The sequence below is a fragment of the Mixophyes fleayi genome, chromosome 1, assembly GCF_038048845.1.
Source record: "Mixophyes fleayi isolate aMixFle1 chromosome 1, aMixFle1.hap1, whole genome shotgun sequence".
In the NCBI taxonomy this organism is placed as follows: domain Eukaryota; kingdom Metazoa; phylum Chordata; class Amphibia; order Anura; family Limnodynastidae; genus Mixophyes; species Mixophyes fleayi.
This window is the reverse complement of record NC_134402.1, coordinates 198,628,570-198,700,658: the sequence shown is the minus strand read 5'-3', so window position 1 is coordinate 198,700,658 and position 72,089 is coordinate 198,628,570. Positions and strand designations below refer to the sequence as shown.

Below are 72,089 nucleotides of genomic sequence, written 5' to 3'. Positions count from 1 at the left end.
GGTGGCAGGGAAAGTTAAATTGTTCTTGGAGCTGCTGCAATCTCCTACATGCTGTGGCAGAATGCCTTAAATGTCCCGAAATTTTACGGGCCACCGAAAGCATCTCCTGCACCTCACGGTTATTTCTTAGGAAGCTCTGCACCACCAAATTTATTGTGTGAGCAAAACAGGGAAAGTGATGGAATTCACCCAGCTGTAATGCTCGCACAATATTGTTGGCGTTATCAGAAATGACATATCCTGGGGAGAGTCCAAGTGGTATAAGCCATGTATCAATGACATCCCTTAATTTTCGTAACAAATTATCAGCTGTATGCATGTTATTGAAGCCGGTGATACAAAGAGTAGCCTGCCTGTGACAAATGTTACGTAGTGGTGTACATGCTGCTGCTGTTCCTGCTGGTGAAGGCGAATGACCAACCCAGTGGGCTGTCACAGTCATATAGTCTTTGGTTTGCCCACTTGCACTTGTCCACATATCTGTGGTTAAGTGGACAGTGGGCAGAATGGCATTTCTGAGCACAATTACTACATTTTTACAGACTTTTTGGTATAGTTGCGGAATAGCTTTACGGGAAAAATGGTGTCGCAATGGAATTTTGTAACGGGGACACAAAACATCAATTAACTGTAAAAAAAACAGCTGCATTTATTGTTGATATTGGACGCAGATCTAACACTAGCATAGTAGCAATGGCGTCTGTGATACGCTTGGCGACTGGGTGACTGCTGTCATATTTACTTCCTCTAGCAAAAGATTGTTTCACAGTTAATTGTTGTAAAGTAGTACTGGTCTTTTTCTTGGCCTTCTTATGGGAGGAAGATTCACCCCCAGCAGCAGCAACAGCAGCAGCAGTGGGACTAACACTTAAACATTCTTCAGAGGAATCAATTATAGTGCAGGAGTCATCAAGCCTTACCAAGTGGGATGCAGGGCTAACTCCCATCGCTACTGAGGATATTAATGAGGACGGTGTTGTGGGTGTAGATTGCAGCTGTCGGGATGTAGGTGACAGAAGGGTCCTAGCTGATGATGGAGTGCTTGTTATTCTTTTGCCATAACTTTCACCTTTTCCCAACACCTTGCCATGAACTCTCGTCAATTGGCGTAACATGGATGAGGTTCAAAGATGGTTAAGGTCCCTCCCTCGACTGACTGTGGCTTGACATACACTACAAATGGCTATACAACTGTTGTTAGGATTTGGGTAGAAATAATTCCACACATAAGAAGTGGCTTTTTTTGTTTTATGCCCAGGCATGACAATGGACTTTTTTTTGGCACGTGCCAGAACTGCTGCCACTGGTGCAGGACTTACACAAACAACCTCATCCTCGTCAACATGCTGATTAGTGCCCTCGTCGCCTACACAAATCTCCACCTCATCCTCTTCTAATTCACAAGTGGGATCCTCAATTGGTGTATCACCAGCTACACTCGGGCTGTGCAGGCACACATCAGCAGAAATGCTGAAAGGGCCCTTCATGGGTACACTATCAGAATGGTCACGATTACACATACCACTCGTGGATGGAATCTCCTCAGGGATTGGTGTAATTTCCTCTAATGCCTTACTGTTTTCTTGCAGCTCGGCTTTCACATGTAACAGCAGTTGTGCACCACTTTTGGACTCCAAATTACTTGGTCTTGCTTGGTCACGAGTCATCTTCTTACAAGAAGATGGCTCAGTAACATTTTTAGATTTCGCACAAATAAAGGCCTCATTCTTTCTTTGCCACTGCCACTTTTCATTGCCACTTTTCATCAGTTACATCTCTTTTTCTTTTCAACAAGGTAAAAGGTTTTTTTGTGTGTGTTTTTTGTTCCCTGACTTAAAAAGACTATGTACTTTTACATAGGCTTTACAAGATGACGTACAGGGAAGACTACCACCAGGACTGGTGCCAGCAGCTGCTTGCTGATCTTGCTCATATGTGGACTGCTGTGAATCCATTTTAATGAGACCCAAATCACTTGTAGTGCATATTTAGAAATATATACTGCTGGTATATTGTAATTTCAACACCAGAAAATAGCTTTTTTAGAACTGGGGAGTATCTGACACCCCAAGCACTTATAGTGCAAATTTAGCAAGAAATTGTGCTGGTATATTACTATTTCTGCAGGCAGAAAATAGTTTGTTTAGGAGGGAATATGACCCCTAAAAAGTTTGTAATGTTTGCAAAAATGCCTCTATCCTCCTCTCTTCCTGCTCTAATAACTGCTCTCTTCCTGCTGTAACAAGTGCTGTAATAACTGTTCTCTCCCTGCTCTAATGCTGTGACCTAACCCTTCTCTCTCCCTCTGTCAAATGGCACTGGATTGCTGTGGAGGCGGGTATTTATGCATTTGAAACATCGCGAGAACCGAGATCCGATGACGTCACAATGACGTTTTGCCTCGTTTTTAATTCCGAATAGGCAGGCGAGTCTCGGTACTCGGATACCTAAAGTTTGGGCAGGTTCGGTTCTCGGGGAACCGAGCCCGCCCATCTCTACCTGCAGTGCACATAAAGATTGTTGAGAAAATACACACTGTGAAAAATATATATTAAAATAAATTCTAACAATTATTTATTACCCCATCACCCACCAGGCATGAAAGTTGGAAAGAGTCCAAGTGCTTCTGCACAGGGCTGCTTTATTATTATTATTATTATTATTATTAATCATTTTTATTTATAGGGCGCCACAAAGTATCCGTAGCGCCGTACATGGACAAACAATGGCACAGTACAAGGTGAAACAGCACAGTACAAGTAACAGTAAGCACTATAACTCTGGGGGCTCAGGCATAGCATGAAAGAGAGGGAGGGAGGGAAAAAGTGAGTATAGGCAGGTAACTATGGCCCAAGAGGGTGGGCACGGATGACAGGTTGAGAGTCACTGAGGGGAGTGGAGAGAAGCGAGAGGAGACAGAGGGCAGAGGGACTGAGAGGAGGTGAGCTGAGTAGCTGGAGAGCGCAGTTAAAAGTGATGGAAACAAAAGGTAGGAGAGCCCTGCTCAAAGGAGCGAACAATCTAAAGGGAGGGAAAGACAGACAGACACATGGATGAGACGGAGAGACGGGAGAAACGGAGACGGAGTCGAGGAAGGGGGAGAAGTGAAGAAGGGATGAGAAAGAGAGGTAGCCGACCGGTGGGAGTTTAGGCATGAGACTGGAAGGCTTTAAGGAAAAGGTGGGTTTTTAATGTTCGTTTGAAAGAGGACAGATTAGGGGAAGTTCTGATGGAGCGGGGGAGCTTGTTCCAATGGAGGGGAGCGGCGCGGGAAAAGTCTTGGATACGTGCGTGAGAGGAGGTAATCAGAGGGGAAGAGAGGCGACGATCGTTGGACGATCGCAGTGAGCGGGAGGGAGTGTAAATAGAGATAAGGTTAGAGATGTAGGGAGCAGTGGAGTTGGCGAGGGCCTTGTAAGTCAGAGTGAGGAGCTTGAAAAGGATTCTGTAGGGGAAGGGGAGCCAGTGAAGGGCTTGGTAGAGTGGGGATACAGAGGTGGAACGGCGAGAGAGGAAAATAAGCCTAGCAGCGGCGTTAAGTACAGATCTAAGGGGAGCGAGATGAGAGAGGGGGAGGCCGATAAGGAGAAGGTTGCAGTAGTCCAAGCGGGAGATAATCAGAGAGTGGACGAGAGATTTGGTGGCATCCTGGGAGAGGAAGGGCCGAATGCGGGCAATGTTGCGAAGCTGGAAACGGCAGGATTTGGCGAGAGAGTGAATGTGAGGGGCAAAGGAGAGAGAGGAGTCGAGGATGACACCTAGGCAGCGGAGTTGGGGAACAGGGGAGATAGATGAGTTGTCAACAGTGATGGAGAGGTCAGAGGGGAAGGAGGTACGAGAGGGAGGAAAGACAATGAGTTCAGTTTTAGCAAGATTGAGTTTAAGAAATCTAGAGGACATCCAGGAGGAGATGGCAGAGAGGCATGCGGATACCCTGGAAAGAAGGGAGGGAGAGAGATCAGGAGAGGAAAGGTAGAGTTGAGTGTCATCAGCATAAAGGTGGTACTTGAGGCCGAAGGAGCTGATGAGTGCACCCAGAGAAGAGGTGTATAGTGAGAATAGTAAGGGTCCAAGGACAGAGCCCTGAGGGTTCCCGACTGGAAGGGAGGAAGAAGGGGAGAGAGAATCAGAGGTGGAAACAGAGAAGGAACGGTCGGCAAGGTAAGAGGTGAACCAGGAGAGGACGGTACCGGAGAGGCCAATGGACTGAAGGGTGTGAAGCAGGAGTGGGTGGTCAACGGTGTCAAAGGCCGCTGAGAGGTCGAGGAGAATCAGAAGGGAGTAGTGGCCCATGGCTTTAGCCGAGAGGAGATCGTTCGTAACTTGAGCCAGGGCAGTTTCAGTGGAATGGAGGGGGCAGAAGCCTGATTGGAGAGGGTCAAGGAGGGAGTGTTCAGAGAGGTAGGTGGAGAGACGGTTGCAGACAAGTCTCTCGAGTATTTTGGAGGCAAATGGGAGAAGGGAAATGGGGCGGTAATTAGAGAGTGAGGTGGGGTCAAGATTGGGTGAGACGAGAGCATGTTTAAAGGCGGAGGGGAAGATGCCGGTGGAGAGGGACAGATTAAAGAGGTGAGCGAGGTGGGAGCAGGTGGAGGCGGAAAGGGAGCGAAGAAGGTGAGAAGGGATGGGGTCCTGGGGGCAGGTAGAAGGGGGGGAAGAAGAAATGAGAGAGTGGGCTTCCTCACCCAAGGTGGGGCGGAAGGAGAGAAGGAGTTGGTGGCTGGGGGGAGAGGGGGGGAGAGTGGAGGGGGGAGGAAGGGCGAGAGGGGGGGTGGCGGAAGAGTGGGTGGAGGAGGAGATTTCAAGTCTGATGGCCGCGATTTTAGAGGAGAAAAAGGAGGTGAAGTCAGTGTCAGATAAGGAGGAAGGGAGGGGGGTAGGTGGGGGAGACAGGAGAGTGTTAAAGGTAGCGAAGAGGCGGCGGGGGTTGGAGGACTGGGAGGAGATGAGGGATTTAAAGAAGGATTGCTTAGCGAGCGAGAGGGCAGAGCTGTAGGAGGAGAGGATAAACTTGAAGTGGAGGAAATCAGCCAGGGAGCGAGATTTTCTCCAGTGGCGTTCGGCAGTACGAGAGCATTTTTGGAGGAAACGGGTAAGTTTGGAGTGCCAGGTTTGGGGATTGGAGCAGCGAAGGTGGATGGGCTGGGCAGGGTCAACCGCATCAAGGGCGGAGGAGAGGGTTTGGTTATAGAGGGAGGCCGCCTGATTAGGGCAGGACAGGGTGGAAAGGGGAGAGAGGAGAGTTTCGAGAGAAGAGGATAGAATAGCAGGATCAAGGGTGTCGAGATCGCGCCTGGATCGGGTAGATTTGGGTGGGGGGAGGGGTGCAGGAGTAGAGGAGAGAGAGAATGAGAGGAGATGGTGGTCCGAGAGTGGAAAGGAGGAGATAGAGAAGTCGGACAGACTGCAACGGTGGGAGAAGACAAGGTCAAGGGAGTGACCAAGGCAGTGGGTAGAAGAGGAGGTCCATTGGGAGAGGCCAAGGGAGGAAGAAAGGGCAAGGAGTTTGACGGAAGCAGGGTCGGTGGGGTTGTCAATAGGGATATTGAAGTCGCCAAGGATAATGGAGGGGATGATAGAGGAGAGGTGGTGTGGGAGCCAGGCAGCAAAGTTGTCAAGGAAAAGGGAGGAGGGCCCAGGGGGACGGTATATGACAGAGACGTGGAGATGGATGGGGTAGAAGAGATGGATAGAGTGGACTTCAAAAGAGGAGGAGAGGGAGGGTTCAGGAGGAATGAGTCTGAAAGTACAGGTGGAGGATAGGAGAATGCCCACTCCACCGCCTGGGCGGTCTCCAGGTCTGGCGGAGTGGGTAAAGGAGAGGCCGCCATAGGAGAGAGCGGCAGGGGAGGCAGTGTCGGAATCGGTGAGCCAGGTTTCGGTAATGGCAAGAAGGTTAAGAGAGTTAGATAAGAAGAGGTCATGGATAGAGGGGAGTTTGTTGAGGACGGATCTAGCATTTCAGAGGGCACAGGAGAAAGGGGGAGAGGGGAGATGGGGATAAGGTTGGCAAGGTTAGCGGTGCGCGGGGGAGTGCGGGGACAGGAGCGTGAAGTTGGGCGAGGTGAGAGTATGGGTATGGCAAGTGAACAGGGAGGCATGGTGAGGTGAGGGAGGGGTGGGGGAGGAGTGGATAAGTAGAGGGGACCGAAGAATCGTCTGAAGCAGAGGGGCGGGAGAGGAGGATAGGGGGAGTCAGAAGGTAGACAAGAGGAATTGAGATAAGTGAGTTAAATAAAGTAATAGCCAACAATGACAATGGACAGGGGGAGTCAGAAGGTAGACAAGAGGAAATGAGATAAGTGAGTTAAATAAAGTAATAGCCAACAGTGACAATGACGGTGGGGAGAGGTGTGGCAAAGAGGCTAGGCAAGGCAAGCCGTGTTAAATGAGACAGAGAGGCGTGAACGGGGAACAAAGAGACAAGAAAGGCCAATAGATGGAGAGCAGAGGAGTACCAAGGGAGAAATAAAATGCTGTTGGAATAGATTAAGAAATGCAAATAGAAATAATTAAATTATAATTAAATACAGTAAATAAGAGAAGCAAATAGAAATAATTAAATACAGTAAATAAGTAAATAAGAAATGCAAATAGAGATAAATAAGTACAGTAAATGCAATAAAAATAGAGAGCGAAAAATAAAAATAAAGAATGGAGAAAATAAATATAAAAATATAATAAATAAAGAAATAAATAAAGAAATACAAGTGGAATAAAAATAAAAATAAGGCCTACAAAGGAAGCCGAGAACAATAAATACAGTACAATATGGACTAGGGTGAAAACAGGAGAATGAGAATGAGAACAAACCCGGGAGATGAGACAAAGTCACTGGGAGAAAGTCTGTGAAGTCTGAGATGAGACAAAGTCGCTGGAAGAAAGTCTGCGACGTCTGTGGTTGCCAGGAGACTTAGAAGCAGGAGCTTCAGGCAGCGGGTGTCCAGAGGAGTGCAGGGCCGATTACCACAGGTCGCTGTAGTCCTCAGGAGGGCCAGAGATCAGGAACGGCAGCGGGCAGCAGGCAGCGTGGAAGGCAGGCCAAGGCTGTGGGTGTCCAGGGGAACTTGTCAGGAAGACCAAGCGGCGGTGACCAGGAGACACAGGCAGCTCAGGCGGCAGGAGACAGCGGACGGATAAGGGTGAGCAGGAAGTGGTACCAGAGGCGGCGGCGGCGGTCAGAGAGGAGCCACGTGTAGAGGATGGATGGGGAAGACGGCAGGAGACAGCAGGCGAGTCCAGGCAGTGGGAGACACGAGGCGACCCAGGCAGGTCCGAGTCAGCAGATGGCAGGCGGGTCAACTTGTGTACAACTGTGTATCTCTCCTCCCAGCCATTCTCCGGAAATAATTCTGGTTTAAATGCAATAGTTGAAAGTCGGTTGTAAAAATCATGTATCAAAATCATGTAAATGGGTATAGGGATGGAATCTTTGCTATATATCTAGGATGGGAGGGTGTCAACTATTTGCCCCAGTTGTTTACTATTTCAGCATCTGCCTGCCTCCTGGTAGCATCCATGCAGAAGAACTGAGCGAAGCAAGGAATCGTCAAGAAGAGAAGGTAATTAGAAAAGTTCAGAGAAAATGGGGGTGAAGAGTGGGTCCAGGTGAGAATGGGGGTGGAGGGGTGGCTGAAGATAACAGTGGGGGGAAGGGCAAGGGAGCTAGAGAGAACAAGGAGGGGGTATTCAGGGGGCTGGGGGTTTGAGAGAAAGGACTTTCTTTGGTACATAAATATTATAAAACATAAGTAGTATTTAAATATAATTGTTACAAATAAATCAAAAGGAGGTGATATCTTAATGGGAATGCTATTTAATTTTGGGGCTGGTTTGAAGGAACAAGCCTTATTTATTAAATGTAAACACTATTTAATTTCACGTCAGGCTGGTTAGAGGGATATAAGGAAGGAGGTCTTATTAAATGTAGGTACTATTTATTTCATGTCTGGGAATAATAACTATTTTCCAAACAGGACTACATCATTCTAGGGTCTGGCCAAGTAGTAAGTGAGCTTAAGACACCAGTAACAGCACCAGGTAGTGAAAGCTACAAGAATAGGTAGGAGACCGCAGCACAGGGTTGGAGAATGGCCTTGAGCTTTTAGAGGGATAGGCACAGCCCCACCATAGGATGGCTAGGTCTTTCAGGCATTTACCCCTGCCAAGATGCTTGGGGCAGCCAGTATTCTCTTGCACAGGACACTTAAATAGTTACGATCATAGCCTAGTGCTGGTAGTGGCTTTTGCAGGGGACCCAACACTTCCTGAAGAGTTTTTATACTTGGCCTATATGCATTATATGGTAAGGAATATATATTGTAAGTATGGATTATTGTGAATGATTCAATATTTTCTGTGAAGTGAGGTGTAATATGTATTTGCTATCTAAATGACTGGTAATAATGTGAGCAGCTGACAGAGCCTGATTAAGGCATCAGACTACCCTAGGCTATACTCTTGTAGCGCCCCTAGCTTTTCACACCAGGCTTATGTGCAATACATAAAAAAAAAAAGTCTTCCTTAATTCAACATCTGCTTCATTCAGCCCCCTCCCACCAATGTTTATGTTCTAAATTCAGCTCTACATGACTTTAAGGTCACTGCTGTTTTCGTTACCCTTTTCATTAAAATTAAAACTGTATAGCAGAACAGAGGCATGAACAAGTACTATGGAGGGTTGAGGTAGAGGGGGCTGTCATATCTGCGTCTGACGCCAATCTTGTCTGTTCTACTCGCTTATCCTCCAGCGCCCGCCCAAGGAGGACTTTGTCTTCAGCCTTGTTCCCAGTGGAATGTATAGTCTTTTGACATCTGACTTATTGAGTGAATTTAAGAAACTACTACCAAATAAAACAAACAATTATGTGATTAAATCATTATACTAGGCTTCAGTAGTACAGTCAAACAGTTCAGACAATGGTCACCGTTCAGGGAGCCCTGTTGTCATGTGACACCTGAAATATTTAGGGAGAAGTTGTCTGGGTGAGGCTGATTTATTCTTACTTCTAACATTCTTATATCAAAGTTATCTGGACAGTGACTCCCTGACTCATGACCATACGGGATAATAACTCATACTTGCTGTCGTGAACATAGAGAACTTAGTTATTTATAAGGCTTAACCCATCACATAATTGTGGGGAATAAGGCATAAATCATAACTGCAGTGTAAATATGGTATATCAAATAAATCCATTGATAATTTGAGCTACTAAAGTGTAAAATGTGAAGTCAGAAAGTCTAACTCTGCGCATCCCAGTGTTAGAAGATAGCAGTGTCACCTATAGCAGCTTCAAAAGGCTCCTGCGGTGAGATATATCCTGGCCTGAGATGGAATTTTGACACCTGAATAGACTTGTAGGAACCGCTCATCATGGTGTCTAGCTCAAAGAGACCATGTGCTGACTTGGCTATAATTTTATATAAACAAAAGAAGTCGGTTTTAAAATATTGCACTTAAAATCAATAAAAGTAGTGATCGACCACATATTCCTCAATAGCATGATGAAGGGCCGCTCATATGTCAAATTAAGAATTCTGCCACACAGAGAAGTTGAGGAAATGAGTATAAGCTTAACTGATACACTATACCTAGGTTTGTTTGATATCCTCAATAGATTGGGTAAATTCATAAGGGATCTATTAATAATAAAATTGGGTTTGTGTGACGCTCCACAGAAAAGATAGGTCACATAGTAGAATTGGGTAGTAAATCAGGCAACATGCAAATGGTGATTGGAAAAAAGTGTCACAGACCACAAACCCCTGGGGGTGGGGACAGGTGTGGAAGTGTCTTTAAAAAGCTGAGACCAGTTACAACAAATTGTCAGTCTTTTGGGAAATCAATCATTCATTGATAAGCTGTCCATCTTCAAACCAATTTCCCTTGGCTCAGAATATACCACCTCAATGTAAATTATGCTCTGAATCTAATCCTTTTTATTTTAAACTGTTTTGCTTGTGTATGTTATGTCAATTGTTTATTAATTGTTTTTATATCTGTATGCCCTGTACCCTTGTATATTAAATCTATAGATTTAGTAAAGAAACATAACTCTTATGTGCTTATTCTAAAAAGAAAAAAGTAACAAATGATAATTAAGTTGAAAATACGAAAATGTTTCTTAGGGGTGCCAATCCCTTAGAAAACAATATTATAATAACTGGTATAGACAGATGCGCCAACATGTGTTGTATAACTAACTAAATATAGCTACCACAAAATATGGCGAACTGTATGTATATGATAAAAAATATTTGTTTTCATAAACTGTATAAAATTTGAAAAGCATCAAACCAATGAACAGTATATAAAACCATGTATAGATGTTCAAATGATTAACCAATATAAGATAAAAAATCACCTGTCATAAATTAATGAATTGTCACAGCTGACTGAGGACTCTAAAATAATACAGTATAAAACTGTTAAATAGCTATTCACTAGTTTCAAACAGTTCTATATCTTTCCAAATTTTTTTATACACTATAATTTTCTTGCATCCTGTACTGGAAATCTTTTTACCTTTGGGGAGGAACTCTTCACTCACTGGACTAAGAAACACATGTTCTTTGCACTCCAATGGACACCATGCACTAGAACGTCCAGTGGTAATATAGGGATAGATAATGGTTAAATATGTTTATATGTTCAGTGTTTAATGGTAAATTACATTTAGCAATAGGAGATGTAGAATATATGGGTAAGTTAAACACTGAAATACATAATGTGTAAGGAAGTGAAATGACTCTCATTGGTTTGCAGATGTTAGAATAGGGAGTTTGCACTTTTGAATTGAATAAATATGTGAGACAAAAGGTTAGTGGACAACATGTGATGGCTGCTAGACAAAAATATTTGACTTAGATGGGAAAAATAATTTAAGTGGCATGGAAGTTAACAAATAGGCTTTTGTGTGAGATATCGGTGTTGTAAGAAGTTAGGCTAGGTACACACTGGAGAATTTTCCGTCCAATCGGTTATCTACAACAATTGTACCTACGATTTGAAGGTCATAGATACAAAAAAGTAGAGGTGTTGCCTATAGTAACCAATCAGATCTTAGCTATCACTTATTTAGCACATTCTAAAAAATGAGAGCTAGAATCTGTTTGATTGCTATGCGCACCATCTCGACTTTTTTTTTTAGGAGGTTTGATACATTTACCCCATAGTGTGCAAGGAAGTGAAATAGTTGTCTCTGGTTTGCAGATGTTAGAATATGGCTGAAACTAGGGAGTTTGTACTAAAACAGTGCTGTATTTGTATAGAAAGTGAAATGGTTGTCTTATATAGTTTTGTAAGGGAGGTTATGAGGCATGTGTAAGAAGCACAATGTGTAATGGCTGCTAGGCAAAGATGTTTGTTGTGGACTCCATAGTTTAAAACAGAAAATGCTCTTGTATGAAAAGGTGAGTGATGTTGTTGTTACTGTAAAATACAGTAGGCTTTGTTAAAGATGGCCCTGGCCTCCATTTTGTTATGCTGTCTTTGTCTGTCCACCATCTTGTTATGCCATGTGGTCTATCCTCAATCTTGCACACTCTCTTGCTATTAACACACACTGAAATCTGAGATGCATACATTCATTCAGATAATAAAGGCACATTTATACATACAGAAAAAAGCTGAAGTAGGCAATGCATTGTATTTCATGTAAAATATATTACGCTTTCTACACTATGTGTAAAGACTAGATATCAGACGCCGTCCCCGCGCCTCCTCGCTAAGCAGGGACGGACGTCTGCTTCCGTCTGAGCTCCCCGTTGCTAAGCAACGGGGATGCTTCATCCGGCGGCATGGTGCGCATGCGCGCCCATCGCCATAGCAACAGGACGCGCTGATCAGAGCGTCTGACCGCCGAACCACTGCCCACCAATGAGGGATGGCCACTTCCTATAAATATCCTGCTCTGACACCACTAGGGTGCCAGAGCAACTAGTTATCTAGCCTCCAGCGATACCTGATATATACATATATACTGTCTGATTCCTGTTACCGCCCGGCTCTCTCTGACCTCGCTCTTGGATCTCCCTTCTGTCCAGCATTGTATTCTCCGGTTTGACCTCGGCCTGTTGACTATTCTTCGCTTCCTGATTTGGTACCTTATCTGCCCGCTTGGTTCCTGACTCTGCCTGTACGACCACGAATATCTCCGCCATCTCGCAAGTAGCTACCTGGGAGGGCCGCGACCTGCACGTCGTTCGCCACGAAGTCCAAACCTCCTTGCGAGGGTCCCTGGTGAAAACCGGCGGCGTGTAGTTGTGCCAATACTTGCAGGTGCTGATACCTCCTTCGTGACAGCTTGCTCTGGCCATGTCAACCGAAACACCTAGAGAACCTTCTGCTCGAGACCTTCTTCTCCACCTGGCTCACAGAGTTGAAAAACAGGAGTCCGAGCAGGCGCAGTTGCTTCAATGTATTCAAGGAGTCGCAGCGCGCCTCGAGTCCCTTCAGGCGTCAGTGACATCTGCTCAGGCCGTTCCCGTGACGACTTCGGTTGCCGCAGCAACCTCATCTTCTCCTGTTGTGGCGTCCTCCGCTTCATTAAAACTTTCCCCGCCGGATAAGTTTGATGGGGATCCCAAGAGATGCAGAGGATTCCTAAATCGGTGTCTTATCCACTTTGAGTGTAATCCAGTATCCTTTCCCTCAGAACACATAAAGGTAGCCTTCATTATATCTCTATTGTCCGGACAAGCTCTAGCCTGGGCCTCCCCTCTGTGGGAACGGAATGACCCAATGTTGTCTAACGCCTCTACCTTTATCGAGGCCTTCCAAAAAGTGTTTGATGAGCCCGGTCGCATATCTTCTGCTGCCTCCAGTCTCTTAAACCTCCGCCAGGGATCTCTGACAGTCGGCCAGTATGCAATTCAGTTCCGCACACTGTCCTCCGAGCTCAGATGGAACAATGAAGCTTTGGTGGCGACATTTTGGCAAGGACTGGCAGACCGAGTCAAAGATGAGTTAACCTCACGAGAACTTCCTACGGATCTGGATTCCCTGATCTCCCTATGCAATCACATAGATCTACGCTTTCGAGAGCGTACCCAGGAACGTTCCGTTAGCAGACGGACTTCTACTCGCCTTGCTCCCCTGTTCCAGAACCCGGTACCTTTGGAGGAACCAATGCAAATCAGCCCGTCCCAGCTCCCCCCTGAGGAACGTCAGCGACGCTTCAAGCAAAACCTTTGTTTATACTGCGGGGATCCTGGCCATATTATATCTTCTTGCACCAAAAGACCGGGAAACGCCCCCTCCTAGTCGGTGGCAGGGAGGCCGACTTAGGAGTTGGGTTTACTACTCCCTACTCTGCTTCTGGCACTGATTGTCTCATGCCCATCTCCTTGGATACTCCTGTCGGCCCCTTTGAGATCTTAGCCTTTGTGGAATCCGGCTCTGCCAGGAATTTCATCTCTGCCACACTGGCATCGCAACTCCAATTATCTACACTAAAATTGCCTCAGCCATTATTTCTCACCGCGGTGGATGGGAATCGGATCTCTAACGGGTCGGTTTCCCATATCTGCTCTCCTATTCGGCTGACAGTAGGGGTGCTACATTCTGAAGTCATCGAGTTCCTGGTTCTCCCTCGTTCTGTTAATACAGTCATTCTAGGATTACCTTGGCTCAAGCCTTATTCAACCCAATTTGATTGGAATCGTGCGATGGTTACCTCTTGGGGCTCACGATGGTTCAAGTCCTGCCTGTCTGGCCTAAAACCTGGTCAGTCCTCTCTCCCTTGTCGTCTGACCTCTCCTCAAATTGATTTACCATTTCCATACCTCTCCTACCAGGATGTGTTCTGCAAGGCCGCTGCAGAGACCCTTCCTCCTCACCGCCCCTGGGATTGCGCTATTGAACTACTACCAGATAAACCACTCCCTAAAGGCAGAATCTATCCATTATCTCTTCCCGAGAATTCTGCTATGGCTACTTATATATCTGAGAATCTACAGCGTGGATTTATCAGGAAGTCTACTCCTCCCGCTGGCCCAGGATTTTTCTTTGTTAAAAAAAAGGATGGCTCCTTACGTCCTTGTATTGATTACCGGCGATTGAATGCCATCACCGTCAAAAACAGATACCCGTTGCCACTTATCTCTGAACTCTTTGATAGGATCGCTGGATCAAAGATCTTTACTAAACTGGACCTGCGGGGGGGCGTATAATCTCATTCGTATATGCTCAGGAGACGAGTGGAATACCGCTTTCTGTACTAAAGAAGGTCACTTCGAATATCTAGTAATGCCCTTCGGATTGTGCAACGCTCCTGCTGTTTTTCAGTCTTTTATTAACGAGATTTTTCAAGACCTCCTCTACGTTTCAGTGGTAACTTACCTAGACGACATCTTAATCTTCTCCTCTGACTTGGTCAACCATCGTGGTCATGTAAGAGAGGTCCTATCTCGCTTACGCGCTAATAAGCTATACTGCAAGCTCGAGAAGTGTATTTTTGAGGTGCCACAGATTCCCTTTCTGGGCTACATCGTGTTGGGGGCCGGTCTGCAGATGGATCCTGTAAAGTTATCTGCGATCCTCAAGTGGCCTAGACCTATGGGACTGAAAGCTATTCAGAGATTTATTGGCTTCGCCAACTATTATCGACAGTTCATACCACAATTCTCCTCCATCATCTCGCCCATCACCGCCCTGACCAGAAAATCAGCTAATCCTCAGGTTTGGTCTCCGGAGGCTGTCTCCGCCTTTGAAAAACTTAAGAAAGCCTTCTCTTCTGCTTCTGTGCTTGCTCAGCTCGATCAGAACAAACCATTCCTAGTCGAAGTTGATGCTTCCTCAGTTGGTGTCGGGGCAGTTCTGTCGCAGGAGTCTATTTCTAGGAAACTATTCCCCTGTGGTTTCTTTTCTAGGAGGTTCTCCCCCTCTGAGTCTAACTACGGCATTAGAGATAAAGAGTTACTCGCAGTGAAGTCTGCGCTTGAGGAATGGCGTCATCTTCTGGAGGGTGCTCGCTACCCAGTTACTGTCTTTACCGATCACAAGAACCTCATCTACCTTCGGGATGCCCTGTGTCTAAATCCCCGTCAAGCCAGATGGTCCTCATTTTTTGCTCGGTTCAATCTAAAACTCACCTACCGTGCTGATACTCTGAATTCGAAGGCTGATGCTCTCTCTCGCTCTTTTGACATCTCCGATACTCCACCTACTGTTGAACCTCCACCGGTCATAGAACCTTCATGTATTGTGGCTATCACTCGTACACCCCCTTTCGGTTGCTCCTTTCTGGAACCACCCCTACGTCTGAAGGCGCTCCGGTGGGCACATGCCTTTAAAATTGCTGGTCATGCCGATACAGAGAAGACCCTCTCGCTGCTATCTCGGCATTATTGGTGGCCAACTGTCCGTAGAGATGTTCGGGAGTCTGTAGCCTCGTGCACTACCTGTGCCCAGAATAAGCTACCTAGGCAACTTCCCGCAGGACTGTTACAACCTCTTCCAATTCCTGATCATCCATGGTCTAGCATCTCAATGGACTTCATCACTGATTTGCCACCCAGCAGTGACTTCAACACCATTTGGGTCCCAGTGGACAGATTTTCCAAGATGGACCATTTTGTTCCACTAAAAGGTCTTCCATCTGCATCCAAATTAGCACAAAGTCTTTATCAAAGAGATCTTTCGCCTCCACGGTTGTCCTCAGGAGATAATCTCTGACCGTGGCGTCTAGTTCATTTCTCGCTGCTGGAGAGCCTTTTGCAAAGATCTAGGTATTGGCCTTAAATTCTCCTCTGGGTATCACCCACAGACCAACGGCCAGACAGAGCGGGTAAATCAAGACTTAGAATTATTTCTCCGCTGCTTTTCCTCACACAACCAGCCCAATTGGAGTCTCCTGCTGCCTTGGGCTGAATTTGCCCATAACAATCATAGTCATTCTTCTTCTGGATATTCCTACTTCTTCACTGTGTATGGGACCCATCCTATTCTTCCCACATTTTCTTCCCCACCTCCCACGGTTCCTGCCGCCCATGCCATGACTTAAGATATGGCTAAACTATGGGTTTCCACGAAGCAGAACCTTCAAAAATCCGGACGTCATTATAAGTCTTCCGCTGATAACCATAGAAGACTTGTGCCTGGCCTCCAGGTTGGGGACAAGGTTTGGTTGTCCACTCGGAATCTGAAACTACGGGTTCACTCCATGAAACTAGCAACCCGCTTTATGGGCCTTTTTCGGTGACTCAAGTGATTAATCCAGTTACTGTTAGACTCCAACTCCCTTCTGCGCTGAAGATCTATAACACCTTCCATATCTCCCTCCTTAAGCCTCTGGTATTCAACAATTTTTTTCATGCCACTTCTGTTCCTCAAGCCATTCCAACTACTATGGGCGATGAATATGAGGTTAGTTAAGTCCTTGCTGAACGCAAATTCCGAGGACGTTTTCAGTACCTGGTGCACTGGAGGGGCTTCGGAATGGAGGAGAGGTCTTGGGTTTTTAAAGAAGACTTGCATGCCCCAAGATTGTTAGCCGCCTTCCTTAAGCGACGCTCATTATCCGATGTTTCCCCCAATTGTGAGGAGGGGGGTACTATCAGACGCCGTCCCTGCGCCTCCTCGCTAAGCAGGGACGAACGTCTGCTTCCGTCTGAGCGCCCCGTTGCTAAGCAACGGGGACGCTTCTTCCGGCGGCATGATGCGCATGCGTGCCCGTCGCCATAGCATCGGGACACGCTGCCGAGCTTCCTGTCGGCGGTCAGCGCGTCTGACCGCCAAACCACTGCCCACCAATGAGGGATGGCCACTTCCTATAAATATCCTGCTCTGACACCACTAGGGTGCCAGAGCAACTAGTTATCTAGCCTCCAGCGATACCTGATATATACATATATATACTGTCTGATTCCTGTTACCAACCCGGCATTGTATTCTCCGGTTTGACCTCGGCCTGTTGACTATTCTTTGCTTCCTGATTCGGTACCTTATCTGCCCGCTTGGTTCCTGACTCTGCCTGTACGACCACGAATATCTCCGCCATCTCACTAGCAACTACCTGGGAGGGCCACGACCTGCACGTCGTTCGCCACAAAGTCCCTGGTGAAAACCGGGGGCGTGTTAGACTCAGAGCCTCCTTGTGTAGTTGTGCCAATACTTGCAGGTGCTGATACCTCCTTCGTGACACTAGAGATGGTCACTGACCCCCGTGTTTTGGTTTTGGATTCGGTTTTGGATCTCGATTCCCGTCGTGTCTTGGTTTTGCAAAACCGCCCTTGCGTGTTTTGGTTTTGGTTTTGTTTTGCAATTTGTTAAAAAAATTACATTTATTGGTGCTAAAATAACATAATTTAGGTATTATTTTGTAGCTACATTATTATTAACCTCAGTAACACTAATTTCCAGTTATTTTTTATTCAATTTTGAACACCTCCTATGTCACAATATGATTTTCATACACTTGAAAAGAAAAATTGCTGCAGTTCTTGCCAGTGATAACAAAAAGGCCATTGTCATGCCTGGGCATAAGACCAAAAATCCACCTCTTAAGTGTGGAATTATTTTTACAAAAAATCCTGGCAATAGTTGTCTATCCATTTGTAGCATTTTTAAAGCCACACTCAGTAGAGGTAGGGACCTTAACCATCTGGGATCCTCATCCATGTTTCGTCATTTTTCAGCGAGTTCTTGGAAAACTGTTGGGAAAATCAGAAACTTCGGTTAAAAAAAAACAACAAGCATTCCAGCATAATCTACCTCCCTTCCTTCTCTCATCTACATCCCAGCACCTGCAATCTTCCCCCCCCAACACCTTCATAATCAATATCCCCTGAACCAACAATTGGCAGTTAAACAATCCTCTGCAAGAGGAAGCAAGAATGAAACCTGTCACCCAGTCGCAAAGCGGATCACAGACGCCCTGGGTACTATGCTAGTGTAAGATCTGCGTCCAATGTCCACTATTAATACAGTTGGTTTAAGACATTTAATTGAGGTGTTCTGTCCCTGTTAGCAAATGTCATCACTATACCATTTTACTAGAAAAGCTAATTCTCTTCTGTACCGGAAAGTTCCTAAAAATTTATTGGGCGACAAAATGGCATTCTACCCACTGTACACTTAACCACAGATATGTGTACAAGCGGAACTGGGCAAACTAAAGATTATATGACTGTGAAAGCCCACTGGGTTGGTCATTCACCTTCCCCAGCATGGACAGCAGCAGTATGTACCCAGGTACGTCACATTTTTGAGAAGTAGGCTACTCTGTGTATCAGCGGCTTCAGTAAGAGGCATACAGCTGACAAACTCTTCCAAAAACTAAGGGATGTCATGGAAAGAGGGCTAATCCTGCTTGGACTCTCTGTCACGGGCACTAGGAGTTGCTTACCCGAGTTTCACCAGATGGAACTCTGCTAGAGAGGCGGGGTTATGGCACGCACCTCAAAGCAGGCAGGTGAATGATTGGAGCGACACAACAGCAGGAGAGTAGAGATAGTCTGAGGAAGTCAGCGACTTGCAGCTATGGTTAGAGGAAAGTCAGCGACTTGGAGCAGTAAACTGTAGGCTGAAGATAATGTAGACACGAGGAGTGGATGTGGATAGGTGATGGTAGGTAGAGGAGGAGTCAGTGGTCTGCGTACAGCAAGTTGTACCACTGTAGTGATGGGAAGAATAGTACTGGTGCAGGTAGGTCGCAGGGTAGTCGGTGGTCTGCGTTCAGCAAGTTGTACCACCGCTATGGTGAGGAGTCTGGTCCAGGTGTAGGTAGGTAATAGGAGAGTCAGTGGTCTGCGTATAGCAAGTTGTACCACCGCTGTGATAGGAGGACTTGTCCAGGTGCGGGTAGATAGCAGGGAAGTCAGTGGTCTGCATGCAGCAAGTTGTACCACTGCTGTGAGAAGGAATGAGGACTTGTCCAGGTGCAGGAGAGTGAAGTTGAAAGGCAAACTGTGGCTGTATGGAAACAGCGCGAGTAGAGCAATGTCTTGTGAGGCAGAGATGGAAGGCACAATGAATAATCTGTATGGAGTAGATGCCTTGCAGTGAGGAGAAGCTGGTCACAGCAGATATGCACAATAACGCTAAGTAGTAGCGTGAGGAGATATTGTAGCTTGAGTGAAAGCTTGTCCTAAATGAAGCAATGCAGTAACACAGTCTATATGGGTACTTGTACCCTGTGCAGCAAACAACAATGGATACAACTGGTATGCGAGCAATAGTCAATAGTCAGTAGAGCATACCCAGTTGTATAGATCCAGAATAAGCTGAGAAGTGAAGCGTTGTAGCGGTATGGGAACCGCCGCTGAGTTGAGCAGGGAGCAGCGTGGAAGCTGAAGCACGAGTAGAGCTGGAAGCAGTTTGGAAACTGTACACACGAGTAGAGCTGGAAGCAGTTTGGAAACTGCACACAGGAGTAGAGCTGGAAGCAGTTTGGAAACTGCACACAGGAGTAGAGCTGGAAGCAGTTTGGAAACTGCACACAGGAGTTGAGCTGGAAGCAGTTTGGAAACTGCACACAGGAGTAGAGCTGGAAGCAGTTTGGAAACTGCACACAGGAGTAGAGCTGGAAGCAGTTTGGAAACTGCACACACCTATAGAAGTTCACTGGGAGTGAGACTTCAAGATCAGGCAACTACCTAAGGCTGCAGGTGCCTTAAGTAGGGAGGGGTGATTGATCCATCAATCACATTAGTGGTCAGGTGTAGTTGTTAAAGGGACCTGCGCATGCCCAGTGCGACAGGATGGCGGATGGCCGCGGTTCCACACGGGTGTGAGCGGGAAATATGGAGAACCACGTACCAGAGTGGAGGCACTCACACTCCGGTGAGTGACACTCTCCTGAGGATATGTCATTTCTGATTATGACCCCAATATTGGTCAAGCATTACAGCGGGGTTGAATTCCATCACATTTCCTGTTTTGCACACACTATCAACTTGGTGTTACAGAACTTTTTAAAAATGACATGCAGGAGATGCTGTTTGTGTCCAGAAACATTTAGGGTCAATTTCTGCTTTCTGCAACAGCATGTAGGAGAATGCAGCAGCTGTAAGAAGACTAGCATTTGAGGGGAATATTCTTTAGTCCAGCGAAGTAGTTACCTGTGAAGAAAGTGCAGACACGGTTAGCTTGAGTCAAGCAATTGCCTTAATAATACATTTTGAAAAGGTGCTACAGAAAATTATAGTGTGCAATAAAACAAAGTAAATGTGCTAACTATATTTTAATTGTAGATTAAATACTTAATTTTCTTTGCAAGGATCCCAGACTTATCAACATCTTGTTGGGAAGTCTTCTCCTTCAGTTTCTCTGGCAACTGCTTGTTGTAAAAGAAATTGCTTTCCCAAGACACCCAGTGGGGATGCAGATGAGTCTGCTCAACATTTTGATATTTGCTGTGCTGTAAAAGAATTGCCCAAAAATCGTGACAGCTCTGCCCTAAAATCAACTAGTCATTCCCTTTGGAAGGCCATTATCGGCAATTACATCATACTACACAGACTTCTATGATGGTGGGATGAATTAGTATTGTTTGAGGAAGATTATCACTAAACCCTGCCACCTCTCCTGTTTCGCAGTGAGCTATGGTACAATGAAATGTAACTGCAGATTTAGACCAAGACTGTCAGCCCTATTATTTCTATTTCAGCAATTACAATTAGCAATGGAGCTCTTCTCTTTAGGTGTTACCTATATAACGCTGCACAATTTGCCTGCAAATTCTACAGACAAGCCTGTTTGTCTTCCTCTTCATCAATGACTCTTAGCAATTGAGCACTCATCTTTGGGTGTATATTACACCCAAACATTATTAGTGAAAATTAGGAAAAATATAGTTTAATCCCTGATAGGCCCATCCTTTGCATGTTAATAGTAGGATTGGTTGGAGTTATGGTCAAGGTCACACATTTTTTTGACAAATCCTTCAAACTAGCCCAGATGTCAAACTGTTGTGGTCTGCCACCTGCGTCATCGCTGCTTGTGTTTGGAAAGTGCATATTGGTGCCAGAACCTCACGTGCCAGAACTGCTCCCACTGGTGCCACACTGCTGCAAGACTTACACAATCAATCGCATCCTCATCGTCGGATACCCAAATCTCCCCCACATCCTCTTCTAAAGACAAAGGGGCATATTCAATTCCGATCCCGATCCACGGGATCGCGCCGGAACGGCCGCGAACCTAATCCGCGGTACCGCAATAACGTGGATTTTCGTTCGCAGCCCATAGGGCTGCGTACGAAAATCCTCGTTATTGCGGTACCGTATTACCGGCAGTACTGCGCATTTTCTGCTGTAACGCGCGTTACCGCGGATCAGATCGGAATTGAATATGCCCCAAAGTGTCATCCTCACTTGGTGTATCACCGGCTACACTCGGGCTGTTCAGGCACACATCAGCAGAACTGCTGAAAGGGCCCTTCATTATGGGTATACTAACAGAATGCTCACGATTAGACATCCCACTGTTGGATGGACTCTCCACAGGGATTGGTGTCATTTCTGATTCAGAGCAAACATTATCCTCTAATGCCTTACTGTTATCTTGCAGCTCGGCTTTGACGCGTAACAGTAGTTGTAGTGGTAAAAATTATTTGGTAAGATACTGCTGACAAATATGACTTTTGACAGCCAGAATTATTTATGCACAATTATGGGGGACACCCCAAAAGCATTGGGGAGTGGCAAATATTGAAAAGAAAAATCCTCCTCTCTTCTCTAGCGATTTTTGTTACAACAATTGGTATCAGAATATTGGATTCTCTGTCCCTGCTCTAATCAGCCTGTGACTACACCCTGCTCTCTCCCTCTGTCAAATGGCGATGGATTGCTGTGGAGGCGTGTATTTATAATCTTGAAGTATCGCGAGAACCGAGCCCCGACGACGTCACAATGACGTTCGGCCTCGATTTGGATTCGGAGCAGGAGGGAGAGTACCAAGCTACTCAGCTCGGTACTCGGATAGGCAAAGTTCGGGTGGGTTCGGTTCTCGGGGAACCGGACCTGCCCATATCTAGTAAAGACTGTTACTGAAAATGCCTATTAATAAAAATACATAGGGAATAAATATATATTTTCCACAGAGTAAACTGAACAGAAATCAAAATCCAAAATCTGTTTAAACTAGAAACTACCCTTTGTGGGTAATATGACCATAGATATTAAATGGTCGTCCGTATCTGTGCCTCAGCATTGGACTCGTGCTAACAGAGAGCAATAGCAGACTCTCAGGACAAAGCAACAGAAACATGTACCCTTTTACACATACCATGGATCAGTCTACAGATCAGAAGCATCCCAGCACTGGCAGTAGTAGTACTTTTTTGACCTCTACTAGTAAAAAAAAAAAGGTCACACGAGAAGAAAGTGTAAGAAAGAGTCCTCAAAATCCAAACACTGTTTGTCAAATGCAATCTTAATCCTTACATCAAGAGCTGATGTTTTCTTTTATAGAAATTTCTGATGAATGTTGTGATTTGTCCCAAAAAAATAAGAAAATTGCTGACATGCCATACACCACCTGGAGTGCAAAGAAAAGGCTCAGACCATGCCCACTTTTTGTGTGTGAAGGTTCAACTACTGTTGCACATGTGCTAGTGCCCAACAGTCATGCATCTTTCTTAAATTCTCATGCAATAGCTTGCTCATCAGTGAATAAAAAGAACACTGAGGCTGAAGAACAAGTTGGGCACCCACAGATTCCTGAGAAGAGCCTAAGGGTGTCCATGAGAGCTATATGTAAGCCTGAGGTTTCAGATTCTGACACTCTAATTAAAGAGCAGCCTTCTTCATAAATTTCTCAACAATTTGGAAATGTGAGCATGAGTAGTGATGATGATTTAGACATAAAATTTGAGGATGCTGCTTTGGAATTTGCAAATGTACAAGAGGATTAGGGGGACAATTGTGGATCTCAAAATGAATGCAATATAGCCACAAAAGTGTCAGTCCCTGTCGCTGAAGTGCTTGGTTTGTTAAACTATGTGCATTTCCTTTTTATCATACAGGTGGTTGGGTGGGCCGTAGGGCAACTTCATCTTGCACTATTTTACATTATAACCGTGGTCTATCTTGTATGAAATAGTATACTGATGCCACCTCTGTCCATCTAATGAGCCCTGATTACTGCCTCTTCACGTTCCATGAGGCATGTTCAATAAAGACGATTTACTGTGACTGGAAGATAAAACAGAAAATGACATGAACAGATACAAAGAGGTTTGGCTCTATTCTGTGAATAAGAACTATAAGGCAGCCCTTATGAAGGCTGAAAAATGACAATATCGATCTTGTACAAGTCAAGGACAGAGTAAATACGGTTGGCACCTTCCAGGCATGGTTGGGGAAAATACATACCCACAGTTCTGAGGTGTTCATTGGCAATCTGCTCCAAGAGATCTACGGGGACTAACTCATCCCAGTTTCAGTGTGTTGGCAAGCTTTACAAATCTAGATTAATGACCTTCAGTGAACTTAATCGTGGCTACACCTATGCAGAGCCGTAACGACGGCGGTGCGGGCGGTGCAACTGCCCCGGGCGCAAGCCCAAGGAGGCGCAGCCCAGAGGAATCGCCGCTCTAATTCAGCTCTCCTACAAGCAACAATCCATGCAGTGGAACGCATGTGAAAGCAGGAAGTTCGGCATTTGGAACGCATTTGCGTTCCAAATGCCGAACTTCCTGTTGTTGGAACGCACATGCGTTCCACTGCGGAAGAAAGTGAAAAGCTGAATTCTCCATTATTGTGGGCGCTGTGGTGAGTTGCTATCGTTTCTCCCAGCGCAGGTCAACAAGGGACTCAGCCGCCCCGTACCTCCGGGCTGCGGGCACGAACACTTCGCTGTCTCAAGGTTGTGAAAGATTGGAGTGTGGGAGCAGGGCGCTTAGCGGAGCAGTCAGCTGAGCCATTTGAACCTCGGTAAATGGGCTTGTTTAGTGTGGAGCTGTCAGGCAGAATTTACATTCCGAGAGTGGTAAATCATATTTGTGAGGCGATGTGTGATTCTATTTACTGGATAGCATGAAGCTTTCAAGAGAGAGACAGGGCCGACCTGCGTTTCCCATTTACATAACTACTTCACTGCAGCATTAAACATAGATGTATATTCTTCACTCTGCTGATATATATTAAAATGAGGTTACATTAGTATAATATACAATGCAGTATATACCGATCTCCTACTGATACAGTGTAATACACAGGGTAATTGCTTTGTCTGGCCTTATATCCGGTGTTGACAGTAAGGGAAATTTTTTTTGGCTATTCCTGAATCCTATGAAGAGAGAAATTGAAAGAATTGCTGCAGAAAGTGGTCAGATGCTAGCCACACCCCCACATCAGGTTGGCCACACCCACTTGACAAATGTCACTCCCACTTAGATGGGGGGCGCCGGTGCCCTGTCTCGCCCAGGGCACTAAAATGTCTAGTTACGGCACTGCACCTATGCACATTATTTCCACCAAACACTTTGCAGAGCTAGTGATTTCCCAGCTTAGTGGTCATGACATACAACATGGCTAAAGGATAGTAGTATGCAGGAGCACTAAAGTGTGAACTTTCATTGCATCACCTCCCGAGTATTCTGGATAAAGAGACTCAGCATCCTGTGTGAACTATCTGCTGGTGTGGAAACTGTCTTCCTGTATGCCAGCATGACATCCAATCTAAGAAATGTAGACATAATAAGGTTCAGCTCACAGAGAGAAGCCGCCATGGCTAAAAATACTTCTAAGAAGGAACACAGCTCATATATAACTGTCCCTTAAGTGTGGAGCAGCTACAGCTCAAGATGCAACAGAAAGAGCAGTCTGGAACACTTCTACATTCATTCTTGCCTCCACTGTGGAGGAGTGAAAGCTGTTTGAATTTTCTGAGTGACATTCAGTGTATTCAGCTCCTCTTGAAATGAATGAAAGTGGGTCAGCTGGTTTGCCAAATCAAGTTCCTGAGCCTGGACTCTTGTGGGTGGCTAAGGTTTTCTGATCGGGTTTTGTAAAGACCAAAGCATTGTGTTGCGTTCAGTGGCTATTCCTGGCTGCTGTTCCTCTCCAAGTGACACACATGCTGCCTAACAGTTACCTGCTTGATATATCTTTTCAAAAATGACAAAGCAATTGATCTAGATATCTATGAGGATGATGACATTGTCACCATTGAAAAAAGAGATAAACCTGGTGCAGTTTATCTTATCAGAAAATCCTTAAATTGGTCAAAATCAATATGAATTTTCAGGACATGGTGTATAGTGTTAAGAAGGGTGCACCCATACACGAATATACATAGACACAAAAAGAAAAGAAACCAAAAGAAGCATAAGTTTGGGCACTCAAGAATATTCTGTAGTAGAAAATTAAAACCTAATATTTTATTAGGTATATATTAAAACCAAGGTGGTCAAAAGAACAGCAAAATAATGGTTAAACAAAAATGTGATAAGGTGAATTAGTGTTGATGATTTAAAACAGAAGAATTATCTGCACTTGCTTTACTACCTCTATATTAGATTATTTATACCTATAGTTAGTATATTACAAATCTGCAATTGAAGGAGCTAGCTATATCCAAACAATAAAGCCTCTATTAATGGGGCTTAGCAAACTTCAAAATTTTATAATTAAACAATTATTATATAGCTTAGCAAAAAACTGCACTGCATAATCTAATATGAAAAAAGATCTAATGTAATGGTTCTGTAAAGGTGATATAGTCATGCAGGAAATTAGTTGGAGTGCCTTAGGAAGTCCTTATTGAATAGTGCACTTGCTATGTTCAATAAATGGCGATGGCTATACCCCCTTAATCATGGGTATATATGAAAGGTCTCTGCTTACAATCTGTCTGATGGCTCTTATATACTCTGTAGGTCGAGCCCCCTCCAAGACATATTAGATAGTACCCAATGAGCAAACGCTATTAATAATCAGATTGGCAGGATTATTAGCCAATCAAGTAGGATCCCGATTGTTAGTCCCGCCCCATCAGACCTATGATTGGTGTATTACATACGTAACGGATCAATACGTTCTAGTAGATTGACAGCAAATGACATGTTATGTAAACCTTTAGAGATTGTTCATATTATATAACTAAATATTCATAATTTAAAGTATTCAAACACAGATTATTGATAGCATTTTGATAACAATATTTCTGTGTGATAAATGCATTTAGTCCTGAGCAGTACGTATATATTTGATGGATATATAATTGATAAGATGTACTTCCAAGTCCATGGAATGATGGTGTAAAAATGTGATTGGCAAGGATGGATGAAGAAATAGTAAAAAGATGCTCAGAAAACAAAATCTGTGTAAAGTACATTTTTTTAGAATGTGATTAGTTATGTTAGACATTGTTATCATTTACTAATGTCTGCCAGTTCATTATTATTATTATAAATAAATAGAACAGTTCTATTATGAAGACAATCTATATGAAGTGTATTAAAGCAGGTAAGTATAAATATCTAATAATAAGAATATCTAAAGATAATGTGAGGTGAATGATGAATATATATGTGATATGCACTAAAATTGTAAAACAAGAAATTAATATAAAAATATGAGTATATTGTCTCACATTTATAAAAGGTGAGTAAACATGTGATTAGGCCTGAAAAGTAAGTAAAAGGACTATGTTTATATATTTTATTTTTAAGTAAATTATATTTAAATATATCTGCTATGTGGATTTTAAATAGTCTTGGGTATAAGGTCAAGGATTAAATGGACTATTCTATTGCTAATTACAGGAATGCCACATAGCTATTGTGAGTGTTTAAACCTTGTGGGACCATACTTCCTATCAGAAATATTTACCTCTGGTCCCCATATGTAATGTTTTTCCACAGTGAAGGCTTGGATCAGTTTAGGGTCATTGTGGTAATGTAAAAAAATGTTTGGCAACTGTAGCAAGTTGTTTAAGGTTGTTCTGATCTCTTGTGACATTTCTTACATTACCCACATGTTCCAATAGGCGTATTTTAAAAGGATAAGTGGTCATTCCTATATAAATGTTTTAGCACGGACAGTGAGACAATATGGCTACTGATGAGTTACAATTCAGGAAATCCTCTATTTCCCAGATATTCTCATATCTATCCTTGTGTTCTTTGGTAGAGATGGTATATTGACATGCTTTGCATGTACCATACTTATGAAAGCCTGCAAATTTGTTTATTTGCTTGATCTGATTTTGAAAATGACTATGTACAAGGTTATCTTGATTTTTTTTTTTTGCTCTTCAATACAAATATGAAAGGCAACTATGAGGTCATATTATACAAGGGATATCCAATGGGAGCTATAGATTGGATATTAAATCCACAACAATTGCAAAAAATCTATAAAACAGTATTTAATGTACCAAATAAAACAGAATTAAAAAATACACATATTGTCAAATTACAAAGGTATAAATTCGTATATAATGGGTGTATTACACCTGATACCAATAAATATTGAAACTATAAGACCACCTAATTGATTCCCAAATTAATATTGTTGTTACCACTTTTATGTCTCCTAGACCGTGAAATAAGTCAATTATCCAGTTCAAAAAAGATAATATCAGCTAGACGAGATAATGCCCGATATCTCTCCTAGGAACATATATCCTCCAATAATGCAATGCAATCAGTGTTGGACTGGGGCATGAAAGGCCCACCGGGGAATGCAACACTAGGGGCCCACCAAAGGGGGTGTGGTCTGTGATCATAGAGGCGAGACCAGACACTAGAGGGGGAGTGGTCAGTCCACGAAGGACAGCTAGCACCTTAGTGCAGTATATAAAGAATGCAGTGTGTGTATAAAGAATACACAGTCTTGACCTGCCCCTTAGATTGGGCAGAACAGTCACCAAAAAGCAGGATTGTCCCACTAGACCAGGATTGGCTAACCTGTGGCACTCCAGGTGTTGTGAAACTACAAGCTTTGCCAATATATAGCAGCTTATTGCTGGAAGGGTATGCTGGGTTTCACAACACCTGGAGTACCACAGGTTAGCCAAGCCTGCACTAGACTCAGATCATTTGACAGACTGTCCTACCTGTTCTTGTGACTTTTACCACCTGTGGCTGCTGGTTTCTTTAGTTGCGGCTTGTCTGGATCCTGGAATGTTGAGGGTCCTATTTGGAAAAAATAATGGGTACATTTAGAAAATTCCAACCAGCCCCGGCATTAAATAAATAGGACCCACAATTAATACATAGGCCTTCCTTCAGCCCCAACATAAAATAGTATTCTCATTTAATAAATAACCCTGATACCCTCCCTCCAAACAGCGCCTGCAATAAATTAATAGCATTTACATTTAATACATCTATTTCCCACAACCATTCCCAGCATTAAATAATATTCACATTTAATAGATAGCACTCCTCCACACACTCAGCCCCACATTCAATTATAGACCCAAAACACCTTAGCATTAAATTAAAGGTCCCATCACCCCCTCCCTATAGTGTTTTCTGTGCAGCCCTCCTCCCTATAGTTTAGTATAGTCAGCCCCCCTATGCCACACAGGAGTGCCCCCAAACAATATTATGCCACACAGGAGTGCCCCCAAACAATATTATGCCACACAGGAGTGCCATGTTATGCCACACAGTAGTACCAAAAATTCACAAATGCCACGCTATAGTGTCCCCAATTCAAATTATGCCTGCAATAGTGCCGCCCAATTCATATATATATATTATTTACTATAAAAAATCTCAATGTGCAGATTCATGTAAGGTACTTGTAAATTCACAAGTGAAACATATTGCATACTCTCTATTTGCATTTCTAGATGTTTATTTCAAAGCTGAACCTTCTATTACAGCAGATTTGTTAGCCCAAGGCACAGGTTTATTATATGACAGTTTCTGAGTGTGTTTAAATCTCAATCTTTACATTTACATTTAAAAGTGCTGGTTACCTACGATAGGGGGTGCTTAATCGTGGGGTTTTTTTTGCCAGCGTTGCAACAAATAATGCCTGTGAATCACCAGTTCAACTTTAATTAACAATGTATTTCCTTTTAATCACTATCATTTATTGTTATTATAAACAAATAGCAATACAAAATATTGTGTAAAAACATTAATAATGTGTGTATGTATATATATATATATATATATATATATATATACATATATATATATATATATACACACACACACACACACACATATAGACAGACAGAGACATACATACATACATACATACATACATACATACAAACATACAAGTGGCTGGAAGCTACTTACCATAAGTTGATTTTAGCAGCCTCTCTGCTCCTGGCAGCCTCTTTCCTTCTGATGCTCCAGGCAATCAGCTGACAGGGGGAGGGGGCGGGTCACATGATGTCAGTGACAGCCAGTCATCTTTCAAATGCGATCGCAGCTGGGATCGCATTTGAAGTAGCGGTGACGCCGGGGAGGACAGCGGGATGCCTAGTGCGGACAACGGGTCCCAGGGGCAGCTCCGCCCACTTTGAAAAGGGGGTGTGGCCGTAAGGTATCCGGGCCTACCGGTGATTTTACCGGTAGCCCGCTGGGCCAGTCCGACCCTGAATGCAATCATCAAGAAGTGGGTATTAGAACTATAAGTATATTGCTAAATATCCACGTGGAGAAAGTTCCTGCCTCGGTCTTTACAGCTGAAAACTCCGTCGGAGTGAGGTGCGCACCTCTCAGATGTCCTGGTGGTAACACTGTGGCTGAAACTGTGTTCCCCTCTGGTGTTTGAGAAACAGTTTTGTTAGTATAGTGATAATGATAAATGATCTGGAGTAACAATGTACTTAGAAACAAATTCCAATCCGGGTGATCTGATTTTTTCATAGCCATCATTATTTCCTCCATCCTCAGGTTTATATAGACCGCTAATTAAGGCAATTTCGATCTTAAAGAGGAAAACCACTAATTCACAAAAGTAGTAGTGAATTAGTGGTTTTCCTCTTTTAAGACCGAAATAAATATAGTCACAATAATGGCACAAGATTGCATGTTCCCCATCAAAACTATAGTATGGAGAAGTCTCTTGCAATATTTTTGAGGGACATTGTGACAATTCTAGTGTTGCCCAATAACAGTGTTTCCCAACTCCAGTCCTCAGGGACCCCTAACAGTGCATGTTTTCCATATCTCTTTGCTGGAGCACAGGTGCATTCATTACTAACTGACACATTTTGAAAGATCCACAGGTGGTACTAATTATTTCACTGGTCACCTGGAAAACTTTCACTGTTGGGGGGTCCCTGAGGACTGGAGTTGGGAAACAGTGCCCCAGAACATTGCATGAATTTGTTTAAATTATAGTTACTCACTAAACTTAACCAGAGGTATGCAGCATCTGGAAAAACTACTCCTAAAAAAATGGTCAATTTCACGATGAGTGAAATTGGCAATCAGTCATTGTAAAGTTACCCCATATATTCTATCTAACTTTAAACCTACCATTTACAATGAGCCATTCTCTGTGGTAGATTTGAAGCCATGTATAGAAAAGTAAACAAAGATCAAGATACAGAAGTTCCACAAAACATGATACGCATGTTTGTGGAAAACTTTACATATGTTGATACAACAATCTACTTAAGTGTAGCTAAAGAACAAACGCTTGCAGATGCAGCAATGGTTATAGAACAATACAGACAAGATTTGCTGCAAAATGGAAGTCCCTAAGATCAGGGAATATGTTGTGGTAAATGACAGATCACAAGATAACAGTTAAACATCATATGGCAATGTGCCCAGACACTCATCTTACCCTGACCGTTCCACCACAGGAGAAATGGGTAAATGTGCAATGTTATGCATGCCTAAAATTTGGCCATGTAAGACGTAACTGTCCACAAGGTGTTTGCAAAGAGTGTATAAATGATTCTGAGAACTTGTATAATTGCTTTAGAAAGAAGCCTCATGTTGGAGAGCTATGATGTGCAATCACATACTTAAAATCATAATCAAAATACAGCTGTTAAATCGGATGCAAAAATGTGTCGTTTGTAAGTACACATACTGGCCAAACAGAATGAGTCTCATGTACAGTCCCATAACTCGGTGACTCCAGACACAAATGTATTTTCTGTACCTCAATTGTTAACCTGTTGTCACGACTGAGTATAACGTACCTGCTATCGTTGGCACTACTCGAAGGAAGGTGCATAGTCTAACGTGCACCTGGTGTTCACCAGGGACCCCCGCAAGGAGGTATGGACTCAGCTGCAGGGAACACGCAGGTCGCGGTCCTTCCACGAGTCAGATAGCGAAGCACGAGAGAAATGTCAGACAGGCCGGTTCAGCAATGGTGCGGGCAAGGCAGGTACACGGGGAGAATCCAAAGGGGTGGTGAGTCAAGCCGGGTCGGTAGCGTTCTGGCAGCGTGGTACAGAAGGGAGATCTAAAAGAGTAGTCAAGGCAATCCGGGTCACCAGGGTCACAGGCAAACGGCAGATAATCAGGAGGCAGGCAAAGGTCAGGAGACAATTTATCACAGGTACACAGAAAACGCTGGAGGACAGGTAGACCTGAAACTCTGGCACTGGAGGTGGGGTCAAGAGAGGCTTAAATAACACAGGTGCCTAATCAGCTTCAGCGCCGCAGCACCATCCTATTATTAGCGCCGTAGCGCTTCCTAGATGTGGCGTCCCGTTGCCTAGCAACGGGAACGCTTCCTGCACAGTAGCCGGGCGGCCGAGCAGGGAGGAAGTGACGCGTCTGGTTGCCAGGCAACCAGATGCGCGGATCAGCGGGGCGCCCGTCCGGGATCCAGGCGGCGCCTGACAGTATGCCCTCCTCCTCCCCTTGATTGGAGAAATCTTTTGAGTAGCTGAGGAGCATGAAGGTCTGGTTTGTCCACCCAAGATCTTTCTTCAGGACCAAATCCTTTCCAGTGAACAAGGAACTGCTGGCGACCATAGCGAAGACGGACATCCAGGATTCGGCTGATCTCGAACTCTGTTCCTGAGGTATGCACTGGAAGAGGTTGAGAAGGAGGTATAGAGAATTTGTTAAGCACCAATGGTCGAAGTAAGGATACATGAAAGGTATTATGACATCGTAACAAAGTAGGTAACTTTAACTTGACACACACTGGATTGATGACATGTGAGATGGTGTAGGGACCAATGAAACGTGGAGCCATTTTCATAGATGGTACTTTAAGTTTTAAATCTTAAGTGGAAAGCCATACTTGATCCCCTACCTTCAATAGAGGAGTAGCTCTTCGGTAGCAATCTGCAAAGGTCTTGTGGTGCTGTGTTGCCTTTTGCAGAGCTACTTTGGTTCTGGCCCAAACGAGAGAGAATTCTCAATAGAGTGAGTCCACCGCCGGAACTGAGGTGGAAGAATTTGGAAACGAGTCTGGGATAATAGGATGCATCCCGGTCACAATAAAGACTGGAGAAAACCCGGTAGATTCATGGACATGGTGATTGTGCGAGAACTCTGCCCTGGGAAGGAATTGTGACCATCTGCTTTGATTGTCAGCGGTAAAGCAACGAAGAAAAGTCTCCAAATCCTGGTTGATCCGCTCGGTCTGACCATTGGTCTGGGGGTGATACCCCGACGAGAATTTTAATTCCGTACCCAGCTTTTTACAGAAGGCCCTCCAGAACCGGGAGATGAATTGGACTCCTCTGTCAGAGATGATTTCTCTTGGGCAACCATGAAGTCTGAAGATCTCTTTGATAAACGTGTTGGCTAAGTGACTAGCCGAAGGTAGACCTGAAAGAGGAACGAAGTGCACCATTTTGGAGAATCGATCAATAACGACCCAAATGGTATTAAATCCTGAACTGCAGGGAAGGTCAGTGATAAAATCCATGGCTATACTTTCCCAAGGAGCATTAGCCATAGGCAAGGGTCGAAGCAATCCAGCCAGAACCTTCCTGGAAGTTTTGTGTTGGGCACAGATGGTACAGGCTGCAATGAAATCACGTATATCAGCATGTATAGTGGGCCACCAGAAACTACGACAAAGAAGGAATGTGGTCTTCTTAATTCCAGCGTGACCCGCAATATGGGAAGAATGAGCCCATCTCAATACCTTGAGTCATAACTGTGGTTCCACAAATGATCGCCCTGTAGGAGGAGCAGCCCTAACAGTATTGGTAATTGCCACAATGTTAGAACGGTCGATAATGCATTGAGGAATCAATGGATTTAGGTAGTCCGTATCATCAAAAGAGTGGGATAGAGCGTATGCTCGCCCATTTTTAGCCCCTGGACAGAAAGTAAGAGTCATATTGAAGCGAGCAAAAAATGATGCCCAGCGGGCCTGCCGAGGATTCAAACAGCGAGCTTCACGAATGAATGTTAAATTTCGATGGTCTGTAAATATGGTAACAGGATATAAAGTGCCTTCTAGTAGGTGTCGCCACTCCTCCAGAGCTGCTTTGATAGCGAGAAGCTATTTATCTCCGATTCCATAGTTAATCTCATTAGGAAGAAATTGTCTAGAGAAGAACCCGCATGGAGAATAAGTACCCAAAGGTGTCTTTGGAACAACACGGCTCCGATGCCAATAGAAGAGGCGTCCACTTCCACAAAGAAAGGTCGCTGTTGATCCGGCTGGGAGAGAACAGAGGCAGAGGAGAAGGCTTTCTTAAGAATAGCAAAGGCAGAAATAGCTTCAGGAGACCATATCTTCGGGTTGGCAGATCTCTTGGTTAACGCTGTGATTGGAGTGATAATGGAAGAAAAATCTTGGATGAACTGACGATAATAGTTAGCGAATCCGATGAATCTTTGGATTGCTTTAAGGTCCTGAGGTTGAGGCCAGTCCAAGTTGGCAGACACCTTGGTGGGATCCATCTGTAGTCCTGAGCCGGATACAATAAACCCAAGGAACAACACTTGGAGGACTTCAAAAACACATTTTTCCAACTTGCAATAAAGATGGTATTTGCGCAGTCTTCGTAAGACTTCCCTCACTTGTTCTTGATGAGAACTCAGGTCCTTAGAAAACACTAGAATGTCATCTAGATAAACAACTACAGAGGTGTACAACAGATCTTGAAAGATGTCATTAACGAAAGTCTGAAAGATAGCAGGGGCATTGCAAAGACCGAAGGGCATTACCAGGTATTTGAAATGACCATCCCTAGTATTGAAGGCGGTCTTCCACTCGTCGCACTTCTTTATACGAATGAGGTTGTAGGCCCCTCGTAGGTCTAGTTTGGTAAATACTTGAGCCCCACTGATCCTGTCAAATAGATCGGCGATAAGAGGTAACGGGTACCGATTTTTGATAGTAATACGATTCAGGGGTCTATAGTCAATGCACGGGCGAAGGGACCCGTCTTTTTTCTTGACAAAGAAGAATCCAGCCCCAGCAGGAGAGGTAGACTTGCGAATGAACCCACGTTTGAGATTCTCCGTGATATATTGAGACATTGCCAAGGTCTCTGGGCGAGAAAAAGGATAAGTTCGCCCCTTGGTTATCGGTTGATTGGGAAGCAAAGTAATGGAGCAGTCCCAGGGATGGTGGGGAGGTAACGACTCGGCCTCGGTCTTACTGAATACATCCTGAAACTCAGCGTATGCTGCTGGAAGGACTGATTCCGTAACAGTGGACTGAGCAATAACTTGAGAACCGGGAGGCTGAACACTAGACAGACATCTATGATGACATCCTGTACCCCAATGGGTAACCTGAGCACGATCCCAATCCATCTGCGGTGAATGTTTCCGTAGCCAAGGTAGCCCCAATATAAGGGGGTTAATGGATTTTGGCAACACCAAGAACTGAATCATCTCGCTATGAAGGGCTCCTACCGTCAACCGAATGGAAGAGGTGATGGCGGAGATGGAGCCGCTGATGACACGGTTCCCATCCACTGCCCTTAATGATAATGGTTGAGGCAAAGCGAGTGTTGGAATTTGAAGCCCAGCAATGAGAGTAGCAGAAATGAAGTTCCCGGAGGAGCCGGAATCCACAAAGGCCGTGGTGGAGAAGGGACCTCTAGGTGTGCTCAGAGTGACTGCCATAAGAAGCTCAGGAGTGTGTTTAGAGTAGGGAGCAACTGTGGATTCTCCTAAACCGGCCTCCCTGCTACCGTTTAGGAGGACGGGTTTTCCGGTCTCTTAGGGCAGACCTTGAGAAGATGTCCGGAATCGCCACAGTAAAGGCAGAGGCATTGCCTAAAGAGCCTCGCTCTTTCTTCAGAAAATAGGCGAGAGTGTCCTACTTGCATGGGTTCGTCCAAAGGCAGCACCGGGTTTTGGAATTGTGGAGCCAGACAAGGAACAACGCTTAGAGACAGGACGTTCTTGGGTGCGTTCTTTTATAATATTTATCTTTATTGACGTTTTTAAGGCAGTTTCAACAGCGATTCACAAGAACAGATAAGTGGGTAACAAAACCACCTCATTAATACAAAATGTCATAATAACACATTCAAATAAATGTTATAATAGAAGAAGAATGAAGAGAGAAAAAAGGAAAAGACAGAGACGGTAAGGAGGGGGGGGGGGGGCAATGTTTCCTAGTACAGATTATGTAAATAAACAATTCAAGTCCTAGAAAGGAGAGTAGGTGAGAGAACTGGTTTGTTTAAATGATTAAATTTATCGGAGTCCTGGAATTCGAGCCATGGGCTCCAAATGGAGTAATATTCAGTAACTTTATCAGCAGATGAAAGTAAAAGCTCATCGATAACTCTATAAAACTCCAATCTCTGTAACCACTCCCGGATTGTTGGGGAGTTAGGAGATCTCCAATGGATTGGAATCACTGCTTTCGCAGCCGAAATCAGATAACGTAAAATGTTTTTTTTAAACCTGGAAATTGGAACGTCGATCTTGTTGAGAAGCCAGAAGGCGGGACTATCAGGAACATCATCTCCTAATATTTCAGCAGAGACCTCCATGACCTTGGACCAGAAAGGTCTGAGTATCTCACAATCCCACCAGATATGCATAGTAGTGCCCCGGGCATTCTGGCATCTCCAACAGGAGTCAGAAACACCCTGGCAAAAGTTTGCTAGTTGGGCTGGGCACCTATACCATCTTGTTAGAACCTTGTAATTAGTTTCTATTATAGAAACACTAGCAGAACAAGCATGTGTGGTCTCAAAAATGGCTAACCAGTCTGCTTCACGGACCTGCTCTCCCAGATCTTGCTGCCAAGCAGTGGTGAATTTGGGTAAGGAGCTAAAAAGGTTTTCTATAAGTATTTTGTAGATTTTGGAGAGCAGGTGGGTAAGACAGCCATCTGCTAGACACCATGTTTCAAACGCTGTGAGGGCTCTAGTTATATCATTACGAGGTAATCGAGGTAATCCTGGGGTCAGGAAGTGCTTGATCTGGAGGTATCTCCAATCCCGGAAGCTCCCACTTGGACTGGATCTCAAGAAAGGAGGACACCTGGTATCAGCTGGCCGACACGTGTAATCCCAGCACGCACCCATGTCTTAAAGGGGCCAGTTTGTAAGCCTGGGGGGAAAAGAGGATTATCAAATAAGGGGGTCAGTGGTGAAATAATAGAGGAGAGGTGTGGACGGGTCCGCAGTCTGGACCATACTAAAATGGTAGGACCAATTATGGGGTGTCTGATGATAGGTAGTTTGCTTAACCATGGAGTAAATAGAGGTGAGGAAGGAAGGTATGATCCTTCAATAACGATCCACTGCTTCTCACTATTAGCATTTGACCACTCCAGGATCCTTCCCAGCATCACCGCATTATGGTATGAGGGGAAGTGTGGAAGTTGGAGTCCCCCTATGTGTTTACGTCGATATAAAATGTCATGTTTGAAACGGGGCCTCTTTCCCCTCCAAACAAAGTCTCTCAGCAATTTCTGTAGGTCATTAAACCATTTATTTGGTATGTGAATTGGAAGAGTCTGGAGGAGGTAAAGGATACATGGGAGAATGTTCATTTTAATAATATTGATACGACCTATCCAGGAAAAGGCCTTGTTATGCCACTCTCCCAGATCCTTACGAAGTTTAGCCATGAGAGGACTAAAGTTAAGGTCGAACAGTTGCGTCAGATCTTTAGAAATAAGTATACCCAGATATTTAATATGTGATGGGTGCCACTGGAATGCAAAAGCCTGCTGGAGCCCTTCAACCACACGAGGAGCTAAAGATAAGTTCAAAGCCACCGATTTTGAATAATTGATTTTGAAATTGGATAGAGAACCAAATCGTTGGAATTCTTTAACCAGATTGGGAATTGAAATGATTGGGTTGGTAACCACAGCTAGGAGATCATCTGCAAAAAGCGCTAATTTATATTCCACTTTACCCACTACCACTCCTGAAATATCAGGGTTGGCTCTAATGGCCCTAGCCAGGGCTTCCATACAAAGTACAAAAATCAATGGTTAGAGTGGACACCCCTGTCTAGTGCCATTTCCAATCAAGACTGGATCCGAGAGAGACCCGTTAATTTTTATACGAGCCGTAGGGGTACGGTAGAGAGCTAAAATCCGATGAAGGGCAATTGGTCCTAGGCCCATATGAGATAACATGCAGCCGACAAATGACCAGTCAATTCGGTCAAAGGCCTTTTCGGCATCCGTGGATAACAACATAGAGGGTGTATTAGAGCTCACTGCCGAATGGACCAGGTTGATAATCTTAGTTGTGTTATCTCTTGCTTCACGACCAGGAATGAATCCCACTTGGTCAGAGTGGACTATTCCCGGCAGGATGGGCTTCAAACGGTTAGCTATAAGTTTTGCGTATAATTTAATGTCCACGTTAAGTAGGGAAATTGGCCGATAACTCGGGCACAGAGAGGGGTCCTTGCCATCTTTAGGTATTACTGTGATGTGGGCTTCTAGGGATTGTGTGGAGAAAGGGGTGCTCTCTGAAACAGCGTTGAAGGCTGGCACCATCAAGGGTAGTAGCTTATGTTTGAAAGTCTTGTAGTAAGATATTGAAAAACCATCGGGGCCTGGGCTTTTACCTGAAGGTGTAAATTTTATTGCTTCAGCCAGTTCATCGTGGGTAAATGGCTGTTCCAGCAAGGCTATGTCAACATCTGAGAGAGTGGGAAAGGCGATCTCCTGTAAGAAAGATAGTATCGAGGGACGTCTATTGGGAAAGTCTGTCCTAAACGTCTTGTCTGATATGTTGTAAAGTTGGGAGTAGAAGGAGTGGAAAGCTGCCGCTATGTCTGATGTAAGTTGGCATTCTTTGCCTTTGTCATTTTTAACCATGGCTATGAATGATTTGGCCCTCTGAGCCCGCAAGGCCCTTGCTAACATTGAGCCGGGTTTGTTACCCCATTGGAAGTATCGATTGCGACATTTTTGAAAATCTAGTTTTATTCTATCATATAGGAGTGTATTCAAGGCAGTCCTGGCTTTGGTCAATTCCGCAAGTACTTCGGAGGACAAAGCAGCTTTGTGTCTGGCCTCTAAAGCGATAATTTTTTTGAGAAGCTGGTCTTTCAAAGCTTCTTTCTGTTTTTTCATAAATGAGCCTAGTTGGATCATTTTACCACGAAGGACACACTTATGTGCCTCCCAGATTGATACTGCCGAGACCTCCGGGGTATTATTGAATTCTATGTAGTCGTCAAGGGCTTGTTCGATTTGTGCTTTACAGTAGGAGTCTTGTAAAAGGAGCTCGTTAAGTCTCCATGAACAACCTTTAACCCTTGGTTGAGCTAAGTGTAGGGACAAAGAGATAGGGGCATGATCTGACCAAGTTGCCTGACCTATAGATGTTAAATGAACAAGGGAGAGATGTCTGTGTGAGAGAAATAGGTAGTCAATGCGGGAATAGACTCCGTGTGGGTGGGAGAAAAAAGTGTAGTCTCTAACCGATGGGTGCTGTAGCCTCCACGTGTCGACCAGCTGAGAATCATGTAAAGTGCGCCTTACCTTCCCATGCAGAGATCCACGAAACCTGGCTGCACTATTGGATGTGTCAAGATCAGGATGCAGAGACCAGTTGAGATCACCTCCCACCACCAAGATACCCTCTGCCAGCTCAGCCACCTTCTCCAAAACCTTTTCCAAAAACATAGGTTGACTCTGGTTTGGGGAATATAAATTGACAAAGGTATAAATAGTGTCTTGGAGTTTACACTTTATCATAAGGGCTGTCCCTTCTACAAGCCTACTTTTCTGCAAGATCGTAAATGCAAGTCTTTTAGAAAATAGGATGGCCACACCAAGAGTTTTGCCTGCACTGTTGTTGCTAAAGTATGTATTTGAGTAATAGCGGTCCCGGAAGACTGGTGAGGACCCTTGTTTGAAATGTGCTTCCTGCACAAAAATAACATCAGCGCCTACCGTACGAAACTCACGTAAGGCGCGAGAACGTTTCTCTGGAACATTTAAGCCTTTGGCGTTAACCGAAACTATTTTAAGGACGTCAGTCATGTGGGAAAGCTAAATTCAAGGAACGCTTGTAATGCGGTGGGGGTCAACGGGGTAAGGTGACCAAGGTAACTGCTAGTATTCTAAGGGTCAATGAAATAACTAGGGAAGACTAGCTTCCGAACTTTAAAGGGCTGTTTAACTCTTAACTGAATATGGTAAAGTAAACAAGGAGAAATATATATATGGGGGGATAGGGGTCTACGGCACTGGGATCAACTGTAGACACCCGGGAAGCCTAAAACAGGTGAAGAGTTGATTTCTAGTAACTCGGGTGTGGTTACGATTCAGTTATCGAAAACTACACAATGGGGGGAATGAGTGGAGTGAACTAGGATACCATTGAGTGAAAAGGATATACTGAGTAAAACATATTCTAATTAGATTAAACGCAGCTAATAGGGTATTGGCTTAACCCTAGTGAGAGGTTTTCTTTGCTTAGGCTGTAATTCAGAAAAACAAACAACACAACCTGCTAACATGACAAAGCTATTCAACATCCAATATGGAAAGAGAGAAAGATGCTAGTCAAAAGAGCAGGGAAAAATGAGATAATCAGATAACGATGAAATAATAATTCTCAGTATCACCGTCCACTTAAATCAGGTTTCGGGGTCATCCTGCATAATCTATCTTCGCTTTGCTGATTTCCCTGGATTTCCGGGCTTCTGCCAAGGTTCAGATGTTGCAGGATGAAGTCTTGCATTGTAATCTAGCCACTCCGGGAGATGTATATTTTGAATGTCTAGAGCAGAGCAAAAGGGGGCCAAATCTGATGGAGAGCGCACAGATTCTGTTCGCCCATTGAGTGTGACTTGGAGGCCAAACGGAAAGCTCCATCTGTATTTAATGCTCCGATTGCGAAGCGCATCTGTCAATGGCTTGAACATCCTACGGAGTTGGAGGGTGTTCCAGGAGAGATCTTGGAAGATTTGTATTTTTTGACCATCATAATCGATTCCATCCAGGCCCCTTACTTTTTGAATGATTGCTTCCTTTTGTGTGTAGTAATGAAGACGACATATGACATCTCTCGGGCGGTCCAACTGGCCACCCCTTGGTTTTAGAGCCCTATGTGCTCTATCAAAGTGGATGTGTTCAAGTGGGTCATGGCCTAGAATCTCATTGAAGATCTTTGTGATGAACGGGACCAGGTCTTGGAGGGATATGACCTCTGGGATACCACGGATCCTCAAATTGTTTCTGCGACCCCTGTTATCAAGGTCGTCTATTCTGGTATTAAGGAGTTGAAATTCCTGGGCTTGTCGTTCCAAGACTTCCTGAAATCTGTCCTGACGTATTTCCGATTGCTCTCTGTGGCTTTCCAGTATAGACAATTTGGAAGCTAGTTGGGCAAATTCAGATTGAAGGTGAGCTACCTCTTTGCGGATTGTCTCATGTAATCTATTTTCTAATACCTGAAAGTCCTTTTTTGTCGGGAGTTCCTCCTTTGTGGGAAGTGATTTTATTAGTTGAAGAATGGCGGCTAGGTCCTGGCCGTTCTGAGCAGCCATTTCAGCTGACGTTGTGTCAGCTGTAGAAAATGATGAATCTGAAGCCGGTGAGTTCCGGGAGGAAGTCACTGGAGGTACAGTCGAGGCAATTATGGGTACTGAGGTTTTCAAGAATTGTCTAATATCAGAGCATTGCGCTGTCTCAGCAGGTTTCTCAGAATTTCGTTTTGGACCCTTCTTGTCTTTACCCATGTGTAGAACGTGGGGTGCCGTAGACAAACTGGAGATAACAGCCTTACTTTACATGAATGAAGCGGATTGTGGAGTCACCTGTGGTCACATCCCCCGCAGAGAGGCCTAGGTAGCCACCAGGCCGGTACCGGAACTCATCTTGTCAATCATATAGTGGGCAATCAGTGGAGTTATGACAGCATGAGCCAGGTATCTTTGAGAAAGTTCTGTTTATAGAAATTAAGGCAGTTACTAAATATTTTCCACCACCAGGTGGAGCCGTTGATACAGACAGGGCCTTAATATAAAATGATGGTTCCCTCTATCACCAGTAGGTGGAGTTATTCACTCCCGAGAACAATAACTGGTACCAATAGCATGGGATAAAACTTTGACTAGATTTATATCAAATAAAGCTCTGAGTCATATGTCATCAGCATACAAAGGTGTCCCAGTGTATATCAGCTATGCAATATCTATTTTACTGCCACAGAAAGAGCTGCACGAGTCGGCAGCACTGGGAAATTAAATGTAGCAAATAGATGAGGAGCAAAATGATACAATGTTCTGGGTAAAAACAGGACTAATAAATTCTTCAGGTTGATCTCCTGAAAGTTATACAAGCTTGCTGTGTTGTGCTGAAGCCAATACTTACGCTAAATATAAAGACACAGCAAGGTATTCTGTCAACTATAATGAGATTTCACGAACGGACTGTGTACAAAGTCACTCAGTTAATATGTATCAAGAGGATGTTAAAATGTATCAACTTTTGATATAATTTGTTCACACTTGAAATGGAGCAGTTTGCTGGTACCTTCTCTCTGCTGGAGCGGGAACCTTCACTTTCACTATCACCGCCAGAGAAGAAGCTGAAACTCCTCATATGTCAGGATCCCACTGAGGCTGCGCTGCTTATGATGACACTTCCAGTAATGTATGAAACTGGCAGTTGGTACTGCGAGCGTCTCAGTGATGTCAAATAGGGCTCTGGGGTAAGAGCAGGCCCTTGGAAACAAGGACTCAATTTAGGGTCTTGAGTAAATATATTTGGCTCAGTGGTGTCTTTAAGTAGTCTAGGGCTCAAAACCATTGAGCCAAGGCTTCAAGGATCCTTGTAAAGATTGTGTAAATAGACTCCTAGGAAGATAGATACCAGAGCTAACTGAACAAACATCCGGCCATTTTGGCTTCCAAGCCACGCCCCTTGGGTGCGTTCTTGATAACGTAGATCTACTTTGATAGCGCGATAAGGGTATCAAGGTCAGAGGGAAGATCCCGAGAAACTAATTCGTCTTTAATACGGTCGATTAGACCTTGCCAGAATGTTGCGACCAGCGCCTCGTTGTTCCACTTCAGCTCTGACGCTAAGGTCAGGAACTGGATGGCATATTGCCCGACAGATAAGTTGCCTTGACGAAGACTCAGCAAACTGGTGGCAGCAGAAGCTACTCTCCCAGGGTCATCGAAGACTCTCCTGAAGGCTTCAATAAAGGAGGTGGTGTTATTAAGAAGAGGGTCTCCATTTTTCCACAAGGGCGAGGCCCAGGCTAGTGCTTGACCGCTCAGGAGGGAGATCATGAATGCCACCTTGGTAGGTTCTGAAGGAAATGCTCCTGCATTACACTCGAACTGAATAGAGCACTGGTTTAAGAAACCCCTGCATTTTTTGGGATCTCCGTCGTATTTCTTGGGCGCACGGATATACATGCCTGAGGCTGCTGTAGATACGGTAACCACACTAGAGGACGCCACGGAGGAGGAGGTAATGGCTGGAGTGGCTGGCAGAGAGCCCTGTAAAGCATCGAAGCGTGTAGCAATACCTTGGACACATTGTAGGAGATGTGCTTGGGCTGCTTCTTGCTGTTCTACACGCTGAGCCAAGTGAAGGAGAAGGTCCCGGGCTGTGGGTTCACCAGTTCCTTCGGTAGACATCGCCAGAGTTTACTGTCAGGACTGAGTATAGCATACCTGCAATCGTTGGCACTACTCGAAGGAAGGTGCGGAGTCTAACGTGCCCCTGGAAAGAAGCCTCATGTTGGAGAGCTATGATGTGCAATCACATACTCAAAATCATAATCAAAATACAGCCGTTAAATCGGATGCAAAAATGTGTCGTTTTTAAGTACACATACTGGCCAAACAGAATGAGTCTCATGTACAGTCCCATAACTCGGTGACTCCAGACACAAATGTATTTTCTGTACCTCAATTGTTAACCTGTTGTCACAACTGAGTATAGCGTACCTGCTATCATTGGCACTACTCGAAGGAAGGTGCGTAGTCTAACGTGCCCCTGGTGTTCACCAGGGACCCCCGCAAAGAGTTATGGACTTAGCTGCAGGGAACACGCAGGCCGCGGTCCTTCCACGAGTCAGATAGCGAAGCACGAGAGAAATGTCAGATAGGCCGGTTCAGCAATGGTGCGGGCAAGGCAGGTACACGGGCAGAATCCAAAGGGGTGGTGAGTCAAGTCGGGTCGGTAGCGTTCTGGCAGCGTGGTACAGAAGGGAGATCCAAAAGAGTAGTCAAGGCAATCCGGGTCACAAGAGTTACAGGCAAACGGCAGATAATCAGGAGGCAGGCAAAGGTCAGGAGACAAGTAATCACAGGTACACAGGAAACGCTGGAGGACAGGTAGACCTGAAACTCTGGCACTGGAGGTGGGGTCAAGAGAGGCTTAAATAGCACAGGTGCCCAATCAGCTTAAGCGCCGCAGCGCCATCCTATTATTAGCGCCATAGAGCTTCCTAGATGTGGCGTCCCGTTGCCTAGCAACGGGAACGCTTCCTGCACAGTAGCCGGGCGGCCGAGCGGGGAGGAAGTGACGCGTCTGGTTGCCTAGCGGATCAGCGGGGCGCCCATCCGGGATCCAGGCGGCGCCTGACACATGTACTAAACAAGTATCAGTCTGCACAACAGATGCCCCTACTGGAAATGATGTGCAACTAGATTGAAGGTTGTGGACCCCTAAGGATCTGGCCCCCATATGCAATATCATATTGGATTTCACTGGGAGACCCCACATAATGTCCAGAATTAAAAATGAATTGCTAAAAATATTAAAAATTTCTGCCCCAGAATTGATCACCAATGTAGAACATTATTTACTGTCAGATAGATGGCTCTCAATGTGTGGTGACTGGAATTGATCAGCAACAAGGTGGAGGGGAGGTAAGATTCCAAAGAACTGATGAAGTATTTGGAAATCAACAATGATTTCACTTTAAAAATTCCAATGTAGTAATACTCAGGTTCTGATAACATTATCTTGACAAACACAGAATGGCTGGAGCTAAGATCTAGGAAACTACTTAGTATGGAAGGGTCCAAGAAACTCAAAGGTCTGTGTGATGAAGAACCCATACTTAAAACTAGAACAGTTAATATGCTCGTGTACAAATGGCCAGAAGTCTCGCACAACACAGAACTTGAACTTATTGTGTACAAATACTCAGAGCTATGGGCCCAAGGTAAGAATGATTGTGGAAAGATGATTGACATCTAGGTGGACATACAAGGAGCAGATCCACCATCTCAACGTCAATATCATTTCCCCCTTGAACTCATGGAACCACTGAAGCTGTGACTGATTTAAAAGCAGGGAACATGGTCCTAATGGGAAATTCCAAGTGTAACAATCCCATATAGCCTCTCAAGAAGAAGGAAACACCTGGAGACTCACAATTGATCTCAGGGTTTTGAATAAATATACCTTCATGTCAGCACAGGTGGCAGCAGAGATACCGGACATATTGGCAAGAATAATCAGCAAAAGTAAGGTATTCTTTACTATTGATGTAGCCAATGGTTTCTCTTCGATACCGGTGACAGATAGCTGCCATTACAAATTTGCGTTCACTGCACAGGATATGCAATACATGTGTCGTGTATTACTTCAAGGATTTCACAGTAGTTCCACATATTTCCATTGGGCATTAGCAGAAGTACTGAGTGTGTTTTCATGCCCAGAATTGCATTGGAAGACCCAATAGATTGAAGGCAAGATTTAATGAACGTAGGCAGAACATATTAAATGACTTATACACAGTGGGCCTGAGTCATTAAGGAGAGCAAAGCATAAAAAAGGAGTAACATTTGCACCTGGGCAAAACCATGTTGCATTGGAGGGGGAGGTAAATTTAAAATGTGGGAACATATTTATAGTTGGGGGAGGGCATGTCCTAGATCAACTTTAAATTTCAGTGTAGTAATAAAGCTATTAAGTATTTGTGTGCTAGGTGAAAAAACAGCCAGTATTTAACTTATGTGCAAAATAAAAAACTAATTTGCACCCCTTGCATTGTAACATGGTTTGTCCCAGAGAACATTTACTCCTTTTTTGCCTTAATGACTCAGGCCCAGTGTATCTAGACACTTTGCTGTTAAGATACAACTGTAACCTGGCTTGTCTTTCTATCACTGGGATAGGGTTAGTGTAAGGTACTCCCAGTGGTAGTGATAGGGACAGGAGACTTTGTAAACGAGGTCTTTGGGATCTATTAATTGAATACATCACATGGGTTTAAATGAATCCCTTGAGTTTAATGAAATTACTTGAATCTATAGAATATTGCAAGGGAAATATGATAGAGATATATTAATATGTCTATCTTTTGGGTGCTGTCTTTGAGGTGGTCCTGGCCATATATTTATCATTTTGTAGTAGATATTGTGCATTGAAGTTGACTATAATTCCTAATTAAGAGTTTTATAGAATTTGAATAGGGATATAAGATCAATGATATTCCTGTACGTGGGTCTTTGCTTTTTATGTATGTCTGCCACTATAGTATAAGTTTAATAATGTACACTTGATATGTGTGGTTAAGATATAGAGGAAACTAAGTGTGTATAGAGTTTGATCATAATAGAACTCAATATCCTGCTGCTCTGATTTGTTTTCTAATAAAGATCAATTGAGTAAGAGTTGAAAATCCATATAATGAATATATATGACAAATATGTTTATTATATATTGTTGATATATATTGGTGGTTTTATCTTTTTTTTATCTTGTTAAATTTATGGTTTATACATTTTATATTATGTAGCTTATAAAATACAAATATATTATAGTATTTCCTTATATAATTGGTGTTCATATATCCTTTTAAAATAGAATGTGTATATCACGGTGGCTAAGTGGTTTGAACTTCTGCCTCACAGCACTGGGGTCGTGAGTTCAATTCGCGACCATGGCCTTATCTGTGAGGAGTTTGTATGTTCTCCCCGTGTTCGCGTTGGTTTCATCCTGGTGCTCCGGTTTCCTCCCACACTCCAAAAACATACTGGTAGGTTAATTGGCAGCTATCAAATTGACCCTAGTCTTTCTCTCTGTCTATCTGTCTGTGTGTTAGGGAATTTAGACTGTAAGCTCCAATGGGGAAGGGGCTGATGTGAATGAGTTCTCTGTACAGCGCTGTGGAATCAGTGGCGCTATATATATAAAAAGTGATGATGATATATGGATTTTGGTTTGTATAAATAAACAGTTCTATGGATAAGTAATAGTTAAATTGTATCAGATGTAAAGGATATTAATTAGTATACTGCTGGGTATATAGAAGCATACGGAAGTTTGAATTATGCCTTTGAGGAAATCACCTTAAGGCAATGAAATGCGTCGGCCTATTTTGCTATATGCTAACATATTTTGGAAAATATTGGTTCCTAGAGAGAGTTGTCGGCACTACTGAAGACCTGTTTTCATTATTGGAGTTGGCTGCTGTATTACAGATGTGCTTTTGATTATACAGAGCTAGCCCAAGGAGATCTAGGAACTAATACGTCTGGGAGGAGCACTTTTACTGATGCAGAGTTCGAACTGCTCAATGTGGCCAGTACAGCTGCACTACGCTCAGGGTGGTGCGATTAAACAGATAGTTCCTGGTTATTTCCTCAAAAACAGTTTGGCACAGTTGACTATTTCTCCATTCAACTTATATCAATTACGACTATAAATCTTGTACAAGCACCTAACCTAAATATAAACAGGGATATTCACTTTATGCTGTGGAACCATAAGCCTAAACCTTCATGCTACCTTTTGGATTCAAGAAGTCTTGAATTGATTAATTTGAATACAGCTGCAGAGTTTAAATTCCTTTAGTGATCCAAAAATTGTAAATGGATATCCATTGACTGTATACCTATCGGTGAGATAGAAAATGTGATGGCTAGTCTGTGCTAAAAACGTTTTTACTTCTGAATATTATATAGGTATAATATACCTATGTGATTTGCCAATCAAATGTAAGTTTTATTATATATGGTATGTTTGTTTTTAATGAATTTATATATTAAAAGGTCTTGAACTATCTGCAATTCACATATGTTCATTGCTGTAATTACACTACAGCACATTTACTTTTTAATATTTGTTTACTTTGGCGATTGCAGACCCTTTACATCTAGTGGTTTGTAACTACAGCAGCATTGAACGCCAGAAGGTAAATCTTCCATTATTTTTTTATTTTATAGTAACGGTACTGGTCTCAGGAGGGCTTGTGCGGTTTTTTGTTTTTTTTAACCAGAGCAACATTTGCAGGGATTCACAACTTTGAGTCTAAATTTAAAAAGCTTGTAGCATGTAGTGAGTGTTTTTTGTTGTGTTCTAGAAAGCACCCATAACTTTTCAAAGGTGTCTCGAATGCTCGGAGTCCAAAAACACACAGATAATAAACGTAGTAAGCATTGCTTCACAAATAATTTCAATTTTTGGACTTGTGGAGGGCCCGCCCACATAGGCGTGGCTCCAGCACATCCGCACGTCACTATTGTTAGATATTATAACGTCACTTGCCGGCCGGCTTTACCCGGGTGCGGCTCTTTCCACGCCCCGTCTCGCATAATTTAGGCGGCCGTGACCAGATGAAACAGGCGCTGTCAGCGATACTCCCGTGCAGCCAATGCGCAGGCTGATTGATAAAGCCCCGGAAGTGGTCTTTGCCCAATCGTGGGGATGACGGAAGAATCACTTTCCATTCACCAGTCACCTGAAGGCGGACGGACTTGCGCGCAGCCGCTATGGGAGGCAGTCTATGACGTCAATGCACACGGCGTGCAGCAAACAAAGGGGGTGGCTGACGAGAACGCGCACGACTCGAGAACGAGCAGGGGAGGTAACAGAAGCATGCAGGAGCCCCGGGGGGAGGAGGAGCCAGGCGGAGAAGGCCCCCGGGGGCCACACGAAGGAGACACCGAAGGAGAGACGGGCACCCGGGGGCCAAACAAAGAACATGCGAAGCACCAGACACCGCTAACAGCAGGAGTCCAGTTGTCATATTGGAATCATGTCTCCAAGGATGCTGTCCAAGAGCCAGTCCTGAGCCTGGGCCCTCAGGACTCCCATACGAGCGGAGAGCCGGCTCTAGAGCATAATCACCTGGACCCTCAACATCCTCCTGCAAAAGTATGTCTCCGACAGGAACATGTGTTTAGCGTGCACAAAGCCCCTGACCATACAGAGCCGAAACATGAACAACACAGCCCGCAGCCAACCGGTACCTCACCCCAGCACGCAGCGTGTGTGCTCCCTCCAGGAGAGGCTCAGGTGAACCTCACACAGCCCACACTGTCTCAGGTCCCCCTGCAAGCTTATGAGAGGGATGCACAACCCGGAGCCTTGGAATCTGCGCTTCTCTTCCCCACTACCAGCAACACGACGACTGTCCCGCACTTCCCCCAGCTGCCTACCGATGAGGAGTTCCAGCTGATGCTGAATCCGCTCTCTGTCTTGGGACTCCAAGATGGACAGGATGAAGATGAATTTGGCTCTGAGAATGCGGGTTCGGGGCCTCCGAGCCCAGAGCCAGGAGATATCTTTGGGGAGGTGGCTGCTGATCACTTGCTGGCATCCGGAGCTCGCAGGAGAGGGATCAACATGACTGAGGGAGTCCCAGTACCCAGTTCTGAACACGTTGCAGAGATTGTGGGTAGACAGGGTGCGTATATAAACGTTGTGAACCTATGTGCTTTTATAGTTTGCACCTGTTGGGGTAGGACCACATGCAAGGTGCCACAGTTGACTTTAATATAGAAGGGAAGTGTGTTTCTTGTATTATCACAGATTTTTCTTTTCACCCCAAAGTAGTGCGCAGGAAAACCTGTGGTGTTCGAGCACCATAGTACTTGGAAATTAGCGCAGACAGACATCACTCACCCTAAACAATTTATTATCTAGCCCTACAAGGCAAATTCAATTCTTCATGATGTCCTCTCGGACCCTCACATGATGGAGCTTCACCGGATGTTTGGTACCAGAAACATCACTGAATGTCTCTAGCAGTGAGCAAAAATCCACTTTATTTCTGGTAGCATAATACTGGGAAGCATGTGCAGCCACACATTGCAGAAGGCTCCTACAGGACCTGGCCCTGAATTTAATCCCCCTGCCCATATGTAATACAATATATCTATTGTGTGCTTGCCCTTTCTACTATGCATTTTGTTGTGTTTGCATGTAATGCAGCAAGGCAACCCAGTTGAAGGAAATTGTCACTAACTCACGTTGATGTGCACCTTACTCCCAACGGACTTAAAAGTGGCTCTCTGATGGGAAAAGTAATTTTGATACAATGTTACTCAATGGCCAGAGAGAAGCCATCTCTCCTCCACCAATCACAGCACACCCTGTATTCTGCATGTTTTTTAGAAGCAGGCATTGGTTGGAGAGTACTGGATTCCCATTGATCATAATCATTTATTTATATAGCGCCAACATATTCCGTGGCGCTTTACAATTGGGGACAAACACAGTAAACTAATAAACAAACTGGGTTAAACAGACAGAGGTGAGAAGGCCCTGCTCACAAGCTTACAATCTATGGGACAATGGGAGTTTGATGCATGAGGTTAAGTCTACATTTTGCATTTCGCCCCAGCCAGACTGCAAAGGTAAAAGTGATTCCTAAGCTAAATGATCCCATCGCACAACAATGTTGGTCAGGGGGTAGTTGTCTTACGTGAAATTGTGTAACGGACGGTAATAGGGTAATGTAGTGAGGTTAAGAGGGTGGTTGAGGAATATTATAAGCATGTCTGAAGAGGTGGGTTTTCAGGGAACGCTTGAAAGTTTGTAGACCAGAGGAGAGTCTTATTGTGCGAGGGAGAGAATTCCATAGAGTGGGTGCAGCTCGGAAAAGCCCTGTAACTTGGAATGTGAGGATCTAATGAGGGTTGATGAGAGGCGCAGATCTTGTGCAGAATGGAGTTGCCGAGTTGGGAGATATTTTGAGACAAACGAGGAGATGTATGTTGGTGCAGCTTTGTAGATGGACTTGTAGGTTAGTAAAAATATTTTATATTGGATTCTGTAGAAAACAGGCAACCAGTGTAAAGACATACAGAGTGATTCAGCAGAGGAATAACGATTTGCAAAGAAAATCAATTTTTCCGCTGCGTGCAAAATAGATTGTAGGGGTTTCATTCTGTTTTGGGGAAGACCAGTAAGGAGGGAATTGCAATAGTCAATGCGGGAGATAAGTGCATGAATTAAGGTTTTTGCATTGTCTTGTGTGAGATATGTACGAATTCTGGAAATGTTTTTTAGATGTATGTAACCTGATTTAGATATAGTCAATGTGGGGAACAAAGGATAGGTGTGAGTCGAGGATTACACCTTGGCAGCAAGCTTGTGGGGTTTATGGTCATGTTATCAACAGAAATAGAAATGACAGGTATGCTCTTGTTGGTGGGTTGGAATATTAACTCTGTTTTAGAAAGATTAAGTTTGCGTTGGCAAGAGGATATCCAAGATGAAATGGCAGAAAGACAGTCAGTTACACGGGGCAACACAGATGTCGAAAGATCAGGAGAGGATAGATAAATTTGGGTGTCATCCGCATAGAGATGATACTGAGATCCAAAGGAACTTACTAGGTTTCCAAGAGAAGCGGTATAGATAGAGAACAGCCGAGGACGTAGCACTGAGCCTTGCGGTACTCCAACTGATAGGGGAAGCGGAGCAGAGGTGGCTCCAGAGAAATTAACAGTGAAAGAGCGATTAGAAAGGTAGGATGAGAACCAGGATAGAACAGTGTCTTGAAGACCTAGGGATTACAGCGTTTGTATGAGAAGATAGTGGTTAACAGTGTCAAATGCAGCCGAGAGATCCAGGAGAATTAGGAGTAATGGCGTTTAGTTTTAGCAGTGATCAGATCATTGACAACCTTAGTCAACGCAGTCTCTGTGGAGTGTTGAGAACGAAAGCCAGACTGAAGAGGATCCAACAGGTTGTTTGCGGAAAGGAAGCGTGTGCGGCTAGTGTAGGCAAGTCTCTACAAGCTTAGAGGTGCACGGGAGCTGAGAGATGGGACGATAATTTGAGAGAGAGTTTGGGTCGGAATCTAGTTTTTTAAGAATAGGAGTAATCACTGCGTGCATGTATAGCGATGGAAAGATGCCAGTAGAGAGCGAGAGATTACAGATCATCTAATCTGTTCCAAGTTAATGTTGCTCACTGAGTAAAAGAAGGCAAACATCAGAGTGCACACTGTTGGGTTTCAAATTTGCAGCAATGTGAGCGCAGATGTGCTTACCAATATATAGAGTTCAGAGACTATATGTACAAATGCCTTTTGGACATTCAGAATTATTGTGCCTATCCATATTGTACAATTCAATTGGGGTAAAGTAGGCTCTATGGAAAATAAAAAATAATTTTCTGATACCTCAGTCAGTGGCTTATTATCATATCATAAACTATCCAACTATTTATCATAAACTTCCATCAGATATGCGCCCTATGTCTTCTGTCCATTTTGTTTTAAGATGCTTAAGTGACAAGTTAAGAGTAGAGGACCAAGATTATCTTGTGGGAGCCCAAATTGCATAGAATAGTCTAAGAATAGAATCAATTATTTGGGGTTGGTTTTTTTTTCTTTAACTCCGGATTTCAGTGCTTGTCACAGCTGTATCTGAAAAAAATGTGTTAATTCAAAACTGACCTCAACTGCTGGAATGACTTGAGAATTATTATATTGACCCCCACATTCTTCCATGCCCCCAAATTTGTTATTGGACCATAAAATTTTATCGGGGTCTGCCCCAGTCCTTCCCAAGAGGGTGTCAACAGCAAATCATTTTTCAACTGCCTGTCTTATAGTAGGAGCCAGAATGTTTAGGAGCCAGAATATTTTTGACCTGCAAGAAGGATCTGCAATAGGTTTAACAAAGAGTCATTTTGACTGCATAGAAAATGGCAGAGGAGGGCCTCCAGTGTCTCACCAATCCACTGAACTAAGTGGCAGAGCTGACTAGCGTAGTAGTGGCTTCTAAGATTGGGCAGAACAAGAATCTCCCTCACCGTTTGGTCTACATAATGTGCTGACACTAGCTCTTTTCTCCCCCATCGCCAGCAATGATCTGTGTTAATATTCCTAAAAAAAATTATATTGGCAAGTACATTGAAAAATGTAACTGGTATAGATACTTTGGCTGGATAACAATCTTCACCAAATTTATTCTCCCGATCACTGTGAGAGGAATCTTACAACATTTTTTTTAAAAAACTGTCACCAGGCTTATGTTGTACATAATCTGAGGCCTGACCTGATGCTCAAATACCTAGGTGCTTAAATTTGAAAGTCCACAACAGCGAGTGGCAAGAAGTGGTTTGATGCGGGCTGACCTATCCCAATGAAAACATACTGGACCTAGTCCAGTTGATTCACTTCCCTCTCCCTCTGTCTTGCACCTCATCTCCCTTCTGATAAGCACTTCTCTTCCGTCGACCTGATTTCTTCCATGCCACTACCCACCTATGGAATTTCCTTCCATATCTGGAATCCTCCATCCTTCAAATCTTTTAAAAGCTGTCTGAAAACCCACCTCTTTACTAGAGCCTCTAGTGCTATCCCAATGTCCACTCTGAGTCACACTGGCTCCTCGTGTCTCAGCTGTGCCATTTTTCCACTCTCACATGTGCAGGACACTTCTACAGTTTGTTTTCAATGATGTGTTTTCACCACTATCTAGCGCTGTAGTACCACACATTAATTCTATAATGATATTGATTTACAGAGCTACAGTGCCATGGTTGCATAAAAATTCCTGTGTGTACTTGTCCTAATTGTAAATAGCAATTTATAAAATTGGTGCCTTTTCCTTAGGAAGATATGTATTTTTTTAACAATGCACAATTCTAAATGCGGTCTGGTGAACAAGGCATTCTGCCATATTATGTTGCTTTTTGTGGTCAGTTCTGTTTGTCCCCTAATTCCTTATACTAACGTGATTGGTCTATAGTTCATTTTGTTAATGCACACATGTCAACAGTCAGTGTCCTGTGGTTTTGCTTTGTTCACCTTATTGCTCATTGGGTATTGTCCATCCATCGGACAACAAAACCTCACATGGGCAAAATATGAAGTTGAACAGTCTCTTTTGGCTTAGTTTTACTTTACACTGAAACTATCAAACCAAAAAAGAATGCTTATTTTAAAGGAGCACTCCCAGTTACCGTTACAGTTGAATGGACATGCTCCTTCCCCTTAGGTGATTCCCAGGAACTGCACTCTGAAGTTTTCTCCTGGGCTCCTCCATTTCTGTTAAATGGGTCCCACTAACACTTAACCAGCTGTATAAGTTTGCCACTTGTGTGCAGGACCCATGTAGACCAATAATATAACACAAGCTGCTGCCCATCATTAGCTTTGGCTGGTACTGTGCTACTGTAGTGCTGGAGACCTGGGAAGAACTGTTTTCACTAGGCCCCATTCATTATGAGGAGCGAGCAATTAATTTAGCTTCTAAATTGGAAATGCGCTTTTATCACTTGACACACATCGCTTGTAGTTTTCAGCTCCAAACTGAGATATTTACTAACCTGCAGTTTGGAGGCTTCAATCTGAAACTGCATGCGATATGTAGCAGTTTGCAAATAACTAAAGCGCACTCGCCAGAAAAATAAAACGGCACGATATCAGAACCATGTCTAAAAAAATGCTCCTGTCTTCTTTCGTCTGTTCTGAAAAGCCAGATAGCCTTTCAGAACAGATGAGACACGACACAATGATTTTTTGATTTTTTTTAAATATAGGGGCATTCATTAATTATTAAGGAGGCAATATTAATTTTTACATTTAATGGGCAGTATTAATTTTTATTGCCCTCAATTAATAAATCAAGTTTGTCACCCTTCTGTTCTGACAGTCGATAGCTCAAGCAGTATGTGTAAAATTTCTACCTTTTTCAGGTGGTGTTGTGTGCAGTTTGCAAACTGCAGCTTCATACCGTGCTCTTTGTATTCTTGTTACATGTGGGGAAAAAATAAAATTAAAATGGTTTCAGAACAGGCACTTACAAAACAAGTGGTTTAATGTGGTTTTTTTTGCCTTTAGTTTATACACTGCACATAAGACCTCCAAAAAACATGCAGTTTTGGACACCAGAATTCAATAAATCTCCCAAAAGATATGATAACCACTCTTAAAAAGGATTGTAATGTGCTACAGTTGTTATGGAAATGGTTTGCTCTTCATAACGTGTGTGGATTTAATTTTTTATTTACGGAAGTAAGGGGTAGGGAGCAGTTTCTACAGTCCACCCACAACCCCACAGTATTTGATTTAGTTTCTGCATACAACACAAACAGAAAACAATTGAAGTTGGCATTCCTAATTGCTCTTTTTTCACCTCTGTTCATTATTGTTAAATTGCCATATTTTGATCCAGGTCAGTGAGGTTTTTTTAATATTTGTAGTTTCAAAAATGTAAATGCTGCATATTTTAGAATTCCACCAAATACTGAATCACTTTATTTAGCATCTGCAAAATCCACATATTTATATTTAAAATTAAGTGTAGTACGGCCATAAATTCCAAAATGTAATTTTTTTTTTATTATTTATTTTAGCTTGTGAATGCAAAACAGTTTCCAATTGTATAAAAAAGAGATTTTGGTAACCATCTACCACCCACATCTAAAGAAGAAAACAAATCTTGAGTCAATCACATGGTTATTTTAATAAGTGAAAAAATAATTTCCCTATATTGCTGTTAAATTCATACCTGCCAAAGGCTGTTGTAATATGAACAATATTTTATGGCAGTTGCATTATTTCTTTGATTTAGTTCTACATAGATTATTTAGGACTATAATTACTTTGGTGGCCAATCAAAGAAAAGTTCTCTGAACTACCTCTACAGAAGATCACTAAGCTAGTAACTTTTTCTAACAAAAGATTCTTATTTAGTGCCATGAAAGATCAGGGGATATGACTACCTTATTGACTTTACATCTAACACTCTCTCATTTTTCTTAGGATGTAAAATTAAAGCCCTGCGAGCCAAGACTAATACTTATATCAAGACACCTGTGCGAGGAGAGGAGCCTGTCTTCATTGTAACTGGCCGGAAAGAGGATGTAGAGATGGCAAAGCAGGAGATCCTTGCAGCTGCTGAACACTTCTCAATTATTAGGGCAACTCGAAATAAGATCAATGGAATCCCTGGGGGGGCCACCCAGGGACCTCCAAACCTGCCAGGTCAAACTACAATTCAAGTCCGTGTTCCATACCGAGTGGTTGGTCTTGTTGTTGGACCCAAAGGGGCTACCATCAAGAGAATTCAACAGAGCACTCACACTTACATTGTAACACCCAGCCGAGACAAGGAACCTGTTTTTGAAGTCACGGGAATGCCGGAGAATGTGGACCGTGCACGAGAGGAGATTGAAGCTCACATTACCATGAGGACAGGTTCTCTTGTAGATTTCCATCCAGAAAGTGATTTCCACTCCAATGGTACAGATGTTTGCATGGACTTGCTAGGTGGAGGCTCAGGCAATTTGTGGGCAAAGATGTCTGCCCCACGTCGAGACTCAAATGGATCGCGCAATGAAAGTCTGCGTAGCTCATCTGTAGAGAGTCCCTACCTTGGGACAGGTGGTAGAGAGCAAGGTCCAAGAAGCCCCCTCAGATCAGTCCTGGGTAGAACATTTCCATTGGGAGCAGAACCTCACACAGGGCAGGCTGCTGTGGGAATAGAGGACTGTGAATTTGGCTTTGAGTTTCTTGCTCTGGATTTGAATACACCCACAGCTGTTTGGTCATCTTTTGAAACACAGATCCAGAATTTCAATGGATGCCCCGCTCAGAGAAGGAATAGTGGTATGAGTGGAAGCGCCACACCTTTGCTTTCCCCTACCCTGCCTGATCCTGGCATTGGGCTAGAACATCCATTGGCCCGCAGGATACACAGTGATCCAGTCAATAGTATTTCTTGGCTGCCAAACCAAGGATCCCTCTCTTCTTTCTCCAATAGTGCTGGCTATTCATCATCATCCTCTCTTCCTGGCAGTTCATCTGTGGCATCTGGCTCTCCCACTGACTCCAGCAGCTCGGATGGCCAGCGCAAGAGTGGGAGAGACTGTGTAGTTTGTTATGAGAGTGAGGTAATCGCAGCATTAGTGCCCTGTGGGCACAATCTCTTCTGCATGGAATGTGCCATCCGAATCTGTGAGAGGGTGTTACCAGAATGTCCAGCCTGCCACACCCCTGCCACCCAGGCAATCCGCATATTTTCCTAATTGCACGTTTTGCCAATAACACTAGCCAAAAGTGGCATGTTTCTTAGACCTACTGGGTTTCATAATTTTACTACTTATGGTTATAAAAGAAAATTGTGTTAATATTTAACATGTTAAGGGATATGGAGGGGACAAGACACTACGTAATTAAAAAGTGAAAAATGGGTGAGGGTTGAAACAAAAATCAGATGTTTACAGAACACTCTAGCCCTTTTTTACCCAACACTTTTTTTTTTTTTTCCTTTTTACACCATCATCTGGAGAACATACACCTCTTCCATGTTTTTAAGCCCAAACAGTATTCAGTTTTAAAAAGTTAAATAAAGTGAGAAAAGTAAGCTGCACTTATGTCTAATATGGCTCTCCTAGCAGTGTGACCTGTCTAGCTTTTTTTTCATTTGTATTAAACAAATGGGTATATATTGAAATGGCTGCAGAAATGTGTATTGGCTGCAACTTCAGGAGTAGTATTTCACTTCTGCCTCAGGTCCTCTGCTCCATAAAAAAAAAAAAACCCCAATAAACTTAGAATATTACATATACTTGCCCAATTCTCTGTAAGATTGACATCTTTGGAATACCTGCTTTCATCCAGTTATGCTTTTTTGCCTTTTATATACTATAACAGTGTCTGGAGATCTTTTCTGTTACTTTGGGGTTGTTGCTAGTGGGACTAAGTTCTTGTTAGATTTTATAGTTTCAGTTCATTTTTAATGCAAAGCAATTTTCAGAACATCTAAAAAAATATATAGTCAAATACACTTAAAAATTTTGCTTGTGGGCACTTTTTTTTTTTTTTTTTTACTTCTAACATAAGTTTGATCATAGAATAATGGGCGTAAACAGATGCGTAGACCTTGTTGCAATACTACTTTGTGTAAGAATCTTAGAAGAATTTTCTGCAATTGCGTATTATGTAACATAATTATCTTATGCATTACATAAGCTAGATGCAGTATCTCATACCTTTTTGCAGTCATTTAAAATCATGCTTTTAGGTTGAGCGTTTTAAGGTTTCCATTCAAGATTGTCTTCATTTCAGTGGTGAAGTAACCCTTTGTGACCCATTTACATGCTTAAGTGCTTTGCTTCTAGCGCAGGAAATATTTAAGTCTAAGGCAGTGTGAAACTGTTAAGTCTTGGCACACATTGTAGTCCTTTAGATGACCAGACTGCCAGAATTTGCCTTAAAGAATATCTGTAATTTGCATTTGTAGATTTTACATTTAAGAATACATTATTCAGAGTGGATATTGCTCAGTTTTTAGTTAAACTCTTATGGATGGTTATAAGGTTAATTATAACTTGTATTTTCAGACACAAAACATCGAAAGAGCCGAATGTCTGAAAAAACTTGAAAATCATAAACCTAATACTTCCTAAAATATGTATATTCATTTTGAAAACTGATTTACATTTAAGGATGAACTTGCGTAGTTATGCCATTTTTGTGGCACTTATCTTGAAACATGTTTCATTAGTGTTAGACATTTTATTCTTTAAGCTGTACTTGCATTAAATTATATATTTTCCTAAATAATGCAATTTATTACTATTTTAAGGTTAACAAAATACAAATTCATGTTTTTAAAGGCTTTGTTCAAACAAGGCACATGAGTTCCTTAGAGTTCTTGTTCCTAAGAGACATTGGAAAGTTATGGTAACATATCAACTATTGATGGTACTTGAGTCTGAACACGTGCCCTCACCACCAAAGACCACATACAAACCCTTTCACTTGGGAACTATATAAATACTGTAGCAGGTTATTCAATGTTAACGGACATCCCATTTATTTAAAATTCCATATGCAGCTGGCAATGTTTCATCCCTTGTTATATATGGTACAGTGGATTTTGTGTTGAGTTCATCTTAAAACTTAACCTTCAGAAATGACTAATGTAGATCAACATCGATTCACAATGTCTTCTACAACCAAAGTGGTGGTGGTGTTTTTACAAAGGTGACTTGTGTTTTATGTTTTTGGGGGTTTTCCCCTAAATGTAAAATTTTGTATACTGAGATTTCACTTATGAGTTGCCAGTGTAGCTGCATTACTATTTGGGCTCTGTTGCCTACCCTATTTTCTATTATTTTATTAACTTTCTGGTGGCAAAACTATTTCCTGATGTAGGTTTTACTTAGGGTTAAATATAGAACTACTTGCATGGTATCAACGTGAATTTAAATTTAAGATGTAACAACCTGCCCTTCTACAAACAAATCCACTCCTCTGTAGTGGTGGGCTGGATTTCTATATTCTTGCTTGTACCTTTCAGTAGTACAGAGCATTCTGGCTAAAATGTGAATTCCATACCTGCTGCCATGTCTTCCACTGGTCCAGCTCAAATTGTAATAGATAAAAAAATAAATTATTTTGTTTTCATTGTACGGATATTTTGAAATCTCAAATGTACATATATGGAAGCATCCAAGTTTTGGTTTGCACCCACTTTTAGTAATACAACATATATTGCATTCCATAATATTATTTACATAATACTGTAAATATTCTTTCTGCAACAGTAATAAGTGGAAGAGGTCCGTGTTATTTATATTTTTCTATTGTTTCATGTCCATTACCTCACATGGCAGCTGTTGTCACTGCTGGTGTGGTTTACAACTCATTATTCCTCAGGTGACCAAAACTTACAAAAAGAAAATACCATTGGTGAATTTACATTGTTATTGTTTTTTTTGTATTTAGAGCTATTTTTATTCCCCTTTTCTTGTTACACAGATTTGTATTTTCGGTTTTTGTGTTTGTTTTTGTATGGGGAGGGGGGTAATATTAAACCTAAAAAGTACCTTGAATATTTTATTTTAAAGAGTATTAAGCAATGTTTTAATCTGCAGAACCCAAATGGGTGTAAACTGTTAACAAGAGTTTTTATTTTTTGTAATGTAAAACTTTCTTTAATAAAAGTTTTAATATAAATTGTTTTCTGGCCTCTGATGTAAAATGTCTACCTTTTTTTCATTTGATCTTGAAAGGAGATCCAGATAACCATCTATGCAGCAGGTGAATGACAATATGTGAAGTGCATTCTACATTTTTGTAGGAAATCCAAACTTTCTCTCCTCAATAAGAAATTGTTTCATTATTTTCAACTAATTTGTTCTCTTTATGCATGTTCTCAGTGGCACCTTTTTTCCCTTAAGCAGGCTCTCACGTTTGTACCAGCTGCTGAATAGTTTATTATCCCTCTGCTGCAACTCATTACAGGTTATGAATAAAGGACCTGCCTGAGCACATGGAAATTTTGGCTTAAGTCCTGACATCGCAGTTTAATAAAGAGACTGTTAAACCCAGGTAAAATGTATACATGTAGCATATTTAGCCCATATTGTAGCAGCTTTGGTCGGTGACTCAAACTACTAGATACTTATTGGTTCCACAAATGTTATCTTGTGCTATTGCTTGTATTGTCATGGTAAAGTGCATGGAGAACGTCTATCCTGCTGTTCCAAAAATTTATGTGCATTTTTGTTTTCTCTTTCCCTCTCCCTCAATGTTAATAAGCAGCTTTCTTGATCATTCCAACTCAACTTGCCTACATATGGACATATATAGGCAAGTTAAGTGGGAGATGTGTGTAGCAAATATTCTGATTTCTAATGAAGACTGATTGTAACAATATTTCTTCCCCGCCCCCCCCCCCCTTACTTGTACTGTGGTCTGAATCTATATTCATGGGAACGCAGGTTATAAATTTACTAGGAGCCAGTGTCTCATGATTGATAGGCAGTATTCCCATAAATGTTTGGTTTACCTAATGCTTCTATTGCATGTAGATGATGGGTATTTAACCTACCTATAAAAATGAGCACATTTATTTGATCATTTCTAGGTTTTGTGTTTCTCTTCTAATTAAAGGCTTTTAAAATTAAAGAAGTAAAAATGTAAATATACACAGTACTAATCTCAGAAATAAAATATTTAGTAATCACATCGCAGATATTTACATCCATTTTATCCCTTAAAAACAAAAACGTAAGGGGTAAAGACAAGACAATGGGAGAAGACCTCGTAACACTGAGAAAATGTGAGAGGAGAGTGAGGGATGTGAAACTTATATTACCCATATGCATCTAAAATACACTTGAAATTTGTCAGCTCGTTACATGCATTTTGAAAGATCTATTCAACTCTGTCATTGAATTGCGTCCAGAGCTAACATGATCTCTGTGTTTCAGGGAGAGAACAGTTTAGGTGCATCTCACCTAGGTGATACAAGAGAATTTTTATGAAATGATGGTTAAATAATTTATAATATGAAAATTGTTAAAAATGTGTGAATCTTTGTTCTATTTTAATGCTCATTTCATGACTATCAATGTAATATATTTGCAGTGTTGGAAGTGCCCTTTTCCTCATACCTACTAACTTCAGGTTGATTTCCCCCCCCCCCCCCCCCCCCCCTCCCATCCATCCATTTTTTTTATTCTTTTTTATTTTTTTTGGTAGATCACACCGATCATCATTATTTAGTAGTTCATTCAAGCGCTGTTAATTTTGTTTTTGATAGGTTTCATGACTGGCCTGACTGTTCCCACTCTCCACCTAGGCAATGCACCAAATCTAATCTGTTGCTGTAGGAATAGTATTTTGTTGCCAATCAATAGGTATTGGTCAAAGCTGTATTTATCATATGTTTAGAGATAACTTGTATGTAGACATAGGAAGAGAGTTCTAGGGGAGAATTCAGTTGGCCACGTTACTGTAAAGTAACGCACATGTGAGTTATTACGGTAATAGTGCGCTTAAATACCGCCGACTTTGAGCAGACAGCCTGGTTCAATTTACCGTAATAACGGTAATAGGTTGAACGCTGCGCTACTGCAGGGGCAATTGAATTCCCCCCCATAATGTAAGATGTTTTGATATCCCATTCTACAGCGAAACATGCCATGACCTATTTATGAACCATTTTCTCAGTATGATTGAAAAGAAGGGCATGACCGTCCAACATGTAAGAGACTTTGCTTTTGTACCTTCTCGGATGAGCCCATCTAAGATTTGAAGTGTATTACCATCTTAACAGATTTTGTACTTGGTTTCTAGGATAGACATACTGTGGCAACTTGCTTTTATCAACTTGCATAGATTTAATGTTCAGGGAGAGGAAGTCTCTGACCGCTCCATGTTCAGAATGGAAAGGGACCGCTGAATGTGTCTTCCAAAGTTTGTGAGTTGGGTGGAATGCAGATACTGGCAAGATTTTGGAATGTAGCTATGTCTCGACTAGAAATAATATTCTAAAGGTAGAGGGTCAATGCGAGTACAGCATTGATCCAAAGGTTCTGTTTTTCAAACCAGGCCCAAAGCAAGGTTAAATGTAAGGAGTGTCAGGAGCACGAGAGGGTGCTTTTATGGTAGATAAATTAGAGTGTGAAATGAGTTTTTGAGCCAAGTAAAGTTAATATTCTAAACAACCAAACAATAAACAGCGCTGGAAACTCCGTAACCAGGAGAAAAAGGAGTTCATGAATAATATAAAAATATAAACACTTTATTAAAAACAAACACACTTATTATAAAAACACATAGTTAATATCTTAACCCAATGTGTACCACTAAACTACACTACACTCGATAGGATGCAGTGTCCACAAAATGTACTCAATGGACCCAGCGCAAAAAAACGACAATAAGCAATGCAACTCAATCAGCTGTTAACTAATGAACAACTGCACACTGTTTAAGAATCTAAACATCCATATAAAGTGCTTAAGGAGAGACATGTGTAAATTGGATGTTGAGCAGCAAATTTGGTATAACTGGAGTTATATTCCACCCGGGCGCATATATCCAAGTAAAAGAGCGTGTCCAGAAAATGGAAAATATTTCAAGGTGTTATTAATTAGATGAAACACAAATCTTGTATCAAATGTACCTTGCCACACAATATATTTCTGGAAGTCCCAGCTGGTTCATAAAAAAAACTATCAAAATATGGTTCTGATATCCATGTAATACATATATATTGAATACTTACCCAATGTCCAGCTGTAGACAGATATTTAAATCTGCTTATACTCTGGTAGAAGTTAATATTCTATATTGTCTCCAATTCTACATGAACAAGGAGGGGGGGGATAGTTAGAAATGATGGGAGAGGAAACAAATTTTAAGTGTGTGTGTGTGTGTGTGTGTGTGTGTGTGTGTGTGTGTGTGTGTGTGTGTGTGAATCAAGAAATAGGTGGCAGTTTCTTAGAATTTCATTGTCTTCTGCTGCCCAAGTGTGATGCTGTTTAATCTCCATATCTGTTGGGCTAGTGGGGAATAAAGTTTCAATTTTTTTTATTTATTTTTTTTAAAAAAAATTCAATTCCAAAGCTTGAACAGGATAAGGAGGGAACATCCATGCTTAGAATTTCTAATGGTTTATTTAAAAAAAAACAGAGTTTGCTAAATTAGGTGAAAAGCTTTTGTAGCCCTGATAAGGTTATGAAGGGTTGAAAGATAAAAATCAAAAGTGTGTGTGTGTGTGCGCGCAATTAATAATTTTGGCTGTAGCGAACCTGGATCTCCGTTTTGGCTGGGTTCTGGCACAACGAGGCTGCTAACATTTCCATGCACAAAAATGACAAGAATCCATTAACCTGAATCCTGAAGGTAACTGCACAATAGCTATAATCTGGAGTAGGTTAGAGGGGAAAAAAAAAAAGTCTGGACTTCAAGTTTTTTTTTTCAAAATCTTGATTCTTTCTCTAGATGCACATTTCCTTGCTAGGAAGATAGAGTTAAGTGTTCACATGGTATTCTCTCTACCGTTTTGAACAAGGCTGAATACGGCTTGATTGAAATAGATTATTGCAGGGAAATGTTTAATGTTTACCATTTTTCTTATTACTCTTAATATAAGACAAATCATAAATGTTAATATAAACATTGGCTTTTAATTAACAATGGTCAGTTCCAGCTTTTGGTGATTTGGCCAACAACCACTTGGGGGTCTAGAGCGAAGATGAGTTGAGTCACAGATAATATTTACCATCTTTTGAGAAAATGGGGCTAGTTTTGACTGGAACATTTTTGGTATTGGGAAAGTAAAATGTCAACTGGACTTTTCTACTGTCACAAAACCACACTCACCACAGCCTGCATGATGTATGTGTGACAAACATATAAATGCAGCAAAAACACCTGCTTTGTCTAGCAATTATTTAAAATTTCCTTTTTATATCTCATGCTTACTATTAATTTAACATGGCACAATAAGTAAGAAACACAAAATAAGATAAAATGATATGCAGTAATATTATACAAAATGGTTTCTTTAAAAATAAACAGCAGCAATAGAAAAAAAATATGCAATTTCCTATCTATTGAGGGGTAACGCAGAAATATGGATTATAACCCCAATCAGAATCGGTCTCCAGCTAAAATGAACAAAGCTGTTTTACCCTCATTATGGTTTCCCAGAATGGCAGCATATATGCTAATAGGGGGGAACATAACACCTGGATGTGACTTGTAGTCTGTTCAGGAATTATCCAAATTACACAGACCATAAATTTCTCAAACATCACAAAATCGTATTACTACATGCAACTGAGTATAAATTTGCCTGCACATAGACATGAAAAACCACCATAAATATTGATTATTTGGGACACTACTTCGCTATATCATTTCTCTGCCAGGTAGATCTTTTTATTTTTAATGTTTTGTCTTTTAATGACTATTATTAAAAGGTGACATTAATTGATTTATTTTTCCCCCTCTGTGTTCTTTTGGGACGTTATAGTCCACATATGTATTGGATGTATCTTACAGTGTATTGTCTGCTAGAGCAAAGCGGACCTAGACCTGTATTCATCAACAGACATATCTTCGGATCTTGCATTTGATTTAATAAAACTAAAAAAGAAAACCAGCAAAATGCATTCATTTTGCGCGCCTTAATGAATCTGGCACAATGTGTTTGACTGGAACAGCTAGGGAGCAGCAAGATACTAACACTTAAGCTTTGTATAGACTACACATACCATGTTTCACACTCAACACATTCCATTGGTGTATCCCTGTTCATGCATGAGAAACTTAACTTTGTATTGGACAAGTTCTAACTGATCCAGGTAGACAATATGTATAAAAGCAAGGGTTGACCCTAAACCATTTCTCATTCTGGCAAATATATATTCCCCACTATTGCAGGGATGGGCTTGGAAACGGTGGTGATACAGGTGTTGGATTGGTAGATATGTGGCATCTCAAACACCCAACAATATCCGAACTTTCCTGCTATTTCATGTCGTACCATGCTTTTTCTAGAATAAACCTCACACTTTTAAGGGGTTTAATCCTCTATCCTCTCTTTTGGCCAATTTCGATGTGAGCAATCTTGAAACTCCAAGCATAGTGGGAAAGATTTTTTTGCACTTCCAGCTAGTATGGGGTTTGTTTTTTTTTTGTTTTTTTTTCTCTCTTTACATGGTACTCTTGTTTCAAGGATAATATCCTTGAAGAGGTGTTTGTGACAACAAAAAAGTGCGAGAATGCAAATGCTGTAGGTTAGAAAGAGAATATATTAGAACCTTCCCTGAATCTACGTAAAAAATTGGAACGATGCACAGACAAAGTGGGCACACTTTCCCAACTGTTCATAAGGGACAAACAATGATCTCTGGATAGTAAGGCTGCTACCTTTACATCTATCTTAATGAAACATCAAGCAATTTTGTTCCTGCCATAAGATTCAGTGATGGTAGGCATTTCTAATGTTCAAAAGATATACATCCTCCACTACATGTACATTGATCCATCTGTCAGCATATTTAGCCCAAAATAAAATACCGTTCTTGTCACTTGAAGGTAAAGTTCTTAGGCTCTCCTATTGGCATGTAGGAAGTGGATTTATCGATCTCTTACTTCCTTAATAATAAGGCTCCAGGGTTAGATGAAATACCTATTGAACTTTTTTTTTTTTTAAACAACATTTTTTTGGTGCAGAACTTTGGGAAACGTTTAAAATGGGTAAGAAGAGCACAAAAACGTCCTGCTTCTTTTTCCAAAGTCTTGCTATATAAAACCGATAAGGATTCACTCCTCCATGAGTCTTACATGCTCCTATGATTCCTGGCAACATATGTAAAAAAAAATAGTGGGAAAATTTGACTAAGGTGATCACAACAAATATCCACACTGATCAGGCTGGCTATATGCCTGAAAAATATTGTTATAAATCGTAGAAGACACTAAGCATACCACTAAGTTTTACATACTAAAGTAGCAGAGGATTTACTAGGGCTACCTTTGGGAAATTATGTGAATTCATTTGGTAAAACAATATGAGAAAAGTATTTCACAATTATAAGGCAGCTATTTGTAAACAGACATCTAAAAATATTTTATAAACTTACAGAAAAATTTGTTACGCTAACATTACATTTTTATTGTGACTTTCAGCTACAGAAGTGCAGTTTAGCCCGGCGGGGCCAGAATTAGTAAACTCAAAGAAAGTCATTCCTCCAAAAACTAGCAAGAAAATATCTGCAACCTATTAATATCTATTTTTCTAAATCTATTCAAATTTAGAAGAGAATACACGAGGTAAACTAAGAGATTAAGGGGAAAAGGACATTGGGCAAATGACTGGTTTTTATATAGTGAGCAATCTTCATTGGGCTACATGCTGTATAATAATTGAATATATACAACTTTACTTATCTGCAGCTGGGTAAACTTTTTTTTTTTTTTGGGGTGTGACAAACTGCCTTCAAGATACTGGGGTCAAGGTGTACATGATTAGTCCATGTATGTGTATTTTTGGCTAAGCTTGCAAGAACAAATTAGGCTATAGTGGTGTATTTTATAAATGTATTGGTGCTGGTGAGCGTAATAGCCTGCCAATGGCTAGTTGCAGGACCTCCTTATGTGCCAGTCTAGATATAATTTGGGTATTGAGACCCTGGAGCATGATACGTGTATATTTCCTGCATTTTCTTGAATAAATATGACTAAATTTGGTCTGCATGTCACGAGCCGCGGCGGTACTCACAGCCACCGCGGCTCGCTTCTGGCGTCCTGGCCGTCACCTTGACGACCGGGACGTGATTTCCCCTTCCTACCCGGCCATCGCCAAGGCAACGGCTGGACGCCTGTCATATAGCGCTGCGTCCCGGCGGTGTTGGAAGCCGGGCGCATGCGCAAAAAAAGACAAAGGGGGCTAGAAGTTACAGGCATTAGCCTGCATCTGTGTGCATCTATCGGGGACTAGCCCTGATTGGTCTGGTGCTATATTGCTGATTAGTCTGCAGGGGTACATGTAAGTTCTGATTGGGCCAGCTGTGTATTTAAGGCAATGAGGTCTGCTGCCTCATTGCCGGTTATAGTTTCTGTATCCAGTCTGCTAGACCTGCTCTCTGCCTTGTTCCTGTCTATTGGACTTGCTGTTGTTTACCCATATATGACCCTTGGCTTGGATTTGGACTTTGCTTGTGAATCTCTTGACCCTGAGCTCTGGCTTGAATACCGACCTCTCTGTCTGCTCGTGACCCTGACCTCAGCTTGTATACTGGTACTATTGTCTGCTGCCGGCCCCTGACCTCTGCTTGGATCCCACTCCGCTTGCCTGGGTTCTCCCCAGCCGGTACACACTTCACGACCCTCTGTCAGTCTGCAGCTCAGCCTGTCCCCACCAGCAGGGGCTCCAGTGAACACCTGACTGGCAGAGTAGACTCCGGGTTGTGTTGTGCCGGCTGGAGGGGTTCCTAACACTGCATGGTTATAATCTAAATGGCCTCACAACAAGGGAGGAACAGTGCATGGCCGAGCCCTATACCTGTTGACTGATCATACCTCTAGAACCTCTTTGCAGGGTCTTTACCTTTTAGCAGCCCCTTTTTATTATAGAATGCTATGTGTTAATCAATACTTTGTTACCCCTAGGCCTTCACCCATAGTAGTAGGGAATTATAAGCTTAGGGTATTCGTGTGTGTGGACAGAAATAAGCAAGAGACAAGCAGGTAAAGTAAGAGATAAATGCAGAGATGCTGAGGATGCTGGTGCAGATTCAAGGTCCAAAGACACAGGATGAGGACAGAGGGGGACCCATAGTAAGTCCAAGTCGTAGTACTGGCTATGGTCAGGGCTGGCAGAGGTTCAAAACAAGGTCATGGAAGAGGCTGAGGTCAGGGCTGGCAGCAGACTAAGGACAATCCAGGAAACATGCAAGGTCAAAAGGCAGACATCAGTTAAAAGCTGAGTCAGTAGTTGGTCTGTGTTAAATGAGCTCACATTACCAGACAAACTTAACAAAGAAACCCTTACAATACATAAAAGAACTGGAACAATGGTCCAATCATTTTTATATATTTATTTATTGATTGATTTTCATATAGTCATGTGCATCTGAGGTGTTTGGGCTAGCAGGGTGGGTTAGTTTTTTTTTTCTTGTCTAAAATAATATACAGAAACTTTTAGTATTACTTTATGCAAGAATAATGGCAATACTGTCTTGGAAGTGTCCTAATGATTTAAGAGCCTTGAACATGATTTACACTTGAAATGAATTAGACACACATATATAATTTAGCACCAGCAATTTAAATTGTCTACATTAGATATCTACCATTTTGGGTTTGATTTGAAGTCTGGGATTTTGACTCTTATATTCCATGAAAACATAATTGCTACAACCCTATTCAAATGTCTCCTTTTCCTAGGCACCTTTGTCATTCTAATATGCAATAGATCCAAAAAAAAAAGCCCTTTGCTGCTTATCTTAACAGAACCTTAGTATCATACTCATTTCACCACACAAAAATAGTTTGGAAACTGATGCAAGGATAAGAGATAATGGCTGTCATGCATCAAGGAAATCTGAAAGAATTATCCTGTCTTCTGGCAAGCAAACGACACAGAGACCTAATATAGACTATTTTGTTCTCCATGCCGGAGGATATAAATTAAAATATATACAGCACAGAGCTGGTTTTGTCATGTTTAATGTATACTTTAGTAACAGCTATAGCCACAATTAAAATAGATCTGCTTGCAAAAGTATTTACATATAAATTCATCAATATTCATACTGGACCAGCATCTTTTTTTGACCTGAGTGTTTGGTGTCTGTGTTTAATGCTCATTCGGACCCACATTTTTAAAAAATATTTACATTTTAATTGGCAGTGTAGATAAATGTGTCTGTGTTTTTATGTGTATACAGAACATCAGCCATGTGCATAGATTGTTTGTTTTGGTTTTTTGGTCGGTGTTGGAACAAGGTTATGTTTTGTGATAGGATTCCACAAATACAGATGTCTAATGAGAAATACCACCCCAGATCCAACTGTATTGGATGTCACAATCAGCAACCCATTCCTTGAAAGAGCAAAACAAGATGCGTCCCTAGTAATAACTAAATCATTTAGCCAATTTTATGGATCCCTTTATAATATCCATAAAGGAAATCCCTTCTTAGCTTCCCTGGTTGTTCTGCTGCAAATGTTATGGGCTATTCCACCCCTTCACAACAACTCCATATCGCCAGCGTGACCAATGGGCTTGGTTCATCCATGTTAAGCTTGAGTAATGGCACTAGGCAGGGCTTTACTTTGTCTCTCCTAAAGCCCTTTGTATTGAGCTGCTCTTTGGGAAGATTAGATTGAATCCGATAAAAAGGGAATCCAGATTAACTCTAACCAATAAAATGTTTTTTTTTGTGGATAATATATTTCTAAGCCTAGCATCACCAAAAGCTTCGCTTTCTAACGTGTTTGTAAAATTTGAAAAGTATGATCCATATCGGGCTACAAGATAAATAACAAATCAGAGGCCTTAGCACTCCACCTTCCTTCACACAAGGCAAAATTGCTAAAACGTAATGATTAATTCCAATGGAGGCTCCTAGCAATCAAAAGGAAAAAGAAGACTGCACCAAGCATCCCATTTGTTACCTCCTCAAAATACGTATTTCTCTCATTCTTAATCATATAAGAGATACTAATAGAGGAAGGGTGCACCCGATCAACAAATACATCATTTATACAGATTGAGAGGAAAGAAAAGGATGATCTTATGGGGCACTCTTGAAATGAGTTTAGAAAAATATAAATGTGTATTGACTTTGTAGTTAAAATCTTTAGATAAATCTTTATTAGTACATTGATAAAATTATCCTAGTAGCGAAATATTAAAACTTGTAATGACATATCATGTGAATTGTAACATAAACTGTTAAGAAGACAAGTAACCCTTGTCCTGCCGCAACCCTGCTCTGATTGACTGGTTTATTGATTATCAACAAATGTAGTCGATTGTATCACCAGCCCTTGTTGTAACTTGATTTCCTTGTAGATAGCAGATTCAGTGTTACCTTTCAATAATTACAATGTATCTATAGTGACTTTGCTACAGTATAGGGCATTCCCTCATACAGCCACAGGGAAAATGTTAGCCCTCACTGGGTCCTCTAAGCTGTAAACTCCGTTATAGACATATGTATATATTGATATTAATTAACCAATCTTGTCTGTTTATGGCTGACCTCTGTGGCTGTGAGGTGCAAGACTATCTGCACTTCGTGCCCCACTGTCTTCTCCTTATAACACTCTACTTCCTATCTAAGGCGGAATAAACCGCTCTGGGTTATAATTGTCTGGCTACAGTGAAGGGCATACTGTCTGCACTCCGTGCCCCACTATCTCCTCCTAGTCACTCTCTGCTATCTATCTATAGCGGAATGAACCGCTCTAAGTTCTAATTGCCGGGCTATTTTATAATTGTAAGGGACTAACTGATTCAGAGCAGCGAGCGCCGGCGTCCGCCGACGCGCGTTTCGCTATTAGCTTTCACTTAGGCAAACCGAGAATAGGGCTCAGGAGCTTTTTAAAGTGGAGAGCCCTCCCCTCTAATGACAGCTTCCTTGGTTGCACCGTAGCAACCAAGTTTGTTAGTATTTGGCCGGATGTAATCATCCACCGTTTTGATTCAATATTATCGAGATCTGGGCAGTATTAACTAACCACAATTGCTATGGCTTTCATCGGACATTAGAATACAATATGTCTATATCAGGAAGCAAAATCAGGTATTTCATCTCAGGTATCAGGAGTATTGGAACATATAAACACCATCTCTGCCTATTTTGATTAATACAGAGGCAATTCATACCACCTTAAAGGGAATCATCATATCAATGATTATCTAAAAAATGGTTCAATTCTCTATAGGTAAGTATATAATATTAGGTGGAATTGGGTTATCTTTCAGACAATACATTTTCTTATAAATATAATTATTTTACTTTATTTCACTAAATTGGAAGTATTATGTCATAGCACAGTGCTTGCGAAGTTATATAAAAAGGTGGAAGTGTCTGAAAACTTATAAGACTAATGTGATACACATTAACAATGTGAAGTAGAGAAAAAAAAAAAAATATGTTCGTTGCCTACAGGCAAACTATGTAATCCAGTGATTTTATAGAGATTAGTTCCAAAAACTCTCCTCTAAAAATTATATTGTCATAAAAGCCATTCATTTAGTGCCTTCTAATTGAATTCTTGCAGAATTCAGTGTATATACTATTCTGCTAGAGATAGTTGTGTAACAATAGCCTGAAATTGATTAATTGGCATGCTTGCCATTCCTCTAGTGCCTTCTAATTTTATTCTACAGTCATAAAGTGAATAAACTTGTAAGACGGACCAATTAATGGCCGATGGTCAATATTGTATTTAAGATTAAAAAAGTGAAAAATAAATATTAATAGAGTATAAATAAAAATAAAAAATGCACATAACAATATAATGAATTGATTGCCAGCACTCCTACCATGTCCTACCTATATTTACCTTTTATTCGCTAAATTGGAGCATGTTACCAATTTTGGGGAAATTTATTTTATTTTTGGGCTCTTCAATTCAGAAAAACTGTATAATTATTGTGTTCATTCAGTCCATATGGAACCATACTTCCCATAAGAAAAATCTTTTTAGTTTCCATACGCAGTAATTCGTTATTAATGTCCCCACCTCTTAGGCCAAGATTCACTTGTTCCATGGCAAATGCCATCAGAACGCTGGGATCACTGTGATGGTATTGTAGGAAATGTTTAGCCACCACCGATATTTGTCTTAAATTCATCCTGTCATTGGTAGCCCTCTTAATATTTCCTATGTGTTCCAAAAATCGTTTCTTGAAGGGTCTGCTCGTCATTCCCACATATTTCAAGTCACCCGGACATGAGAGACAATAAATAACATTGGCAGAATTACAATTTAAGTATTTGGAGATCTTCCAAATTTTACCAAATCTATCACAGTATTCTTTAGTTTGGAACATATTGGAGCAGGCCTTACAAGAACCACACTTAAAAAAGCCCTTGGGAATATTTGAGGTCTTTTTTCTAGGGGTTAAAAAACTGTGAACCAGATGGTCTCTCAAATTTCTTGATCGTCTCCATGTAACGGAAATTCTGTCTTCTAGTACGTGTTTAAGATCTTCGTCCAATTGTAAGACATGCCAGTGTTTCTGTAGAATCTGTGTTATAGCTTTCCACTCCGAGCAGAATGTTCCTACTAGTCTTAGCTTGGAATTCTTGCTTTCCATTAGCCCTTTTTTATAGTT

At 42.3% G+C, this 72,089-nt stretch overlaps 1 protein-coding gene across 1 annotated transcript; it reads left to right on the top strand.

Annotated features, from left to right (window-relative positions):
* Window positions 1-47,882: 47,882 nt before the first annotated feature.
* On the top strand, window positions 47,883-59,446 carry LOC142148050 (RNA-binding protein MEX3B-like). The gene is made up of 2 exons (XM_075204763.1): window positions 47,883-48,922; window positions 55,244-59,446. Exons 1-2 carry the CDS (start codon window positions 47,941-47,943, stop codon window positions 56,506-56,508), a joined length of 2,247 nt encoding a protein of 748 aa, XP_075060864.1. The 5' UTR covers window positions 47,883-47,940; the 3' UTR covers window positions 56,509-59,446.
* Window positions 59,447-72,089: the final 12,643 nt, after the last annotated feature.

Bases quoted from the DNA above. Each gene is read 5' to 3' on its own strand.
- LOC142148050 (XM_075204763.1), top strand. From the start codon at position 47,941: ATGACGGAAGAATCACTTTCCATTCACCAGTCACCTGAAGGCGGACGG. The intron at 48,923-55,243 runs GTGCGTATATAA...CATTTTTCTTAG, and splicing joins AGAGATTGTGGGTAGACAGG to GATGTAAAATTAAAGCCCTG.